This window comes from Amblyomma mixtum, chromosome 4 (genome assembly GCF_055824585.1).
Source record: "Amblyomma mixtum isolate Tamu chromosome 4, ASM5582458v1, whole genome shotgun sequence".
NCBI lineage: Eukaryota > Metazoa > Arthropoda > Arachnida > Ixodida > Ixodidae > Amblyomma > Amblyomma mixtum.
The window spans coordinates 97238909-97310997 of NC_143015.1; positions in this window are offsets into that span (position 1 = coordinate 97238909).

Consider the following 72089-nt stretch of genomic DNA (forward strand, 5'->3'; position numbering starts at 1 on the left):
ATGATGCGGCCTTTTCCAAGACGAGGTAGAGGACCACATCTGAAGTTTCACTGCACTTAAAATGAAAAGAGCTATATCACTGGCATGATCAAGCAGTGAAGTGTGCATCTGTTATAATCTGAATTTTCAATATTTTTTCCCTCTCCAAATGTTGCATGCCTAGTTTCATCAATGTTTGTCATATTTTACCATTTCAAGAAAGCTGTAACACAGGCCATATAAAGCATGCTAAGAGTATTGTACTGCATGCCACAAAATTGTCAGCCCAGCCTTTGCAGCGTCACCTTTTCATCTAACTAGGACGTTTGTGGTTCATTCCTGTGAACCGGTAACCTTGCTGTTAACAAGTGTATCGAAATCACATTACAGAAATGCCGCTCTAGGTGTGCATTGGCAGGGGTACCAGAAAAAACAATACAAATGCAGTACCTTTTCTACACTTGGCAGCAGCATGAGCCTAAGTATTCTTCATGCTTGAAACTTTTCAGCTTCACTGAAGGCTCCAAGGTCATGCTTTCCAAGCAAATAAGTAGAATGTTTGGTCTCACAGTGCATTGCTTGCGACAGAGAAGTGCATGCAAATGTTCTCTATACTTCATCACTCATGTTCTTGTCTTCAGCCCTGCATGAAACTGCGGTTCAGTCCAACTACGAGCGCCGAATTTTCAATTATCGGCTGAGCCGGGCACGCCGCCTTATCGAAAATGCGTTTGGCATCCTGGCACAGAGGTGGAGGATTCTGCGGCGACCCTTCAAGGAAAAACAGTTAACATCAATAAATATGTTGGTGCATGCGTAGTTCTGCACAACTATCTCCTTAAAGAGTCCGCAGAATCCTCCTCAATGTACTGCCCCTTCAGGCTCTGCCGACACTGAAGATTGGGAGGGCCGCCTCTCTCCTGGAAGCTGGAGGGATGACGACTCCAGCTCGGCCTTGAGGGCTCAAAGGCTAAAAGGCTGCAACGCTACACGGTATGAAGTTTGTTATACAGCTACTTGTTGCAAGCATTGCACTACATGTGCCACCAAAACAGGAGCATACATTAGGTGTCCGGCATTGTCAATCATACTTGTCCAACTTACTAAACCTCATGTAATTTGTTTTCATTTCTTATATACACAAAATCTCAAAAGGAAAAAGTAACGCGATAAACTTGAGGGTTCTGTAGAACCCAGTTTCAGAAGTCCTCGTTTATAATTGTACACATCAGAGGCTCGGAGCATTTTGGCACTGTGTGACATGCAGCACTGGAGTTGGCTTATCAAGGTAATGAAATATAACTTGAGTGCAATTTCTTCCCAGGCATGCCAAGCAAGTGCGTGAAAAGCTGACGCACCACTTCGTCACGGCAGGTGCAGTACCTTGGCAACATGGAATGGTGACCGGAAATCATGAGTAACCAGAGGTGGGTTGAACAATGGTGAATTTTATTGTGTACAATAAGTGCTTGCAAGATGATGTTTTGCTTGATAAAAATATGTACTCTCTGTAGCAAAAGTTTATAGCCCTCCATGCCTTTGCTTCTAAGGGTATAGCGGACTGTAAACTTTAGCAACAGATCGTACGTTTACATGAAGAGGGAAAATATGAGCTTCTTTCATAAGAACAATGCATGAAGTGAGATCATTCATAAATTAAGTGCAAGTAACATTAGCAATGAGTGGTTGAAGATGAAGATTGCACAAGTGTTTGTAAATAAAAAGCCATTGGCAATTTTTATCGGTTGCATATTTTAAAAATATCACATAATCACATTGATCACAAAAAAATAATCAGGAACATAAATACTAGCCACATCGATATCAACTTGTACTTTTAAGGGCAGTCACGTCGCCGCTGTGGCTCAGTGGTTATGGTGCCAGACTGTTGACACAAAAGATGCAGGTTCAATCCCTGCCTCCACTGTGACGTCCCTTATAGAGTTGCTTTGGGACGTCAAGCCCCAGAAACCTCGACTGTGATATTACAAATCTACAGCCAACCTTACACAAAGTGTGGCTGGGTGAGGGCTTATCGGTTTAAACTTCCTAAAGCGACTCGGGCTATGAGGGACTGGGATCAAAAAATATCACAGTTCAGTCATGTCACGTAAAACAGGGCTAAAAATGGGAACTTTTGCGGTTCAATACAACAAAATCTGGATTAGCATATGTTAAATTGAGTATTATAAATTACATTGTAGCGCTTAAAAAAGTAACCTAAAAAATGACTGAGTCGCAATTGCACATTCATTTGTATAAAACATTTGCAGTTAATGAAAAGTAAAAGCACATCAACACTACAGCGTGTTCCGCAATTAAACGTGAGCCACAGAATGCACCTCACAGCTAAACCAGGGAATTGTTCGAGCTCAATTATTGCAAATACATGGCATTTGGTCGACAGAATCGTTTTTCACCACATTTGTTTGGGGTACTTGCTTGAATCAAGAAGAAAAAGTCGGATATTCTCATTGTCTGCGGCGACGACGAAATGAAATGGGCCAGTTTCTCTGCGATTGTATTGGCGGCGTCGTCTCGTTGTCGGCCGTGGAGATTCGGCAAAGGAGGTGGGGCAGAGTTTTGTGGGAGGTTTCGAAGGTTCTCTACCCCAAGAAACTTCAATCTTGGTGCAGTTTTGTCCAAACTAAGCCTTTTGTGGTCATTGAAAAAGTAGTTGCTGAAAAGTCTTCAAACCTCCCACTAAAGAACCCCCTCCTTTGCCTAATTGCCATGGTTGACCAACGAGATGGCACCACCAGTGCAATCACCGAGAGAGCGACCCATTTTGTTTCGTCGTTGCTGCAAACTATGGGAATATCCGACTTCTTCTTATTGATTCAGGCAAGTACCGCAAAGAAATGTAGTAGAAGGCAATTCTGCCGACCAAATCCCATTTGTGCGCGAAATTTGAGCTCAACCAATTCACTGGTTTAGCTGTGAGCAGCGTTCTACAGCGCGCCTTTAATTTCGGAACAGTCTGTATTATGCAATTATTAAATCCTACTCTGCACCTGCAGGCTATACGTCATGACTTCAATATTCTGCATCAGGTCTTCAGCCAGGTGTCGTGACAGGAGTCTCAGGCGGGCACCCAGCAGCATACAAAAAAGCCCGATGTGATCTCTTTGCTGTTGCCGCTGTTCCCTAATCTGAGCCAAATGGCTCACACAAGCCCTCATGACATTGTCATCGCCAGCATTCCTGCAGACCAAGCAATTTAGCGTAGTGCAAATTGGTTAGTCAGTTCACCAAACGTCATGGAAGGAAATCGTGGGCAAAAGAGATTGGACAAGGGAGTGCAACAGACAAACCACAGTCTCACAGTTAACCTTACTGCAAATGCCTTCAACTTTGGGAACACAAACATGTACACTCTCAGTAATGAACAGATTGCAAAACTCAACCAGAATTTTCTGTTGTTTTTTTTCTGCGACGTGCGTGGCCTATAATGCAACACAAAGTTTTCTTCATTAGACGAAAGAACTTGTCTTGGTACGCCTGTTTAACAAAGTAATTGTTCTGCCAGAAACTCTGCCCACGTACCGTTTTGCAGGTGGCAGCTCAGCAGCATCCTGCTCATGCACGTCAGGACTGCATCTGCAAGACGAGTATTATTAGGACACTTTTCTCCAGGTTTCTCCTTCGGCATCGCTGCCAGTGGCCTGAGGCAGTAGCTCCACATGCCCCTCCTGCGTTGCGTGCGTGGGGCTGCAATGCCAGAGATCAAGAATAAATATGCAGTAGCATGATAACAGATTGTGCAAAGGCACCATGAATACATTCTTTGTTTTTGCTGATGACAACAGTTTAAACAAGACCCCTTTAAAAAAAGACTGCTTTCAAAACTCTGCTCCTGCTGAACTTTTGGGCCTAAGTTGGCCAGCTGCTCAATCGTCAGTTCATTTATCATGTTAATTTCCATGTTGCCTTGGCAGGCCCATACCATGCAGTATAGGTTGTACCTAAAAAGCCTTCTTTTTGTCACTAACCTTTCACCACCGTCATCAGCAGCGCGGACAAAGCTGAAAAGAAATTAGCGTACATATTTTACACCGCAATAAACAGAATGAACTTTTTGAATAACCAAGCGCACGCAGTTGCTTGTGAAATTTGTTTGCGCACAATTATTTGTTTTTTTAGTGTTCTATTTGTTTCTCACCTTGTATTATCTTCCTCTGTACTGCATAGGACTGTGGAAAAACATTATGTAGTTCAACTTCTTCTGATCCACTCTCATGAAAGCAAATACAGCTGCTTGATTACACGCAGAGATAAGAGTACTACTGGTCACTGCACTGAGGCACAGATAAGAGGGTGACTTGACAATGTAAACATGTGACTTGGACATTGACTGCCTTAGCAAAAGAAATCCTAGCGTTCAGCTTAATGTTGCTAGCAGTGTATATATGTAACAAGAATACTGCTAGAGGCACTAAGCATATAGTTTGATAACACTAAACTAGTCTTTCTGCTTAGACTACGCCAGCAATCACTTTCATGCTATGAGGTGCCTGCGTTTGTTCAATTGAGTGCACTATGCGATGCCCGTGTTGTTCAACTACCATATTTTTGGACTTGTAAGTCACATTATGCTTGCTCTGCCTCTGTTCTCCTTTTCACATGTATTTCTACATCAGGTGTTGCAAAAGTTCTCATTATACCAGCAAATTAAACTCACAGTGCAGGCTGCGGTGAAGCCTCCATCAGCTGCATCATCGATTCAAAATGCGGCCACTTGACTGTAGGGATATCGGCCGCCCCAGCTCCACTCTTCTGTTTTTCTTTTATTTCCTGGCGTTTCCTCATGTATATATCCTTCAAATTTTAAATTTTTTTCTCTGCCTGGGTGCCTGGAAGATAAAAACGTTCTCATGAATATATATGGAAAATAAAATAACACATCATTCAATAAAGGCTGTGCATTCAGCTTGTTTTGTCTGACTGTGCCTGAAAGGTCAAAGTGTTGCTTCTTTGAAGTAATCACTGCTGTGGCTTATCTCTAGAACTTTGTGCTGCATGGAGATGCTGATGCACGTGCATGTTCAGCATATGCAGATTTTGTGCTGGCGTCGAATTACCGCAGATGGGTGAGCATGGAAGTGCGTAGCACTAATAACTTGCACCTGAGCAAGCGTTTCACAAGGCGCGGGGAGAGAAAAAAATTGGCTGTGGCTTAGCTTCGTTAAGCCTGGTAATTGCGGAGCAATACGTGGTTCTGCTGTCGTTCTTCTTCTCTCTCCGTAGCTCGCTGATGCTTTCTCTTTGCAGCTTGCCGAAGCGTATAGGCTGGAGGCGGCATCTCATGGGCTTGACGAGAAGAGCGCAGTCAGGCCGTGGCTATGCGCCGCGCAAGGCGACGGTGTGAGATGGGGCCCCGTTTTTACACAGATGGTATGACGTCACATAGCACGCAGCGCCCCTGGTGATGGGAGCGGGAGTCAGGCCGTGGCTATGCGCCGCGCAAGGCGACGACGTGAGATGGGGCCCCGTTTTTACACAGATGGTATGACGTCACGCAGCGAGGTGACGCGAAAGGTCAAGCGTGGCTATGCGGCCGCGGCACGGCACGGGCTAAGGTAGTAGCGAAAGTAGTATTGCTTCGCAATAAAAGATAAGAGGCCGAGCGTACACTGTCCTCGCAGTAGCGAATGCACGTGTGTCTCGCGAGCGTGAAAACACACGTCTCGGCCCTAGTCTTCTCCGATTTCGAGCGAAACGGGGACGAACGCCAAGCGACAGAAGGAAAAATGAAGTTCGGAATATGTTTTCATCGTGTGTAAACATGAGCACGCGCTCTTGTGAGGAAAAACATGCTGGCCTCGTAATGCATGCTACAACAATGCGAACTCAGCACATATAAAAAAAAACGCGGGATAATTACGGGTTAAGCCGAATAGTTTTCCAATTTCTTCCCATGTGCAGTCCTTCTGCGTTCTGTTTTTAAATTCGGAATGGTGTTTGTCGTAAAAAAACTTGTATTCGCGCACAGCGTTGATGAGCAGCTCTGCGGAGTACTCCATCTTTTGTGTGACGCCGATTTTGATCTTGCCGCCAGGAATGACCAATCGGATGTAGCTGAGGCTTTCGTCAACTTCCGAAGCGCCGCTGATTGGTTCAGCGGTTTGCGACTCGCAGTTACATCGCAGTCGCGAGGCTGAAAAATCGAGCAGCGAGCGACTGGCCCGGTAGTGGTTTATTTAAAAAAAATAAAATAAAATAAAAAGTGAAGCAAAAGAGTGTTGCCGGCCGCGGCAATTGCTATCTAATATCTTAAGCACCCGAGCTGCAGCTGGCGGATACGAAAGGGAAAGTGAGAGGATAGTGAGGAGAAGTATAGAGGGGAGCGACAGCAAGAAAGGACAGGGGAGAGCTTTGTACTCTATTTACAAAATACAAAAGTAATCAAGTTCGCGCCGCTCGCGCGCTAATGTCCAAGCATTGTCCGAAAATAAGTCCGCGCGAGCGGCCACTGCGCACAATCACTTACACAAGAAGTGAACTGTATGTACATAGCGCGACTCTCGCATTTCGACCAGGGCGACCGTTTGTGCTCAGTGCAGCGGCACTGCGTATGTGCTTGTATGATCAGACCTCTGAGTTCTGCCGTTTTGTTTTGTATTTTTGTTGCCATCGAAAAAAAATAACCTTCTCTTTCCACGCTGTTCGACCAAATCAGTCGCGCGACCTCTCCGACTCGCAAGTGTGAACGGGCCATTCGCCAACCGCCATCTCGAAACCTGGTGGCAACTGCTCCTAAGGGTTATTGCCCCCTCTCCATCCCCGGGAAAGAATACCCTAAAGAGTCAATCTCCTCCCCCTACTAGCACCTTTTGTGGGTAGAGCAGGAAGTGAAAACGCAGTCCAGGAACGAGGGTTTTTGTTCGAGAATATCTTCCTGTAAGCCAGAATTCCTGCAATTTTTGCAATTTTTCAAGTTGTCATGTATGAAAGCAAAGAGAGCAAGTTGAGAGAAAAACTGACTCCAACCAATATTTTAATTTTGCCCAACGTTTCGGGACCAGCTCGGTCCCTTTTTCAGGGGTGACTAAAGTGTGCCAGCAGCAGCGGGGTGTTGCCTTCGCTCTCCCTTTGTTAGCACCTGGCGGAGTCCACTAACGTACGCAGAGGGGAGCGTTCCTGGAGTTCTATTCATCGCCGCATTTGTGAGCCGGATGTGCCATGACTCCACATGTCGCCTCTTGAACAGGTTTGGCTCCACGGTCAAGACGCTCACCTACTCGAAGGCTATTGGGTGGTCGGCGCGCTCGCAGTGTTCGGCGAGGGTGTTGGCTTCCGAATTCATTTGCCGGACGTCATTCTTGTGTTGCCTTATTCTTTCGGGGAGGTTTTTTGTTTCGCCGACGTATGAAGCCGGGCACTTGGAGCACGGGATTTTGTAAATGACACTCGGTTGTTTTTCTCTGGGGTCGCGGTCTTTCAGTCGTGGTAAGAAGCGGCCTATTGTCGAAACAGGTTTGTGAACCACGTAGATTCCATATTTTCCCAGAATGTGTGCAAGTGCCTCGCTTCTGGGAAAATATGGAATCTACGTTCCACACAAACGTGTTTCGACAATAAGCCGCTCCTGACCCCGACCGAACGACCACGGCCCCAGAAAAAAACAACCGGGTGTCATTTACTAAATCCCATGCTCCAAGTGCCCGGCTTCATCCAAGTGCCCGGCAGTCCTTGACTGGTGTTGGTGTGTTTTAGTGCACGCATCTGCGCGGCCCGTGGCGCGGGCGTCTACAGCAAGGAGGTTTCGGCGCGCAGGTCTACAATGGTTCACGCATGCGCGCGCGGCGGGGCCATATATCACCGCACGCTATCACGTGGCGAGATCAAGGGCGGACCGATTCTCCCTCCACTTTTTATGACTTATCAACTTATTACTGATCCTGCCCGCCGCTCTGCCACAACGGCAAATATTCTTGATCTCGTCCTAACAAATAACCCTGAGGTTTGTTCCGATATCTCGCATTTACAAGGCCTATCCGATCATGACATCATCACAGGGTACATCACTCGTCCATTCGGTAGAAAGAAAACATCCACTAAGAGAATTCATTGCTACAACCGCGCTAATTCCGATGGGATTAACTCTGCACTGCAATCATTTTCGGAGGTCTTCCAAGCTCACTCTTCATCTCGCTCAGTCGAAACAAATTGGAAATCACTTAAAGACACATGGACTAATCTTGTTGAAAAGTTTGTGCCAGTCATCACCATCGGATATCATAAAAATGCACCATGGTTCACAAATCGCCTTCGTCGTCTTAATAATAAGAAAAAACGCTTGCACCGCCAAGCAGTCAAAACAGGTCTTCCATCATCATGGACAAAGTACAGGCATTGCGATCACGAATATCAGTCACTGCTTAAAACAACTCGTCATCATTTCTTCAGTCACGACCTGTCCACCATGTTAACCAATAACTCTCACAGATTCTGGCGCGTGATCAATCCGAGTTCCCGCCCCGAAATCGTACTAACTAATCCTGGCGGTGATCCAGTAACTGAAATTGAGTGTGCACGGCTTCTTAAGGACGCATTCGTCTCAGTGTTCACCCATGAAGACACCAGTTCCTCGCCCATGTTACAGCCATCTTCCGTCACTTCCATGCCAGAAATTATCATTAGTGAATCAGGCGTTCTTGCCCTTTTGAATAACCTCAAAGTTACTACTAGCTCTGATCACCTTGGATTTAATAACAAAATACTAAAGAATGCCTCTTTAAACCACTATCAAGTATTGACATCACTTTTTTCACAATCATTATCAACTGGTACAAATCCTGACGACTTGCGTACAGCGAAAGTAATACCCGTTTTCAAATCCGGAGACCGCACCATTCCACTTAACTATCGCCCTATCTCATTAACCAGCAACATCTGCAAACTCCTGGAACACAGAATTCATACTCAAGTAATTAATTATCTAGAGGAGCATGATATCATTTTCAAATACCAGCGCGGTTTTCGCCGGGGTTATTCATGTGACACACAACTCGCTGGATTTACTAACGACATATTTTCCGCTGTAGACGCTGGCTTACAGGTTGACGCAGTATTTTTAGACTATTCTAAAGCTTTTGATCGCGTTCCCCATCACAGGCTCCTAACCAAATTGACAAACTTAAATCTCCATCCCAACGTTATTACATGGATAAAACAATTCCTCGATAACAGAAAACAATTCACCTCTGTCAACGGCTTTAACTCGTCTTCTGTCCCCGTAACATCTGGAGTCCCCCAGGGAAGTGTACTTGGCCCCCTGCTTTCTTTTTTAATTTTTATTAACGATCTACCCAAGTGTGTATCGTTTCAATTTAGGTTATTCGCGTATGATTGTGTAATATATCGTAATATTACTAATGAAACCGACCGCCATTCACTTCAAACTGATCTTGACGCAGTAACGGCTTCGTGTTCCTCCTGGCTAATGTCTCTAAATGCATCTAAAACAAAGTTAATGTCGTTTACTAACCGTTCCACTTGAATTGCTACAGCCTACTTCTTCAATAATGATAGACTTGAACTTACAACAACTTACAAGTACCTAGGAGTTCACTTTCAATCTGACCTAACTTGGCATTACCATATTAACACAATCTTATCATCAGCAAATCGCGCACTCGGCCTTCTTAGGCGTAATCTCAAACACGCGCCTTCACACTTAAAAAAACTTGCTTACATCTCGCTAATCCGCCCGAAAGTTGAGTATGCTTCTGCCATATGGGACTGTCAACAAGCTTACATCATAAACAGCCTTGAATCACTGCAAAACCGTGCTGTTCGCTTCATCTTTTCAGATTATTCACGCTTCACCAGTGTCACAGCATTAACACAACGTGCCGAGTTTGAACCGCTATCATGTCGACGCCATTTCGCTCGCCTAACCTTCCTTCACAAACTGTATCACCATCCCACCCTCCACGACGACTTCTTTTTGCCACACCCTGCAGTCCTTCCTCGCCGCGACCACAATAACAAAATAAAACGCATCACACGCCCTTCATTGCTCTACGCGAAATCATTCATTCCTCGCACTATAATAGATTGGAATAACATCACACATAGCTACTGAGGTTAACCTACAATCGTTTCAGCATTCGTTAAAGCAAAGCAAGGACTAACAGATTTGGTATTTTTGTTGCATTATGTGCATTTACTGAGCATTTTATTCTGCGTTGTTTGTTGTGTTATGTGTGTACATTACTACTTTTAATTCAATATTATGTGTATTTTGTTTCAAATGCCTGTGCCATATTTTTATGCTTGTATCCCCCCCCCCCCCCCTATGTAATACCCTTAGGGGTATTGTAAATAAATAAATAAATAGACTAGACTTCGAGGCTATCGCCGGACGCTGGCCGGACACTCCCTTTTTTTTCTCTCTCCATCGTCCATGTGCAGCTCTCCCCCTCAACTCGGGTCCTTTCTTCTTTTCAAATTCTCCGACTTCGTGGCCTGCCGGAAACGGTCGCTGAGTCGTCGTCGTCAGCGCGTCATCTCTAACCATTCCCGGGTGTAGTTCCTCGAACCGTCTCCAAACCCGCTTTTGGAACACAAAGGGAACGTGTCAGTGAAGTTGCAGGACGGTCGGTGACTCCCTCACCGCACCACACTCCCTCACCGCCTGTCCGACCGGCAGATGTCACAAGTGGGCCCGAAGCCTCAGAGTCCGTTTGACGGGCTCAAAGGTGCAGTGGGAAAAGGGATCGCCGTCTGCAAGCATGGACGATAGGCGTGAGTCGCGGGATCACAACGAGTTTTCGCGGCGCCTGAAATCCCTGAGACCGGTGCAATGCGAGCCAACGTTAAATTCCGACGACAGGAAAAAGCTAAGCCAGAGGGAAGAGGATCTCCTCTACTGGGTACGCTTCGAAAACTGTTTGGTGGCCCTGACAACGGTTGAACTGCAGCGTCAGCTCTTCCTCGCAGCCATCAATGCAGGAACATCGCATCGTGCCGTCATCCTTGGGGAGCGTATATTCGAGGACGACGATTTTCTCACCTCGCTGAAGGCTTTGCTGCCAGTCGGCCTCCACCTGATGCGCTCTGTGTCGACCTCCAGAGACAGCTTAGACGACGTGTACGTAATGGAGCCTGAACTCTTCCTGACTTGCGTGGATGACGGTATCCCGTGGACAAGAGACATTCCCCTCGTAATTCTCCGGGACTTCCGTTACTATCTGGACCCGAGTCATCCATATCGCAAGATCATTGCCTCGTTTCAAGAGCGAAACGCGTACTCTACAACAAGGCTTCTAGCGGTTGTGGAGAACCTGGATGCCTGCGGCATCGACGCCCTTGAAGCGGCACTCAAAAGACTGCGGATGCCGTTCAACCTGATATGCTACCTCGGAACGCCTGCCCGACCTTACGCAAAGGATGTCACCATCGAGGTCCGCCTCGTTCCTCTGCGTCACCACTCTCTGGACACAGGCAAGCTTCCCTGGCTCAGCGAACGCAAAATCAAGGCAGTCGAATCAACGCTACGAGAGTGGGGCATCGTGGCCGCGCGCCGCCATGCGCAGAAGATAGTCGCCGGCAGGCCGCCAGCAGAACTGCGAGATTTCTTATCGTCGTTCAAAAGGCTGCTCATTGAGGCCAAGGCTAAAGCTGTGCTGGAATGTGTGCAAGGCCGCTCAGTCGCCTTGGTGTCGACAGTAGCTTCTCAGAGAGCGTTGAACGATGAGATCTGCGCTCAGCAGTCTGTGCCGCTCATTGCCGATCCCAGAAAGGCTGCTATCGACTCGCCTGCCATCCTTGTGGCCACCATGGCGGACGTGCCCACTCTGGTACGTTACTCCTGGGACGCAGTGCTGCTTTGCGACATGCCTGCCGGTGTTGATTGCGATGAACTGTTCAAGAAAGCACATCGTAGGATTGCCGTTGCTACCGGAGCCGAGTGGATGAGTTGCAAGGAAGCTCTGAAGCTTTACGATGACCTCGAGGTGGTTCTTGAGCGTGTGAATGGCTATGACTGAAATAAACCTTTTCTTTTTCTTTCTCCGTTTTCTTTCTCTCCATGTTATTTGACACGTTCGATTATATATTATGTACATTATTTGGCTTGGCTTAGTGTCCAAATCTTTAACGGACATAAGCTGCTGCAGTTTTGTGGCATTTGTGATGTACAAAGGGGAGAACCGTTATAGAGGTTGACTGTATTAGCCCTTATTAATGTATTATAGAGTGGAAATTTAGTGCACATTTGTAAAGCCGGCGCTGAAGGAATCTCGGCCGTGTGCGCCATCGACGGTTACATATGACGCTGCCGACGGAGAGCGCGCGATCTCGAGTGAGGGACGCCGTATTGCAGGGCTGCGGATAATTTCGGCCACCCGGGGTTCTTTAACGTGCACTGACATTGCGCAGCACGCGGGCACTTCGCCTCCATCGAAATGCGACCACCGTGCCCGGATCGAACCCGCGTCCGAGCGCCATAATGGCCGTATCCTGAGAGCCACCACGGAGGCCATGGAGACGGGGGTGGAAAGAAGAGACTCGAGTTTTCCGGAAGCTAGTCTCCACGCCTGACCAAAGGCAACGCGTAACACAGAAAGTGGCTGCCCGTCGGACTGGTTTTGGTTGAGATATGCTTCCGGTCCTTCCTTGACCAGCGCTGCGTGAACGTTTTTTTTTGTTGCTGCGCCTGCCTGCAGAGGATTACAAACGAACCATGGCCAAACCCGGCTGCTTGTCCCCGTCGTGCGTGGGGGGAGGTGTTGGCTGGGGCGGTTCGGCATGGTTCTTTCCCTGCCTGCCCCTTGCGCGTTTTTTCACAACCACACAGGGTTGCTGAACTGCGGCTTGCTAGCTGGCCTAATGCACGTGACACAAACTCACGAACGAAGCAGCATATTCCCCTCGAAAGCGGCCCTCCAGCCAAGCGCGTCGTCCGAACAGCTTTCCGCGGCTATGCAGCCAAGGATAAGCTGCAGAGGGAAGAAGTCCGAGAACACGCGTCCCGTTGCGCTGCAGTTTGGGGAGAGCGCGTGGCGCCACCTGGTTAACAGAGGGGACGAAAGGTGGATGCAACTCTCGTTCAGTTTGCAGACAGCGATAGTCAGCGCTAGTGATAGCATGAAAAGACAGGTGGAGCTTTGTACATTATTTACAAAATGCCGTTGTGAATTCATTTAATCAGTACTTTCTGGAAATAGCTAAAATAAAAGTCCTCTAACTTTGGTATATACTCGGCAAGAAATGCTTCGTCCTTTTAATTGTTAGAGTTATGCTTCTCTGAGGACAATACACAGCAAGTAAAGCAGTGTCAATTCTCAGGACATAGAGCATTATCAGTATCTGCGTGTAGTAAGAATGGGTTTCACGCAACTGTAAGTGCCTATTCACATAATGGATGTCACATAGCTGATTTCTTTGTCTGGGTCAATCAGAAACTTGTTCCTTAGACTGTAATGGCACTAAATTTTAATAAGTTGAAATGTGCCGCCCGATGTCACACTGCCGTCGAGACTGTAAGACAGCCATGGTTGCTCAGAATCGATGATCAGCGCAACCTGAAAGTAATAGAAACTAGATGTAGCATGTCGTCATTAGGTTTTTACTGAAGTTATTTAGTGAATTGTCGTCGCACGTGCCTGCTCCAACTCCTGTCTAGCTATTTTTTCCGTCTTCTTTCCTGCATCGTCATGTGGAAGTTAGAATAGAACTGCAGCGCATCTTGCAAAGACTCTACTACTGCAAATGTTATGAACCACTTGGGGAAATTTGGAAGCCACTTTGTTTGCAAGGTTTGTTTTCCCGTGAAAGCGCTCCTTCCCGGATGACGCTCTCGCAGTCTTGGCGGAAACGAAAAGCGGCACGCGTCTCTTTACGGCGGATTCACATTTGCGAGTCGCTCTTCAAGGCTGAAGCCTGGCTAGATACCAGTCATGCTGGAAAAGCAAGGCGCTGGACTATCCCCTTCACCCTCTATTTTACTGATAAACGGATGGTAGTCAACCCATGTACCCTTTGGACACCCCTCCTTGAGTCATCTTGCAGTCTACTGGAAACATTCCTGAGTTAACAAAGAAGGTGGAACTTGCCTTTTTTCGTTTCTTCGAATAATACGAGAGTGTCTGCAGGGAATGCGAACTTTTGGTTGGGAAAAAAAGACTTGTAAAGAAACTGACAGGGATTACAACGAGTGATCAGTTTAAACCGCTGTACAGCACATTTTCAGTGGCCAAATACATTAAGCAGGCCACGAAGCTTACCGTAAGAAGTTGCAGCACTACAGAGCATCCTTGGTGACGTAAGGACATGGCTAAATACTGGAAGTCGGCAGTTTTTGTTTTTATGCGGTGTGCTGTAGAACTGCTCAAGCCCACTTTTCGTTCTTGGTGCCACTTTCATCAACAATTCATAACTTCTGCAGAGGAACATAATGAAAGCAATCCAAACAAAAAGAAAACGGTGAACTGCTGCCAGGCCTTTTGTAATGAGGGCAATTTCAATTATCCCATAAATATCTTTCTGGACGACCTTTTATTAGAAGAACATCTCTCTTTTGTCCAATGTATGCTCCATTTCCCGCCTTCTCATTTTCAGCTGGGAAAAGTCTGTAATTTCGAACATTGCACAAATCCGCATAAAAGCAGGTCTTCCGCCGAGGTGCCATTCTCGCAGCGATACCACTGCGCGTCTGCTATGCGGACGGGTTGACGAAACACACTGGGTACAGTGTTGCCACGACACATAAAAAAATAGTAGTCGATTTTTTCGCGAAAAATCAGCTGAAATCAGTGGATTTTTAAATTAAATTTTTGTACTCAGTTTATGAGCACAAAAAAAAAAAGCTGGTTACATGAAAGAGACATATACGTCCCGTGGGGCACCCATTGTTTTCTGTGTAGGAAGGAGGAAACAATTGACCATGTTTTTGTCGACTGTAATAATGCAATCTTCTTTTGGGACGGGTTGCAGCGAACCATAAAGAAATATTTGCCGCTCACTCCGCACGGCATTAGGTTTCTGCCTGTCGAAGACGATGGAGCTCCATATGACACCATTTTTCTGCTTGGCTTGCATGCAGTGTGGCGTAGTGCCATGGCATATCGCCATTCCGATCCTGGAGCCAGATCTGAGTATCAATATTTTGTTGAGAGTGTCCTGAAAATTTACGATGTTTTAAAAGACCGAGGTTTTGACGAAGAAATTGTATCCCTTTTCCAGAATCTATCCCAAATGAAGAAGTTGGAATGGTCGCTGGAAGCGAGGAGTGCTGTAGCCATGTAAATAGTCACATATGTTGTAATGCACTGTATTCCCACGCCTTTGAAGGCAATAAAGAAAAAAAAGTACCGGTTAGCTCAATTGGTAGAGCGACTGCTCCGGTGAGGCGGTGGTCCCGGGTTCGAACCCTGGACCAGGACGAATTTTTCTTTAACTGCGAAGTTTCTGAGAAATCTGTACAGCTTTCCTTTGTAGCCATATGGCTGGGCTTGGGTGGACGTCAATGAGTAATTACTCCCTTATTAGTTATTATAAAGCACTACGATCTATTTACAACGGATATGGAAGACAGGTTTACATCACGATGGAGTGCGTTATATCGTTGATAGCGCAGCATGTTTGAACGTGCGTAGAAGTCATAAAAACGTATAATGGCGCGTTTTAGAAATTTAATATATATTTGAAACTATTTTTTAACATGACCGACATAATTATTTGATTCTCGTAGAAAGAAGACTGGTAAGTAGTGACAATCTTGCGCGGTCTAGTTGGCATGCTTTGAACATCGTACTTTAAGTGTGCTAAAAGCCACATGCTTTTCATTGCATCATGCATGTGTCATGAAGCAGTACATGATCGCGAAGCCTGTTTGGAAACAAGCAACCGCAGGCGGGCTACTAACAGAGGCACGTAGCGAGACTGACAGGAGATTAGGCAATGAAATGTGTTTTCTTTATTGATGCATGAGATATGTAAGCAAATTGGTGTAAATATCGAATTGCTCTGTTAATTTCAGTAATACGTTTGATTTGCAGCTATACCTGGTGCAGTTTTCGGGAAATTATATTTAACACCCTCGTCAAATAACCCCGGGTCTTGAATAATTGTGTATAAAGTGCGGAATTTTTTTATGCCAGCATGTACCCAAAGCCCTATTCTCTATGACAGCGGCATTACTTTTTTTTTAGATTCTCAGTACTTATACATGCGTAGCCACATGAAAACTTTTCTTATAAAAATAACTAACATCCTGCTGCTCCTGTAGAAAAAAATAGAGAGATTTCTTGCACTCCACAACGTCCCAGGAATTGTTCGCGACAAATAGAATCATTCTATTTCCATCCGTTACAAATTTACGAAGGGGTGAGTGATGCCAATCGCAGAAAATGTGGTAGATAACAAAACAAACCTTTCAGTGTATTCCCTCGTTTATGGCCTCTTCGCTTTCGCTTTGGTCAAAGAAATGCGGCACTGAAATCAATTAGCGAAACCTCTGATCCCTCTTCTTCATAGTGACACTACCATTGTGGTGCTCCGTCGTTGGAAACCCGCAGAATTCGCGACATGCCAGGACAATCAGAAAAAACCGTAATTTTATGAATTTCTACTGAATATTTTGCTATACTTTACCTCACCAAACATAAGACCCAAGGCTAGGAAAGAATATAATTTCAGGAATCCAAACTTCTCACCAAATCGACCCAGTTTAAGAAGGGGAAAGTCGGCCGGGCTGGTGCCTGATCCCACGGCTAAAAACAGCGGTTACGCGAGACAGATGAGATCGGGGACACGATCGCCGCTGTCCCCGCTTTTCTCACTGCGCGACACGTGTGTCACCAGACGGTGAGCACACGTCGGTTCTGCCGAAAAAACGCCAGTGCTTCCCTCACTACCGTCCCGAGGTAAAATCATTCTGTCTAGTGCAGTGGCAAAATCTTATTCTTTTATTCAATACCTACGGTAGAAACCAACGGCAGAAACGCTATCTAACCATAATACAATACACTGTGACCAAAAATGCGGTACATGGCCAACGCGAGCCTGTGTACTTCCAGGAATACTAAGTTGAAAGCGTCAACCATTGCTATGATTCTCAGAAACTCAAAACGCGCCTACAAGCCTTGAAAACCGGCGCTGCACCACCCCAACTCGACGCCACTCCCTGGCCTCTTGCCTACCGCGAGCCCGCTAGCACCTGCAGCGCCACCTCGCTTGTTTGCAAACATGGAGGAGGTCTTACCACCACCCCCCCCCCCCCCTCCAGTTGGATAACAAAGCAGACTCCGCTCAAATTGGGGGGTGACTGGACCCCTCTGTCGCGTGCAATGGGCGAAGGGTCACTGTCCCGCCACACTTGGCGCGGCACGTGTAAACAGTAGCGCATCGGCTCCGCAAGACACGCTAGGAAATGCGATGTGCTACTGTCGCACTCATATAAACGCGGCTTGTGATCTACCCGAAAACACTTCTCTAGTGCGCGTTTGACACTGGCAAGCACATGATTGTGAAGACCAAGACCGACAAGTGAGGAAAGAGTGTTGCTGGTGGTGGCGGGGGGGGGGGGGGGGGGGGCGCTGCATCCTCGTCCCGTGGCCAGAAACGTGGGACAATTCGAGCTTCCCACCTCGCGCTCTTTCCTGTTGTGTTCAGAGCAGGGGTGCGTGAACGCGAGGAGCAAGACGAGGCAGGCACTGGTGAAGGGAAGGCACCATTGTCCCCTTTCGCCAACAGTCAATTCCCGGAAAGGAAGACACCAATGAGTCAATCTACTCCTCGCACTAGCACCTTTTGTGGGTAGATCAGGAAGTGAAAACGCACTCTGTGGACGAGGGTTTTTGTTCTATCCTTGGATTACTTCTCTTCTGGATTTCTTAGACAACCGATCAGCTCGCCTCCCTCCTCGAGCGCTCCGTCGTCAAGCTCATCGCTTTGTCGTGCGTGACCAGCTGCTGTACCGTCGGAAATACCTCCCCGATGGTCGCAAATGGCTGCTCGTGATCCCCAGGCATCTCCGCTCCGCCATTTCTGCCAGTTATCACGACGACCCGCAATGTGCTCATGCCGGTCTGCTGAAAACTTTTACCCGCCTGCGCCTTCGGTATCACTGGCGAATTCGCGACGTGCCAGGACAATCAGAAAAAACCGTAATTTTGTGAATTTCTACTGAATATTTTGCTATATTTTTCCTCGCCGAACAGAAGACCCAAGGCTAGGAAAGAATACAATTTCAGGAAACCAAACTTCTCACCGAATCGACCCTGTTTAAGAAGGGGAGAAGTCGGCCTGGCTGCTGCCTGATCTGGAGGCTAAAACAGCAATTTACAGGAAGATATTTACCTTCCTGTAAGCCAGAATTCCTGCAATTTTTCAAGTTGTCATATATGAAAGCAAAGAGAGCAAGCATAACAAAACAGAAAAAGCTGCATCAACAGTTAGCCAAACGTAGCGCACTTCTTGAAACGCGTTTCTTTCACCTCCTAGGTTTTCAGGGAGCGTATGCCCGAAATAGCCATAACGCGCCAAACCGTCTAAAAACCAGCCAAGAAAATTTCTGAGTAGCCCAATTTCTCTGCAGATAGCTCCCAATCTGCCAAACACTACGAGTTTTTTGCCCAGAAGTTTATAGACATATAAAAAAACGTTGCTCTGACCCATGTTCTTTGTCATAGGGGGGGAAAAAAAACCAGGAGGGAGCACGACGCCAAACTTGCAGCCTTCGTAAACGGAGTGCTCGTGAAGCCGCTCCCTCCCCCGTTTTTGTCTCTCCCAGTCACTCCTTAATTGGTGTAGGTGTGTTATTGTGCACGCATCTGCGCGGCCCGTGGCGCGGGCGTCTGCAGCAAGGAGGTTTTGGTGCGCTGGTCTCCACAGGTCCGCGCGGCAGGGCTAGCTACCACCGCACGCTATCACGTGGTGTGATCAAGAGGGTACTGATTCTCTCTCCACTTCCTATGACTAGGCTTCGCGGCTATTGCGGGACGCTGGCCCGGCGCTCCTTTTTTTTTTATCTCTCTCTCTCTCTTTCGTCCTTGTGCAGCTGTCCTCTTCAACTCGGGTTCTTTCTTCTTTTCAAATTCTTCGACTTCTTGGCCTCCCGGAAACGGATGCCTGAGTCATCGTTGTCAGCGCGTCAGCTCTAACCATTCCCGCGGGTGTAGTTCCTCGAACCATCCCCAAACCCACTTTTGGAACACAAAGGGAATGTGTCAGTGTAGTTGCAGGCAGGACGGTGACTCCCTCACCGCACGCAACGCAAGCCTGTCCGACCGGCAGCTGTCACAAGTGGGCCCGAAGCCTCAGAGTGCGTTCGACGGGCTCAAAGGTGCAGTGGGAAAAGGGATCGCCGTCTGCAAGCATGGACGAGAGGCGTCAGTCGTGGGATCACAGCGAGTTTTCGCGGCGCCTGAAATCCCTGAGACCCGTGCCATGCGAGCCAATGTTTTATTCCGACGACAGGAAAAAGCTAAGCCAGAGGGAAGAGGATCTCCTCTACTGGGTACGCTTCGAAAACTGCTTGGTGGCCCTGACAACGGTTGAACTGCAGCGTCAGCTCTTCCTCGCAGCCATCGATGCAGCAACATCGCAGCGTGCCGTCATCCTTGGGGAGCGTATATTCGAGGACGACGATTTTCTCGCCTCGCTGAAGGCTTCGCTGCCAGTCGGCCTCCACCTCATGCGCTCTGTGTCGACCTCCAGAGGCAGCTTAAACGGCGTGTACGTAATGGAGCCTAAACTCTTCGTGACTTGCCTGCATGACGGTATCCCGTGGACAAGAGACTTTCCCCTCGTAATTCTCCGGGACTTCCGTTACTATCTGGACCCGAGTCATCCATATCGCAATATCATTGCCTCGTTTCAAGAGCGAAACGCGTACTCTACAACAAGGCTTCTAGCGGTTGTGGAGAACCTGGATTCCTGCGGCATCGACGCCCTTGAAGCGGCACTCAAAAGACTGCGGACGCCGTTCAACCTGATATGCTACCTCGGAACGCCTGCCCGACCTTACGCAAAGAATGTCGTTATCCAGGTGCGCCTCGTTCCTCTGCGTCACCACTCTCTGGACAAAGGCAAGCTTCCCTGGCTCAGCGAACGCAAAATCAAGGCAGTCGAATCAACGCTACGAGAGTGTGGCATCGTGACCGCGCGCCGCCATGCGCAGAATATAGTCGCTGGCAGGCCGCCGGCAGAACTGCGAGATTTCTTATCGCAGTTCAAAAGGCTGCTCATTGAGGCCAAGGCTAAAGCTGTGCTGGAATGTGTGCAAGGCCTCTCAGTCGCCTTGGTGTCGACTGTAGCTTCTCAGATAGCGTTGAAAGATGAGATCCGCGCTCAGCAGTCTGTGCCGCTCATTGCCGATCCCAGAAAGGCTGCTATCGACTCGGCTGCGATCCTTGTGGCCACCATGGCGGACGTGCCCACTCTGGTACGTTACTCCTGGGACGCAGTGCTGCTTTGCGACATGCCTGCCGGTGTTGATTGCGATGAACTGTTCAAGAAAGCGCATCGCAGGATTGCCGTTGCTACCGCAGCCGAGTGGATGAGTTGGAAGGAAGCTCTGAAGCTTTACGATGACCTCGAGGAGGTTCTTGAGCGTGTGAATGGCTATGGCTGAAATAAACCTTTTCTTTTTCTTTCTCCGTTTTCTTTCTCTGCATGTTATTTGACACGTTCGATTATATATTATGTACATTGTTTGGCTTGGCTTAGTATCCAAATCTTTAACGGGCATAAGCTGCTGCAGTTTTGTGGCATTTGTGATGTACAAAGGGGGGAACCGTTATAGAGGTTGACTGTATTAGCCCTTATTAATGTATTATAGAGTCGAAATTTTGATCGTACTTTAGAGATGTCGGCGAATCGTCCGGTACTTACGTGTATCACAAAATTCAGTGCACATTTGGAAAGCCGGCGCGGAAGGAATCTCGGCCGTGTGCGCCATCGACGGTTAAATATGACGCTGCCGACGGAGAGCGCGAGACCTCGAGTGAAGGACGCCGTATTGGAGGGCTCCGAATAATTTGGGCCAGCGGAGCTGCTGCTGCTCGCACTTCTGGCACTCTCTCTTTCATTTTGGGCACGCGCCGTCCTGCTCGTGGGCGCAAAAAAGAGGTGTTGCCGATCGCTGTAAGTCATGGCCGGAATTCCGCGACGTTCTAAGAGTGCAGAAACTTGTTGTGTCGGCGGCTGTCACAATAGTTTTCTGAACATCAACGGCCAAGAACTGCCCATGGAATTCTACAGATTTCCTGGACATGTATGTCCTACATTCTTGGGGAAAAAAAATTTAATATAGCAAAATTGTAACGTACAGTAATGGAAATATTGAAGGTAATGGTACCATAATCTTAAAAAATTTTTATCACGCGTATCGAGCAGTTGACGAAAGGAAAAAAGGTTAGTACTGAAAAAAAAACAATGCAAGCCTATCGATGGGAGATTGCTATTGTGAAATCTTCCAGTATATGAAAAAAAATGCGTTCATACACTCTTTCCCATTCAAGATTGTTTTTGACCGGAATTGTTGGGTATGAAAGGGATGAGAACGAGAAACGGCAGGCCTCGATAACTGCTGTGGGCAGGGTGAAGTACGATTTTCTCTGTTGCTAAACGCGTTTGGTATGTTGCACGCGTAATATTATTTCTGAGCAGTTTTTGCTGTCATTCACTAAGCATGCAGCGTTTAGTAAAGCTCCAGCAAACGATACTAGTTTTTTTTTTTTTGCCAGTAAAGCCCTGCGCCAGTCAGATAAAGCAAAACTGTATCGAACCGCTCACGCCCAATACCCACCACCCTGTAAAGGCCTCAAGAAGACGAATGAACGTTGGCTTGTACGCTTCTACACCAACTCGGTACTGTGCCCGGCAGTGATTAAAGGGGCCCTGCAACATAATCTAAGTCCATTGTTTTGTTTCCTTGTTGTAATTGTTGAGTTATGGCGACGCTATTACCACCGGTCATAACACGCATATTTCTGTATTTATTATTTTAATTTGCTCTATAACCAAAATCATGGCACCGACGGTGTCGGCACACAGCGGTGGTCTTTTGCAGCGGATATGACTTCAGCTGGCGGGCGATTATGATTGGATCAACAACAAATAACAAGCTAATTGTGTCCGTTAGCAAAAATATGTTGTGTTGTGTCCTTTTATATTAAATTGAAAAAAGCTAGCATCTTTTCTTACGCAAAAGCATTTCAAAGCTTGTTAGAAAAAAAAAAGCCGCAGCAGAGGCGCTGGCTATTACTCTGCGTCAAAGAACTTCGCGACCTCCTGAGTGTATTGTTACCCTCTACACATATGTTGAGCTTCCGATGCATTTGCGCTCGTTTTCTTTTCCGCCTTCTTACCCGACACACTTCAGGAAGCTTAAGTTTAAAGACAGTACTTTACACTGCATTAAGATGGGATAGTTTGTTCGGCAGCTTCATGAAATACACTGTGAGATACAAAACACAGCATTCAAAACAAAGAAAGAAAAGAAAAAAAGGAAGTGCTTTCAAGCAATCGGTATGTGAAATCTCTTAATTTTAGAACGTTTTCCAAAGCTCGTATAAAATTTGATAAAATATTTTTGGAGAAATGACTGAAAAAACCTAAGCTACCGGTGACTGTTGCATGCAATACTCAGTAAAGAATGCAGGGGCTCGTTCTGTCAAATGAGAAATTTACCGTTGATTTTGTATGCGACTATTGCTGCGTATACCTTTATGCACTCGCTGTAGTTTCTACCGGCATCTTGGTTATACCTGCGATTAATTCGATCCCGACTTAACGTATTCTTTGACCACACGCGCTCTTTTCTTATTCTATACTCAAGGTAGACACGTGCGCCAAAACAGATAACGCGCGCTCAATCTGCGCGGCGGTGAAACGTCAGCATGACGTCATCCCGGACAAGATGGCGCCGAGCTTGTTTCCGGCTTCACAAAATGTCACGTGACGGCCTCTCCTCTAAAGTTTCCTACCTCCAATTTTTAAGGTGTGCATGCGCAGTAATTTTTTTTTTTAGACGAATCAGCGCGTAGATGACGGATTGTGACCGTAAGGGCGAAAAGGGTGAACAAACACACACGCATCTCGACCGTGGCGCGTTATTCAAAAATACTTTTCTGAACTATGGAAGCCCATTTAATGGCTCAAACAGCGCGATTAGCCAATTCCAGAACTGGCAGGAGTATTCTTACCAGGCTCGGAATTAACTTTCAACCTACGAATAACGATGCTAAAGTAGACTTACCCCGCGACTATAGGACGGCCCTACTAATCAAACCACTCCCCAAAAACATGCACCCCTTACACCATGAGGGTAGAAGACAAGCACGAGCCAAAGCCTTACATAAGAAATACAGAGAGTGCGCTGCAACACTTTATGTAGATGCGGCAGAATACAAAAATACCAATGCCTTTGCAATTGTGGTTGTGAACGAGAATGGTGACCACATCGTCTCGGCGACAATCAAAACGAAATCCTCTGAAACGGCAGAAGAGGCGGCTATAGCCCTCGCCCTAGCACATACCCAAGGGAGCATCATCCTCAGCGATTCCAAAATGGGTATCAATAATTTCGCTAAAGGGCGAATTACAAACACCTCCCTTAGAATCCTTAACGCAACCAAATTCTCACCAAATTATTCCGAATTGATATGGGTCCCAGCCCATTCGGGGAATCCGGGGAACGAGGCAGCCCACAAAAAGCCCGAGGTTTCGTCGACCGGGCAGTCTGGCTCCCTGAATTTCACGAAGGACTCAATGATCACATATCATGATCTCACCAATCATTTTAAATTAGAGAGGAGAATTTTCCCCCCTCCAGACAAAAGACTTACTAAAGAACAAGAGGTTACGTGGCGTCGTCTACAGACGAGATCGATACGCACCCCATCACTCCTCGCGCACATTTATCCAGATCTTTACAACCCAAACTGCAAACACTGTGGCCAACGTGCTACCTACGATCACATCCTGTGGGACTGCAAAATAGAGCCACCTCCGGGTGATCTAGTTACAGCTCCTTCTCTCGAGCGGTGGGAGACCGTGCTGGCTAGCTCTGACCCCAGAACGCAAGTTTTGGCGGTGGAGTGGGCTGACAAAGTCGTCGAGGGCTATGTACTCTCGACCACTTAACGCGACCTCTTGCCAAGCTCTTCCCGGCGAATAAAATGTTTTACAATAAAAAAAATCAAAAATATTTTTCTCTCCACCCGCGGGAATAAATGTGCAGGCATGTCTGGTGTTGCGTTGAATAGCCACCTTGAGGTTAGGTGCCTGTGCCAATTTATTACCACGAGCGGCGAAAATGAAACGATCTTAATAGACAACATAAAAAACGCAGGACCTGTCTGACATCTGAGTGAGCACCGCACCGCGCCGTGAGGAAAGGGAGGAAGGAGGGAGTGAAAGAACAAAGAGGGGCTGTAGTAGACGTATCCATCCAAAAGCGGCCGCCGCGGTCGGGTTCGAAACTGAGTGCTCCGGCTCACTAGCCGATCGCCTTAACCACTGAGTCACCACGGCAGCTCATGTTCGTTGGCTGCGGATTTTAAATTTTGGCTATTTATTTTTATATTTGCAACTGGTGCACCGTGTATTGAAGTTGTACTACTTTATTTTCCGCCTCTTAGAGAAAGAACGCAACGGCGATTGCCCCTCAGCTCCAGCTAATGGCTTCGACCGACTGTCATGACGTCAAGGTTAATCCCATTTAAGAGGCACCTGCCATTCAGTTGCAGCGTCACGCTAGGCGATTAGCCCGCGATGTTGTGAGAACTGGGGGACGTCATTGGCTGTAGGGCCTTCTTTAAAGGGCACTCGCCAATGCATAATTTCGGTTCGCTGTGTACAATATAACATGTTTGGTTTATGTGGTTTAATGTCCCAAAGCGACTAAGGCTATGAGGGACGCCGTAGTGAAGGGCTCCGGAAATTTCGACCAACGTGCACTGACAACGCACAGTACACGGGCCTCTAGAATTTCGCCTCCATCGAAATTCGACAGCCGCGGCTGGCACTCAACCTGCGTTTTTGGGGGTCAGCAGCCGAGCACCATAACCACTGAACCAACACGGCGGCTTGTAAGGTATTCTCATGCATGAAACGTAGAAGGCTCAGGCTCTTATTGTTGGTCAGACACCTGGAGAAATCCTCCTCCCTCGTCGCCGTTAATTCCACTACCTGTCAAATCCTTGTCCTTGAAGCGCTTGTCTCTGCACAAGTCCCTAGCAGATGCTGTTGAAAATGCTCATTGACCAAACTAAGTACGAACCCTCTAGTTGGAGTTCTTCATCATCATCATCAGCCTGACTACACCCACTGCAGGGCAAATGCCTCTCCCATGTCTCTCCAGTTAACCCCGTCCTTTGTCAGTTGCCGCCACTGTATCCCCGGAGGCAGACAGTGCACACCCCGGCCACCGATGAACTCTTCAGGAGGGAGGGACAAATCAGCCGTGTCCATCCCCGCTTTGTCGGACTGCTCAGGGGCAAGCGGGCGATGAGTTGGCGCCGCCGCCGCTCGCTGTCTCCTCCGATCCACGGGAGAGCGCAGTTCGGTACAAGCGCCGCTTTCAGAATTTTCGGCAAAGGGGATTAGCTGCTTTTGTTCACGGCGACGCAGTCTCCAGTGGCGCCCCCACACCAGCGTTCCTTGCGTCTTCTCCGGAAACCAGCGCCTTTGGTCAAGGCAGCCCGATGGCGCCTGCCTGGCTCGCCTGTCACCTCTGGCTGGGCCTCAAATCCCAACAGCGCCCATGTACTGTGCGATGTCAGTGCATGGTAAAGAGACCGTCCGTCCCTCATAGCCTGAGTCGTTTTGGGGCTCTGAACCACATAAAAACACACAAAACAAATTTTCCGACCGGAGTGGCGAGTGTCCCTTCCCCTCGGAAGTCGCGCGGCGTTCCTTGCGTGTGCGCGCCTCTTTGTTTGTGCTTCGGTGTTTTTAGTGGCCGGTTGTCAACGAAGCTGAGAACAACCAAGACAGCGGACGAGAAAACGACGAGCGGCGAGTAGTGTGTGTGCAAATACTCGACTGTGCGGTTGCGCGAGCAAGATGGAGCGAGGTGTATGAAGCTGCGAGCGTGCATTTATCTTGTAAATAAGTTTTCGCTGCATACATAGTCATTTTTTGTTTTCAACGTACGCATTCAACCGTTTTTCCAATCAATGTGTATATATTTTTAACACTACCAACCCCGAGGAACTCCATAGCCAGCTTTGTCTCGCGCGGTCCCGAATGGTGGATATTCGACGCTTCTTCAAGCGTCAGCGGTTGTCTGACGAAGCATTATCCAAATGCGCCCCTGCAGATTCTGGTGTGACATGTGACAACGGTGTAGCATTTGAACAGAGTGATGCAAGCTTTTATCACCGGACAGTAGCTGATGTCGTCGACTCCATGGAAGGGACTCTGTCAACAGTGAGTTCAGGTGATGCAGCAGGCCGAGATGATTCCATTTCTCCTTTCTTGGGATTCAAGTCCGGATTTGACCAGAGCGATGCAACCTTTCATCACCGGACAGTAGCCGGCGTCGTCGTCTCCATGGAAGGAACTCCACCAGCGAGCTCCGGTCACGCAGTAAGCCGAAACGATTCCCTTTCTCCTTGCTTGGGATCGAAGTCCGGAGACAACATCAAGAAAACAAATAACTTGCCTCAAGAATATGACTTAGGAGAGTTTCTAGGCAAAGCTAAACTCACTGGCATACCGGACTTTTTGAAGTTACGTCTTCTTACTAAGCCATGGTCGCCAAATGTCACATATGATTTTAAGAAGGATGTAACACCTGGAAAGAGGCCTTTTCGACATCAGTGGCTGGGAGATTACGCCCCCTGGCTTGCGTACTCAGCGACAGCGAAAGGCGCCTTTTGTCGTTTTTGCGTCATTTTTCCTCCGCGTGTTCACCGGGGTACTCAAGGTAGTTTTATCGTGCGCGCTTTCAGTAACTACAGAAAAATGCACGAGGCGTGCAGGGATCACGTAAAATCCCAATGGCACCAGGAGGCAATGACGGCCTCACAGAACTTTATGGATGTGATGAAAGGCAAGCAGCTACCCGTTGTACAGCAGCTGAACAGAGCACTGCACGCGCAAATTGAAAGGAACCGTGAGAAACTATTTCCAATAGTTTCCACCATTGTCTTTTGCGCGACGCATGACTTGCCGATTCGCGGCAAGCAGTCCGATAGTGGAGTCTTCAATGATCTGCTTGACTTTCGTGTAGAAGCTGGAGATACTCTACTTCAGGAGCACTTCGCTTCTTCTGCTGGCAATGCCAAGTACACTTCTGTCCACGTCCAGAACGAGATCATCACAATCTGTGGCGACATCCTGAGAGAGCAGATAGTTACCGAAACTAACAAAGCGTTTGCTTTTTCCGTTCTTGCTGACGAAACTGCAGATATTTCAGGAAAAGAGCAGATGTCTATAGGCGTTCGCTTTATTGACAAGGCGGAAGTCGAAGTGTGCGTTCGAGAGCAGTTTTTGGGATTTGTAGAGCTGGAGCAATTAAACTCCGCTTGCATCGCCGCGGCAATCTTGAAGCTTTTGACGAATGTCGGACTGATTCTTTCGAACCTCGTTGGACAGGGGTACGATGGATGCTCTACAATGGCTGGAAAAGAAGCTGGAGTGAACAAAATTATACAAAAACAGTTCCCGAAGGCACTATTTTTCCACTGTGCAAGTCACAAACTAAATCTCGTCATCAACGATTTGAACGACGTCTCTGAAATTCGAAACACAATTGGGATAATCAAACAAACCATAAACTTCTTCCGCGAGAGCGTGCTCCGGAGAAAATTGGTGCCCAACATTCCGATGCTGTGTGAGACAAGATGGTCTGCAAAGTACAAGTCTATTAGGATCTTCTCTCAGCATTACGTGGCCATAGTCGAAGCACTCGAGCAGCTCGCGTCCACGGAATCATGCTCGAACGCTGCAACTAGACAACGAGCTCACATCTTCTACTGCGCAACAACAAGCTCATCTTTCATCGTCTGCTTGCATATTGTAGCGAAGTACAGCGCTCGGCTCGAACCAGCTACGAACATTCTGCAAGGTGTATCCATGGACTTCCATTCTGTGCATGGCCACATCACTGAGCTACAACGTATTTTTCGCGGCCACCGGACAAACGCTGTAGAGGAGTTCTCTAACATCATGAATGCAGCAAGGGAGGCAGCCAATCACTTAAATGTGGTGATATCTGTACCAAGACAAGTCTCTCGTCAGGCCCACCGAGACAACTACGGGATTCAGTCGCCAGAGGAATACTACCGTGTGGCAATATATGTGCCGTACTTGGACTCCCTCACTGCTTCTTTAGCTCGGCGCTTTTCTGAAAGCAATGAGAGGAGCTTCAAACTTCTCCAGCTGCATCCATCAAAAATGAAGCACTTGAGCCGTGTTGAGTTCGCTGTTCTCGCCGAAGAACTCCAGTGCTTTTACGGCATCGACAACTTCAAGGAAGAGGCCATCTCTTGGTACGAGATGTGGTGCAACAAAACTGGGGACCCATCAGAAATAACTTACTGCGAGCTTCTACATCAGGCCAAGACATTCTTCCCTGGTGTTGCAAAAGCCATTGAGGTGGCTCTGGCTTTGCCAGTTACTACCTGTACGGTCGAACGCTCCTTCAGTACAATGAGGAGAGTGAAAACGTGGCTACGCTCAACGATGACAAACGACAGACTGGACGGCCTTTGTATGATGAGTGTGCACCGAGAGCGTGTAATGAAGCACAGAAATGAATTTATCACCAGTGTCATCACGCAATTCGCCCAGAAAAATCCGAGGCGTCTACAGTTTCTGTTCAAGGAAGACTGACTGAGTGACTGTCGTTGCGTGTTTGTGAACATATTGTGCTGTGTGCTGGTCATCAATCCGGGTGTGTCGAGAACCCGTATGCAGCAAGACTGAGCACTCTTCTCCACGAAGTGATAGTATCTTTTTGCATTTTTATTAATTTTAATTGTTTCTTCGTTGATAAACTCCAATGTATCTCTCCTAGCCTCGCTTTAATTTGGTGTTTGTAATTTTTCTTTCATGTGTGTATTTTACTTATTTATTTTATTTGTATATAAATAAATAAATTTACTCCGCAAATACCGCCTTTTTGCTACGAACATACCCCCCCCCCCCCTCCGGCGCCAACAACCAATGGGGCCCCCCCCTGCAAAAAATTCTGCGGACGCCCTTGTCCGCCGATCAGAGGGAAAGGATGTGGAGGGAAGAGGCGAAGGGTTCTGGGCATAGAGCTCATGCCGGAGTGGGGAAGGATGGTTGATTGTGGGCTAGGGCAAGGGGTGAGGGAAGAGAGTGTGTCTGTAGTCTGGGCCAGAGCGTTGCTTATTTGTTATCTAGGGAGGGGTGCAGCGGGGGGGTAGTGCTGGCGTGAGGCTCTGTAGGCCTGCGTCAGCTCGCTGAAAGAGTGCATGCGCTCCTTCGTGAATCCCCGATCCGAGGCCATCTGAGCCCGGTTTAAAGAACCTCGGGCTAAAAGGTTTGCGGCCTCGTTTCCGGGATTCCCGGAGTGCGCGGGCACCCATATCAGCTCCACTTGGCGGGGTTGGGGTGCATCGGGCGAGTCCAGTATGCCAAAAGCAGGGACATGGAGTCGGCCTCGCGCAAAATTTAGGATCGCAGTTTTAGAGTCACTTAAAATGTACCGGGCTTCCGTGCGGGTGAGAGCAAGTGCAATGGCGGCGTCCTCAGCAGCCTCTTGGGAGGTGTCTGGAGAGAGAGGTAGTGTGAGAAGGGCGGATAAAGAGGAGTCCACCACAGCTGCTGTCGCTTCATCACCCGTGCAGGCAGCAAAGAGAGAAAGAGAGAGAAAGGAATTTTAATGAGGGAAAAGTGGAGAGGTCGGGGCAGCAAAGAATGCACTAAAGAGTCAATCTCCTCCTCGTACAAGCACCTTTTGTGGGTAGAGCAGGAAGTGAAAACGCATTCTATGAGCGAGGGTTTTTGTTGGAGAATATCTTCCTATAAGCCAGAATTCCTGCCATTTTTCAAGTTGTCATGTATGAAAGCAAAGAGAGCAAGTTGAGAGAAAAAAACTGACGCCAACCAATATTTAATATTGACTAAAGTGTGCCAGCGAAGCGGGGTGTTGCCTTCGGTCTCCCATTGTTAGCACGTGGCGGAGTCCACGAACGTACGCAGAGGGGAGCGTTCCTGGAGTTCTATTCATCGCCGCCTTTGTGAGCCGGATGTGTCATGACTCCACATGTCGCCTCTTGAACAGGTTTGGCTCCACGGTCAAGACGCTCACCTCCTCGAAGGGTATTGGGTGGTCGGCGCGCTCGCAATGTTCGGCGAGGGGGTTGGCTTCCGAATTCATTTGCCGGACGTCATTCTTGTGTTGCCTTATTCTTTGGGGGAGGTTTTTTGTTTCGCCGACGTATGAAGCCGGGCTCTTGAAGCACGGGTTTTTGTAAATGACACCCGCTTGTTTTTCTCTGGGGACGCGGACTTTCGGTCGTGGTAAGAAGCGGCTTATTGTCGAAACAGGTGTGTGAGCAACGTAGATTACATATTTTTCCAGAATGCGTGCAAGTGCCTCGCTTCTGGGAAAATATGGAATCTACGTTGCACACAAACGTGTTTCGACAATAAGCCGCTTCTTACCACGACCGAACGACTGCGCCCCCAGAAAAAAACAACCGGGTGTCATTTACAAAATCCCATGCTCCAAGAGCCCGGCTTCATCCAAGTGCCCGGCAGTCCTTGACTGGTGTTGGTGTGTTTTAGTGCACGCATCTGCGCGGCCCGTGGCGCGGGCATCTACAACAAGGAGGTTTCGGCGCGCTGGTCTAGAATGGTTCACGCATGCGCGCGCGGCGGGGCCAGATATCACCGAACGCTATCACGTGGCGTGATCAAGGGGGGACCGATTCTCCCTCCACTTTTTATGACTTATCAACTTATCACTGATCCTGCGCGCCGCTCCGCCACAACGGCAAATATTCTTGATCTCGTCCTAACAAATAACCCTGAGGTTTGTTCCGATATCTCGCATTTACAAGGCCTATCCGATCATGACATCACCGGGTGCATCACTCGTCCATTCGGTAGAAAGAAAACATCCACTAAGAGAATTCATTGCTACAACCGCGCTAATTTCGATGGGATTAACTCTGCACTGCAATCATTTTCGGAGGACTTCCTAGTTCACTCTTCATCTTGCTCAGTCGAAACAAATTGGAAATCACTTAAAGACACATTGACTAATCTTGTTGACAAGTTTGTGCCAGTCATCACCATCAGATATCATAAAAATGCACCATGGTTCACAAATCGCCATCGTCGTCTTAATAATAAGAAAAAACGCTTGTACCGCCAAGCAGTCAAAACAGGTCTTCCATCATCATGGACAAAGTACTGGCATTACGATCACGAATATCAGTCACTGCTTAAAACAACTCGTCATCATTTCTTCAGTCACGACCTGTCCACCATGTTAACCAATAACTCTCATAGATTCTGGCGCGTTATCAATCCGAGTTCCCGCCCCGAAATCGTCCTAACTAATCCTGACGGTGATCCAGTAACTGAAACTGAGTGTGCACAGCTTCTTAAGGACGCATTCTTCTCAGTGTTCACCCATGAAGACAACACTTCCTCGCCCATGTTACAGCCATCTTCCGTCACTTCCATGCCAGAAATTATCATTAGTGAATCAGGCGTTCTTGCCCTTTTGAATAACCTCAAAGTTACTACAAGCTCTGATCACCTTGGATTTAATAACAAAATACTAAAGAATGCCTCTTTAAACCACTATCAAGTATTGACATCACTTTTTTCACAATCATTATCAACTGGTACAAATCCTGACGACTTGCGTACAGCGAAAGTAATACCCGTTTTCAAATCCGGAGACCGCACCATTCCACTTAACTATCGCCCTATCTCATTGACCAGCAACATCTGCAAACTCCTGGAACACATAATTCATACTCAAGTAATTAATTATCTAGAGGAGCACGATATCATTTTCAAATACCAGCACGGTTTTCGCAGGGGTTATTCATGGGACACACAACTCGCTGGATTTACTAACGACATATTTTCCGCAGTAGACGCGGGCTTACAGGTTGACGCAGTATTTTTGGACTATTCTAAAGCTTTTGATCGCGTTCCCCATCACAGGCTCCTAACCAAATTGACAAACTTAAATCTCCATCCCAACGTTATTTCATGGATAAAACAATTCCTCGATAACAGAAAACAATTCACCTCTGTCGACGGCTTTAACTCGTCTTCTGTCCCCGTAACATCTGAAGTCCCCCAGGGAAGTGTACTTGGCGCTCTGCTTTATTTTAATTTTTATTAACGATCTACCCAAGTGTGTATCGTTTGAAATTAGGTTATTCGCGGATGATCGTGTAATATGTCGTAATATTACTAATGAAACCGACAGCCATTCACTTCAAACTGATTTTGACGCTGTAACGGCTTGGTGTTCTTCCTGGCTAATGTCTCTAAGTGCATCTAAAACAAAGTTAATGTCGTTTACTAACCATTCCACTCGAATTGCTACAGCCTACTTCCTCAATAATGATAGAGTTGAACTTACAACAACTTACAAGTACCTAGGAGTTCACTTTCAATCTGACCTAACTTGGCATTACCATATTAGCACAATCTTATCATCAGCAAATCGCGCACTCGGCCTTCTTAGGCGTAATCTCAAACACGCGCCTTCACACTTAAAAAAAACTTGCTTACATCTCGCTAATCCGCCCGAAAGTTGAGTATGCTTCGACATATGGGACTCTCAACAAGCTTACATCATAAACAACCTTGAATCCCTGCAAAACCGTGCTGTTCGCTTCATCTTTTCAGATTATTCCCGCTTCACCAGTGTCACAGCATTAACACAACGTGCCGAGTTTGAACCGCTATCATGTCGACGCCATTTCGCTCGCCTAACCTTATTTCACAAACTGTATCACCATCCCACCCTCCACGACGACTTTTTTGCCACACCCTGCAGTCCTTCCTCGCCGCGACCACGATAACAAAATAAAACGCATCACACGCCCTTCATTGCTCTACGCGAAATCATTCATTCCTCGCACTATAATAGGTTGGAATAACATCACACATAGCTACTGAGGTTAACCTACAATCGTTTCAGCATTCGTTAAAGCAAAGCAAGGACTAACAGGTTTGGTATTTTTGTTGTATTATGTGCATTTACTGAGCATTTTATTCTGCGTTGTTTGTTGTGTTATTTGTGTACATTACTACTTTTAATTCAATATTACGTGTATTTTGTTTCAAATGCCTGTGCCATATTTTTATGCTTGTATCCCCCCCCCCCCCCCTATGTAATACACTTAGGGGTATTGTAAATAAATAAATAAATAGACTAGACTTCGAGGCTATCGCAGGACGCTGGCAGGACACTCCTTTTTTTTTCTCTCTCCATCGTCCATGTGCAGCTCTCCCCCTCAACTCGGGTCCTTTCTTCTTTTCAAATTCTCTGACTTCGTGGCCTGCCGGAAACGGTCGCCTGAGTCGTCGTCGTCAGCGCGTCATCTCTAACCATTCCGGGTGTAGTTCCTCGAACCGTCTCCAAACCCGCTTTTGGAACACAAAGGGAACGTGTCAGTGAAGTTGCAGGACGGTCGGTGACTCCCTCACCGCACTGCACTCCCTAACCGCCTGTCCGACCGGCAGCTGTCACAAGTCGGCCCGAAGCCTCAGAGTGCGTTTGACGGGCTCAAAGGTGCAGTGGGAAAAGGAATCGCCGTATGCAAGCATGGACGAGAGGCGTGAGTCGCGGGATCACAACGAGTTTTCGCGGCGCCTGAAATCCCTGAGACCGGTGCAATGCGAGCCAACGTTAAATTCCGACGACAGGAAAAAGCTAAGCCAGAGGGAAGAGGATCTCCTCTACTGGGTACGCTTCGAAAACTGCTTGGTGGCCCTGACAACGGTTGAACTGCAGCGTCAGCTCTTCCTCGCAGCCATCAATGCAGGAACATCGCATCGTGCCGTCATCCTTGGGGAGCGTATATTCGAGGACGACGATTTTCTCGCCTCGCTGAAGGCTTTGCTGCCAGTCGGCCTCCACCTCATGCGCTCTGTGTCGACCTCCAGAGACAGCTTAGACGGCGTGTACGTAATGGAGCCTAAACTCTTCCTGACTTGCCTGGATGACGGTATCCCGTGGACAAGAGACATTCCCCTCGTAATTCTCCGGGACTTCCGTTACTATCTGGACCCGAGTCATCCATATCGCAAGATCATTGCCTCGTTTCAAAAGAGGTGGGAGCGAAACGCGTACTCTACAACAAGGCTTCTAGCGGTTGTGGAGAACCTGGATGCCTGCGGCATCGACGCCCTTGAAGCGGCACTCAAAAGACTGCGGACGCCGTTCAACCTGATATGCTACCTCGGAACGCCTGCCCGACCTTACGCAAAGGATGTCACCATCGAGGTCCGCCTCGTTCCTCTGCGTCACCACTCTCTGGACACAGGCAAGCTTCCCTGGCTCAGCGAACGCAAAATCAAGGCAGTCGAATCAACGCTACGAGAGTGGGGCATCGTGGCCGCGCGCCGCCATGCGCAGAAGATAGTCGCCGGCAGGCCGCCGGCAGAACTGCGAGATTTCTTATCGCAGTTCAAAAGGCTGCTCATTGAGGCCAAGGCTAAAGCTGTGCTGGAATGTGTGCAAGGCCGCTCAGTCGCCTTGGTGTCGACAGTAGCTTCTCAGAGAGCGTTGAACGATGAGATCTGCGCTCAGCGGTCTGTGCCGCTCATTGCCGATCCCAGAAAGGCTGCTATCGACTCGCCTGCCATCCTTGTGGCCACCATGGCGGACGTGCCCACTCTGGTACGTTACTCCTGGGACGCAGTGCTGCTTTGCGACATGCCTGCCGGTGTTGATTGCGATGAACTGTTCAAGAAAGCGCATCGTAGGATTGCCGTTGCTACCGGAGCCGAGTGGATGAGTTGGAAGGAAGCTCTGAAGCTTTACGATGACCTCGAGGTGGTTCTTGAGCGTGTGAATGGCTATGACTGAAATAAACCTTTTCTTTTTCTTTCTCCGTTTTCTTTCTCTGCATGTTATTTGACACGTTCGATTATATATAATGTACATTATTTGGCTTGGCTTAGTGTCCAAATCTTTAACGGGCATAAGCTGCTGCAGTTTTGTGGCATTTGTGATGTACAAAGGGGAGAACCGTTATAGAGGTTGACTGTATTAGCCCTTATTAATGTATTATAGAGTCGAAATTTAGTGCACATTTGTAAAGCCGGCGGTGAAGGAATCTCGGCCGTGTGCGCCATCGACGGTTAAATATGACGCTGTCGACGGAGAGCGCGCGACCTCGAGTGAGGGACGGCGTATTGGAGGGCTCCGGATAATTTCGGCCACCTGGGGTTCTTCACCGTGCACTGACATTGCGCAGCACGCGGGAACTTCGCCTCCATCGAAATGCGACCACCGTGCCCCGGATCGAACCCGCGTCCGAGCGCCATAATGGCCGTATCCAGAGAGCCACCACGGCGGCCATGGAGACGGGGGTGGAATGACGAGACTCGAGTTTTCCGGAAGCTAGTCTCCACGCCTGACCAAAGGCAACGCGTAACACAGAAAGTGGCTGCCCGTCGGACTGGTTTTGGTTGAGATATGCGTCCGGTCCTTTCTTGACCAGCGCTGCGTGAACGCTTTTCTTTTGTTGCTGCGCCTGCCTGCAGAGGATTACAAACGAACCATGGCCAAACCCGGCTGCTTGTCCCCGTCGTGCGTGGGGGGAGGTGTTGGCTGGGGCGGTTCGGCATGGTTCTTTCCCTGCCTGCCCCTTGCGCGTTTTTTCACAGCCACACAGGGTTGCTGAACTGCGGCTTGCTAGCTTGCCTAATGCACGTGACACAAACTCAAGAACGAAGCAGCATATTTCCCCCGAAAGCGGCCCTCCAGCCAAGCGCGTCGTCCGAACAGCTTTCTGCGGCTATGCAGCCAAGGATAAGCTGCAGAGGGAAGATGTCCGAGAACACGCGTCCCGTTGCGCTGCAGTTTGGGGAGAGCGCGTGGCGCCACCTGGTTAAGAGAGGGGACGAAAGGTGGATGCAACTCTCGTTCAGTTTGCAGACAGCGATAGTCAGCGCTAGTGATAGCATGAAAAGACAGGTGGAGCTTTGTACATTATTTGCAAAATGCCGTTGTGAATTCATTTAATCAGTACTTTCAGGAAATAGCTAAAATAAAAGTCCTCTAACTTTGGTATATACTCGGCAAGAAATGCTTCGTCCTTTTAATTGTTAGAGTTATGCTTCTCTGAGGACAATACACATCAAGTAAAGCAGTGTCAATTCTCAGGACATACAGCATTATCAGTATCTGCGTGTAGTAAGAATGGGTTTCACGCAACTGTAAGTGCCCATTCACATAATGGATGTCACATAGCTGATTTCTTTGTCTGGGTCAATCAAAAACTTGTTCCTTAGACTGTAATGGCACTAAATTTTAATAAGTTGAAATGTGCCGCCTGATGTCACACTGCCGTCGAGACTGTAAGACAGCCATGGTTGCTCAGAATCGATGAACAGCGCAACCTGAAAGCAATAGAAACTAGATGTAGCATGTCATCATTAGGTTTTTACTGAAGTTATTTAGTGAATTGTCGTCGCACGTGCCAGCTCCAACTCCTGTCTAGCTATTTTTTCCGTCTTCTTTCCTGCATCGTCATGTGGAAGTTAGAATAGAACTGCACCGCATCTTGCAAAGACTCTACTACTGCAAATGTTATGAACCACTTGGGGAAATTTGTAAGCCACTTTGTTTCCAAGGTTTGTTTTCCCGTGAAAGCGCTCCTTCTCGGATGACACTCTCGCAGTCTTGGCGGAAACGAAAAGCGGCACGCGTCTCTTTACGGCGGATTCACATTTGCGAGTCGCTCTTCAAGGCTAAAGGCTGGCTAGATACCAGTCATGCTGGAAAAGCAAGGCGCTGGACTCTCCCCTTCACCCTCTATTTTACTGATAAACGGATGGTAGTCAACCCATGTACCCTTTGGACACCCCTCCTTGAGTCATCTTGCAGTCTACTGGAAACATTCCTGAGTTTAAAAAGAAGGAGGAACTTGCCTTTTTTCGTTTCTTCGAATAACACGAGAGTGTCTTCGGGGAATGCGAACTTTTGGTTGGGAAAAAAAGACTTGTAAAGAAACTGACAGGGATTACAACGAGTGATCAGTTTAAACCGCTGTACAGCACATTTTCAGTGGCCAAATACATTAAGCAGGCCACGAAGCTTACCGTAAGAAGTTGCAGCACTACAGAGCATCCTTGGTGACGTAAGGACATGGCTAAATACTGGAAGTCGGCAGTTCTTGTTTTTATGCGGTGTGCTGTAGAACTGCTCAAGCCCACTTTTCGTTCTTGGTGCCACTTTCATCAACAATTCATAACTTCTGCAGAGGAACATAATAAAAGCAATCCAAACAAAAAGAAAACGGTGAACTGCTGCCAGGCCTTTTGTAATGAGGGCAATTTCAATTATCCCATGAATATCTTTCTGGACGACCTTTTTGTAGAAGAACATCTCTCTTTTGTCCAATGTATGCTCCATTTCCCGCCTTCTCATTTTCAGCTGGGAAAAGTCTGTAATTTCGAACATTGCACAAATCCGCATAAAAGCAGGTCTTCCGCCGAGGTGCCATTCTCGCAGCGATACCACTGCGCGTCTGCTATGCGGACGGGTTGACGAAACACACTGGGCACAGTGTTGCCACGACACGTAAAAAAATAGTAGTAGATTTTTTCGCGAAAAATCAGTTGAAATCAGTGGATTTTTAAATTCAATTTTTGTACTCAGTTTATGAGCACAAAAAAAAAAAGCTGGTTACATGAAAGAGACATATACGTCCCGTGGGGCACCCATTGCCTTCTGTGTAGGAAGGAGGAAACAATTGACCATGTTTTTGTCGACTGTAATAATGCAATCTTCTTTTGGGACGGGTTGCAGCGAACCATAAAGAAATATTTGCCGCTCACTCCGCACGGCATTAGGTTTCTGCCTGTCGAAGACGATGGAGCTCCATATGACACCATTTTTCTGCTTGGCTTGCATGCAGTGTGGCGTAGTGCCATGACATATCGCCATTCCGATCCTGGAGCCAGATCTGTGTATCAATATTTTGTTGAGAGTGTCCTGAAAATTTACGATGTTTTAAAAGACCGAGGTTTTGACGAAGAAATTGTATCCCTTTTCCAGAATCTATCCCAAATGAAGAAGTTGGAATGGTCGCTGGAAGCGAGGAGTGCTGTAGCCATGTAAATAGTCACATATGTTGTAATGCACTGTATTCCCACGCCTTTGAAGGCAATAAAGAAAAAGAAAAGTACCGGTTAGCTGAATTGGTAGAGCGACTGCTCCGGTGAGGCGGTGGTCCCGGGTTCGAACCCCGGACCAGGACGAATTTTTCTTTAACTGCGAAGTTTCTGAGAAAGCTGTACAGCTTTCCTTTGTAGCCATATGGCTGCGCTTGGGTGGACGTCAGTGAGTAATTACTCCCTTATTAGTTATTATAAAGCACTACGATCTATTTACAACGGATATGGAAAACAGGTTTACATGACGATGGAGTGCGTTATATCGTTGATAGCGCAGCATGTTTGAACGTGCGTAGAAGTCATAAAAACGTATAATGGCGCGTTTTAGAAATTTAATATATACTTGAAACTATTTTTTAACATGACCGACATAATTATTTGATTCTCGTAGAAAGAAGACTGGTAAGTAGTGACAATCTTGCGCGGTCAAGTTGGCATGCTTCGAACATCGTACTTTAAGTGTGCTAAAAGCCACATGCTTTTCATTGCATCATGCATGTGTCATAGGCTGCTTCATGAAGCAGTACATGATCGCGAAGCCTGTTTGGAAACAAGCAACGGCAGGCGGGCTACTAACAGAGGCACGTAGCGAGACTGACAGGAGATTAGGCAATGAAATGTGTTTTCTTTATTGATGCATGAGATATGTAACCAAATTGGTGTAAATATGAAATTGCTCTGTTAATTTCAGTAATACGTTTTATTTGCAGCTATACCTGGTGCAGTTTTCGGGAAATTATATTTAACCCCCTCGTCAAGTAACCCCGGGTCTTGAATAATTATGTATAAAGTGCGGAATTTTTTTATGCCAGCATGTTCCCAAAGCCCTATTCTCTATGACAGCGGCATTACTTTTTTTTTTAGATTCTCAGTATTTATGCATGCGTAGCCATATGAAAACTTTTCTTATAAAAATAACTAACATACTGCTGCTCCTGTAGAAAAAAATAGAGAGATTTCTTGCACTCCACAACGTCCCTGCAATTGTTCCCGACAAATAGAATCATTCTATTTCCATCCGTTACAAATTTACGAAGGGGTGAGTGATGCCAATCGCAGAAAATGTGGTAGATAACAAAACAAACCTTTCAGTTTATTCCCTCGTTTATGGCCTCTTCGCTTTCGCTTTGGTCAAAGAAATGCGGCACTGAAATCAATTAGCGAAACCTCTGATCCCTCTTCTTCATAGTGACACTACCATTGTGGTGCTCCGTCGTTGGAAACCCGCAGAATTCGCGACATGCCGTGACAATCAGAAAAAACCGTAATTTTATGAATTTCTACTGAATATTTTGCTATACTTTACCTCACCAAACATAAGACCCAAGGCTAGGAAAGAATATAATTTCAGGAATCTAAACTTCTCACCAAATCGACCCAGTTTAAGAAGGGGAAAGTCGGCCGGGCTGGTGCCTGATCCGACGGCTAAAAACAGCGGTTACGCGAGACAGATGAGATCGGGGACACGATCGCCGCTGTCCCCACTTTTCTCACTGCGCGACACGTGTGTCACCAGACGGTGAGCACACGTCGGTTCTGCCGAAAAAACGCCAGTGCTTCCCTCACTACTGTCCCGAGGTAAAATAATTCTGTCTAGTGCAGTGGCAAAATCTTATTCTTTTATTCAATACCTACGGTAGAAACCAACGGCAGAAACGCTATCTAACCATAATACAATACACTGTGGCCAAAAATGCGGTACATGGCCAACGCGAGCCTGTGTACTTCCAGGAATACTAAGTTGAAAGCGTCAACCATTGCTATGATTCTCAGAAACTCAAAACGCGCCTACAAGCCTTGAAAACCGGCGCTGCACCACCCCAACTCGACGCCACTCCCTGGCCTCTTGCCTACCGCGAGCCCGCTAGCACCTGCAGCGCCACCTCGCTTGTTTGCAAACATGGAGGAGGTCTTACCCCCCCCCCCCCCCCCCCCCTCCAGTCGGATAACAAAGCAGACTCCGCTCAAATTGGGGGGTGACTGGACCCCTCTGTCGCGTGCAATGGGCGAAGGGTCACTGTCCCGCCACACTTGGCGCGGCACGTGTAAACAGTAGCGCATCGGCTCCGCAAGACACGCTAGGAAATGCGATGTGCTACTGTCGCACTCATATAAACGCGGCTTGTGATCTACCCGAAAACACTTCTCTAGTGCGCGTTTGACACTGGCAAGCACATGATTGTGAAGACCAAGACCGACAAGTGAGGAAAGAGTGTTGCTGGTGGTGGCGGGGGGGGGGGGGGGGGGCCCTGCATCCTCGTCCCGTGGCCAGAAACGTGGGACAATTCGAGCTTCCCACCTCGCGCTCTTTCCTGTTGTGTTCAGAGCAGGGGTGCGTGAACGCGAGGAGCAAGACGAGGCAGGCACTGGTGAAGGGAAGGCACCATTGTCCCCTTTCGCCAACAGTCAATTCCCGGAAAGGAATACACCAATGAGTCAATCTACTCCTCGCACTAGCACCTTTTGTGGGTAGATCAGGAAGTGAAAACGCACTCTGTGGACGAGGGTTTTTGTTCTATCCTCTGATTACTTCTCTTCTGGATTTCTTAGACAACCGATCAGCTCGCCTCCCTCCTCGAGCGCTCCGTCGTCAAGCTCATCGCTTTGTCGTGCGTGACCAGCTGCTGTACCGTCGGAAATACCTCCCCGATGGTCGCAAATGGCTGCTCGTGATCCCCAGGCATCTCCGCTCCGCCATTTCTGCCAGTTATCACGACGACCCGCAATGTGCTCATGCCGGTCTGCTGAAAACTTTTACCCGCCTGCGCCTTCGGTATCATTGGCGAATTCGCGACGTGCCAGGACAATCAGAAAAAACCGTAATTTTGTGAATTTCTACTGAATATTTTGCTATATTTTTCCTCGCCGAACAGAAGACCCAAGGCTAGGAAAGAATACAATTTCAGGAAACCAAACTTCTCACCGAATCGACCCTGTTTAAGAAGGGGAGAAGTCGGCCTGGCTGCTGCCTGATCTGGAGGCTAAAACAGCAATTTACAGGAAGATATTTATCTTCCTGTAAGCCAGAATTCCTGCAATTTTTCAAGTTGTCATATATGAAAGCAAAGAGAGCAAGCATAACAAAACAGAAAAAGCTGCATCAACAGTTAGCCAAACGTAGCGCACTTCTTGAAACGCGTTTCTTTCACCTCCTAGGTTTTCAGGGAGCGTATGCCCGAAATAGCCATAACGCGCCAAACCGTCTAAAAACCAGCCAAGAAAATTTCTGAGTAGCCCAATTTCTCTGCAGATAGCTCCCAATCTGCCAAACACTACGAGTTTTTTGCCCAGAAGTTTATAGACATATAAAAAAACGTTGCTCTGACCCATGTTCTTTGTCATAGGGGGGGAAAAAAAACCAGGAGGGAGCACGACGCCAAACTTGCAGCCTTCGTAAACGGAGTGCTCGTGAAGCCGCTCCCTCCCCCGTTTTTGTCTCTCCCAGTCACTCCTTAATTGGTGTAGGTGTGTTATTGTGCACGCATCTGCGCGGCCCGTGGCGCGGGCGTCTGCAGCAAGGAGGTTTTGGTGCGCTGGTCTCCACAGGTCCGCGCGGCAGGGCTAGCTACCACCGCACGCTATCACGTGGTGTGATCAAGAGGGTACTGATTCTCTCTCCACTTCCTATGACTAGGCTTCGCGGCTATTGCGGGACGCTGGCCCGGCGCTCCTTTTTTTTTTTATCTCTCTCTCTCTCTTTCGTCCTTGTGCAGCTGTCCTCTTCAACTCGGGTTCTTTCTTCTTTTCAAATTCTTCGACTTCTTGGCCTCCCGGAAACGGATGCCTGAGTCATCGTTGTCAGCGCGTCAGCTCTAACCATTCCCGCGGGTGTAGTTCCTCGAACCATCCCCAAACCCACTTTTGGAACACAAAGGGAATGTGTCAGTGTAGTTGCAGGCAGGACGGTGACTCCCTCACCGCACGCAACGCAAGCCTGTCCGACCGGCAGCTGTCACAAGTGGGCCCGAAGCCTCAGAGTGCGTTCGACGGGCTCAAAGGTGCAGTGGGAAAAGGGATCGCCGTCAGCAAGCATGGACGAGAGGCGTCAGTCGTGGGATCACAGCGAGTTTTCGCGGCGCCTGAAATCCCTGAGACCCGTGCCATGCGAGCCAATGTTTTATTCCGACGACAGGAAAAAGCTAAGCCAGAGGGAAGAGGATCTCCTCTACTGGGTACGCTTCGAAAACTGCTTGGTGGCCCTGACAACGGTTGAACTGCAGCGTCAGCTCTTCCTCGCAGCCATCGATGCAGCAACATCGCAGCGTGCCGTCATCCTTGGGGAGCGTATATTCGAGGACGACGATTTTCTCGCCTCGCTGAAGGCTTCGCTGCCAGTCGGCCTCCACCTCATGCGCTCTGTGTCGACCTCCAGAGGCAGCTTAAACGGCGTGTACGTAATGGAGCCTAAACTCTTCGTGACTTGCCTGCATGACGGTATCCCGTGGACAAGAGACATTCCCCTCGTAATTCTCCGGGACTTCCGTTACTATCTGGACCCGAGTCATCCATATCGCAATATCATTGCCTCGTTTCAAGAGCGAAACGCGTACTCTACAACAAGGCTTCTAGCGGTTGTGGAGAACCTGGATTCCTGCGGCATCGACGCCCTTGAAGCGGCACTCAAAAGACTGCGGACGCCGTTCAACCTGATATGCTACCTCGGAACGCCTGCCCGACCTTACGCAAAGAATGTCGTTATCCAGGTGCGCCTCGTTCCTCTGCGTCACCACTCTCTGGACAAAGGCAAGCTTCCCTGGCTCAGCGAACGCAAAATCAAGGCAGTCGAATCAACGCTACGAGAGTGTGGCATCGTGACCGCGCGCCGCCATGCGCAGAATATAGTCGCTGGCAGGCCGCCGGCAGAACTGCGAGATTTCTTATCGCAGTTCAAAAGGCTGCTCATTGAGGCCAAGGCTAAAGCTGTGCTGGAATGTGTGCAAGGCCTCTCAGTCGCCTTGGTGTCGACTGTAGCTTCTCAGATAGCGTTGAAAGATGAGATCCGCGCTCAGCAGTCTGTGCCGCTCATTGCCGATCCCAGAAAGGCTGCTATCGACTCGGCTGCGATCCTTGTGGCCACCATGGCGGACGTGCCCACTCTGGTACGTTACTCCTGGGACGCAGTGCTGCTTTGCGACATGCCTGCCGGTGTTGATTGCGATGAACTGTTCAAGAAAGCGCATCGCAGGATTGCCGTTGCTACCGCAGCCGAGTGGATGAGTTGGAAGGAAGCTCTGAAGCTTTACGATGACCTCGAGGAGGTTCTTGAGCGTGTGAATGGCTATGGCTGAAATAAACCTTTTCTTTTTCTTTCTCCGTTTTCTTTCTCTGCATGTTATTTGACACGTTCGATTATATATTATGTACATTGTTTGGCTTGGCTTAGTATCCAAATCTTTAACGGGCATAAGCTGCTGCAGTTTTGTGGCATTTGTGATGTACAAAGGGGGGAACCGTTATAGAGGTTGACTGTATTAGCCCTTATTAATGTATTATAGAGTCGAAATTTTGATCGTACTTTAGAGATGTCGGCGAATCGTCCGGTACTTACGTGTATCACAAAATTCAGTGCACATTTGGAAAGCCGGCGCGGAAGGAATCTCGGCCGTGTGCGCCATCGACGGTTAAATATGACGCTGCCGACGGAGAGGGCGAGACCTCGAGTGAGGGACGCCGTATTGGAGGGCTCCGAATAATTTGGGCCAGCGGAGCTGCTGCTGCTCGCACTTCTGGCACTCTCTCTTTCATTTTGGGCACGCGCCGTCCTGCTCGTGGGCGCAAAAAAGAGGTGTTGCCGATCGCTGTAAGTCATGGCCGGAATTCCGCGACGTTCTAAGAGTGGAGAAACTTGTTGTGTCGGCGGCTGTCACAATAGTTTTCTGAACATCAACGGCCAAGAACTGCCCATGGAATTCTACAGATTTCCTGGACATGTATGTCCTACATTCTTGGGGAAAAAAAATTTAATATAGCAAAATTGTAACGTACAGTAATGGAAATATTGAAGGTAATGGTACCATAATCTTAAAAAATTTTTATCACGCGTATCGAGCAGTTGACGAAAGGAAAAAAGGTTAGTACTGAAAAAAAAAACAATGCAAGCCTATCGATGGGAGATTGCTATTGTGAAATCTTCCAGTATATGAAAAAAAATGCGTTCATACACTCTTTCCCATTCAAGATTGTTTTTGACCGGAATTGTTGGGTATGAAAGGGATGAGAACGAGAAACGGCAGGCCTCGATAAGTGCTGTGGGCAGGGTGAAGTACGATTTTCTCTGTTGCTAAACGCGTTTGGTATGTTGCACGCGTAATATTATTTCTGAGCAGTTTTTGCTGTCATTCACTAAGCATGCAGCGTTTAGTAAAGCTCCAGCAAACGATACTAGTTTTTTTTTTTTTTGCCAGTAATGCCCTGCGCCAGTCAGATAAAGCAAAACTGTATCGAACCGCTCACGCCCAATACCCACCACCCTGTAAAGGCCTCAAGAAGACGAATGAACGTTGGCTTGTACGCTTCTACACCAACTCGGTACTGTGCCCGGCAGTGATTAAAGGGGCCCTGCAACATAATCTAAGTCCATTGTTTTGTTTCCTTGTTGTAATTGTTGAGTTATGGCGACGCTATTACCACCGGTCATAACACGCATATTTCTGTATTTATTATTTTAATTTGCTCTATAACCAAAATCATGGCACCGACGGTGTCGGCACACAGCGGTGGTCTTTTGCAGCGGATATGACTTCAGCTGGCGGGCGATTATGATTGGATCAACAACTAATAACAAGCTAATTGTGTCCGTTAGCAAAAATATGTTGTGTTGTGTCCTTTTATATTAAATTGAAAAAAGCTAGCATCTTTTCTTACGCAAAAGCATTTCAAAGCTTGTTAGAAAAAAAAAGCCGCAGCAGAGGCGCTGGCTATTACTCTGCGTCAAAGAACTTCGCGACCTCCTGAGTGTATTGTTACCCTCTACACATATGTTGAGCTTCCGATGCATTTGCGCTCGTTTTCTTTTCCGCCTTCTTACCCGACACACTTCAGGAAGCTTAAGTTTAAAGACAGTACTTTACACTGCATTAAGATGGGATAGTTTGTTCGGCAGCTTCATGAAATACACTGTGAGATACAAAACACAGCATTCAAAACAAAGAAAGAAAAGAAAAAAAGGAAGTGCTTTCAAGCAATCGGTATGTGAAATCTCTTAATTTTAGAACGTTTTCCAAAGCTCGTATAAAATTTGATAAAATATTTTTGGAGAAATGACTGAAAAAACCTAAGCTACCGGTGACTGTTGCATGCAATACTCAGTAAAGAATGCAGGGGCTCGTTCTGTCAAATGAGAAATTTACCGTTGATTTTGTATGCGACTATTGCTGCGTATACCTTTATGCACTCGCTGTAGTTTCTACCGGCATCTTGGTTATACCTGCGATTAATTCGATCCCGACTTAACGTATTCTTTGACCACACGCGCTCTTTTCTTATTCTATACTCAAGGTAGACACGTGCGCCAAAACAGATAACGCGCGCTCAATCTGCGCGGCGGTGAAACGTCAGCATGACGTCATCCCGGACAAGATGGCGCCGAGCTTGTTTCCGGCTTCACAAAATGTCACGTGACGGCCTCTCCTCTAAAGTTTCCTACCTCCAATTTTTAAGGTGTGCATGCGCAGTAATTTTTTTTTTTAGACGAATCAGCGCGTAGATGACGGATTGTGACCGTAAGGGCGAAAAGGGTGAACAAACACACACGCATCTCGACCGTGGCGCGTTATTCAAAAATACTTTTCTGAACTATGGAAGCCCATTTAATGGCTCAAACAGCGCGATTAGCCAATTCCAGAACTGGCAGGAGTATTCTTACCAGGCTCGGAATTAACTTTCAACCTACGAATAACGATGCTAAAGTAGACTTACCCCGCGACTATAGGACGGCCCTACTAATCAAACCACTCCCCAAAAACATGCACCCCTTACACCATGAGGGTAGAAGACAAGCACGAGCCAAAGCCTTACATAAGAAATACAGAGAGTGCGCTGCAACACTTTATGTAGATGCGGCAGAATACAAAAATACCAATGCCTTTGCAATTGTGGTTGTGAACGAGAATGGTGACCACATCGTCTCGGCGACAATCAAAACGAAATCCTCTGAAACGGCAGAAGAGGCGGCTATAGCCCTCGCCCTAGCACATACCCAAGGGAGCATCATCCTCAGCGATTCCAAAATGGGTATCAATAATTTCGCTAAAGGGCGAATTACAAACACCTCCCTTAGAATCCTTAACGCAACCAAATTCTCACCAAATTATTCCGAATTGATATGGGTCCCAGCCCATTCGGGGAATCCGGGGAACGAGGCAGCCCACAAAAAGCCCGAGGTTTCGTCGACCGGGCAGTCTGGCTCCCTGAATTTCACGAAGGACTCAATGATCACATATCATGATCTCACCAATCATTTTAAATTAGAGAGGAGAATTTTCCCCCCTCCAGACAAAAGACTTACTAAAGAACAAGAGGTTACGTGGCGTCGTCTACAGACGAGATCGATACGCACCCCATCACTCCTCGCGCACATTTATCCAGATCTTTACAACCCAAACTGCAAACACTGTGGCCAACGTGCTACCTAAGATCACATCCTGTGGGACTGCAAAATAGAGCCACCTCCGGGTGATCTAGTTACAGCTCCTTCTCTCGAGCGGTGGGAGACCGTGCTGGCTAGCTCTGACCCCAGAACGCAAGTTTTGGCGGTGGAGTGGGCTGACAAAGTCGTCGAGGGCTATGTACTCTCGACCACTTAACGCGACCTCTTGCCAAGCTCTTCCCGGCGAATAAAATGTTTTACAATAAAAAAAATCAAAAATATTTTTCTCTCCACCCGCGGGAATAAATGTGCAGGCATGTCTGGTGTTGCGTTGAATAGCCACCTTGAGGTTAGGTGCCTGTGCCAATTTATTACCACGAGCGGCGAAAATGAAACGATCTTAATAGACAACATAAAAAACGCAGGACCTGTCTGACATCTGAGTGAGCACCGCACCGCGCCGTGAGGAAAGGGAGGAAGGAGGGAGTGAAAGAACAAAGAGGGGCTGTAGTAGACGTATCCATCCAAAAGCGGCCGCCGCGGTCGGGTTCGAAACTGAGTGCTCCGGCTCACTAGCCGATCGCCTTAACCACTGAGTCACCACGGCAGCTCATGTTCGTTGGCTGCGGATTTTAAATTTTGGCTATTTATTTTTATATTTGCAACTGGTGCACCGTGTATTGAAGTTGTACTACTTTATTTTCCGCCTCTTAGAGAAAGAACGCAACGGCGATTGCCCCTCAGCTCCAGCTAATGGCTTCGACCGACTGTCATGACGTCAAGGTTAATCCCATTTAAGAGGCACCTGCCATTCAGTTGCAGCGTCACGCTAGGCGATTAGCCCGCGATGTTGTGAGAACTGGGGGACGTCATTGGCTGTAGGGCCTTCTTTAAAGGGCACTCGCCAATGCATAATTTCGGTTCGCTGTGTACAATATAACATGTTTGGTTTATGTGGTTTAATGTCCCAAAGCGACTAAGGCTATGAGGGACGCCGTAGTGAAGGGCTCCGGAAATTTCGACCAACGTGCACTGACAACGCACAGTACACGGGCCTCTAGAATTTCGCCTCCATCGAAATTCGACAGCCGCGGCTGGCACTCAACCTGCGTTTTTGGGGGTCAGCAGCCGAGCACCATAACCACTGAACCAACACGGCGGCTTGTAAGGTATTCTCATGCATGAAACGTAGAAGGCTCAGGCTCTTATTGTTGGTCAGACACCTGGAGAAATCCTCCTCCCTCGTCGCCGTTAATTCCACTACCTGTCAAATCCTTGTCCTTGAAGCGCTTGTCTCTGCACAAGTCCCTAGCAGATGCTGTTGAAAATGCTCATTGACCAAACTAAGTACGAACCCTCTAGTTGGAGTTCTTCATCATCATCATCAGCCTGACTACACCCACTGCAGGGCAAATGCCTCTCCCATGTCTCTCCAGTTAACCCCGTCCTTTGTCAGTTGCCGCCACTGTATCCCCGGAGGCAGACAGTGCACACCCCGGCCACCGATGAATTCTTCAGGAGGGAGGGACAAATCAGCCGTGTCCATCCCCGCTTTGTCGGACTGCTCAGGGGCAAGCGGGCGATGAGTTGGCGCCGCCGCCGCTCGCTGTCTCCTCCGATCCACGGGAGAGCGCAGTTCGGTACAAGCGCCGCTTTCAGAATTTTCGGCAAAGGGGATTAGCTGCTTTTGTTCACGGCGACGCAGTCTCCAGAGGCGCCCCCACACCAGCGTTCCTTGCGTCTTCTCCGGAAACCAGCGCCTTTGGTCAAGGCAGCCCGATGGCGCCTGCCTGGCTCGCCTGTCACCTCTGGCTGGGCCTCAAATCCCAACAGCGCCCATGTACTGTGCGATGTCAGTGCATGGTAAAGAGACCGTCCGTCCCTCATAGCCTGAGTCGTTTTGGGGCTCTGAACCACATAAAAACACACAAAACAAATTTTCCGACCGGAGTGGCGAGTGTCCCTTCCCCTCGGAAGTCGCGCGGCGTTCCTTGCGTGTGCGCGCCTCTTTGTTTGTGCTTCGGTGTTTTTAGTGGCCGGTTGTCAACGAAGCTGAGAACAACCAAGACAGCGGACGAGAAAACGACGAGCGGCGAGTAGTGTGTGTGCAAATACTCGACTGTGCGGTTGCGCGAGCAAGATGGAGCGAGGTGTATGAAGCTGCGAGCGTGCATTTATCTTGTAAATAAGTTTTCGCTGCATACATAGTCATTTTTTGTTTTCAACGTACGCATTCAACCGTTTTTCCAATCAATGTGTATATATTTTTAACACTACCAACCCCGAGGAACTCCATAGCCAGCTTTGTCTCGCGCGGTCCCGAATGGTGGATATTCGACGCTTCTTCAAGCGTCAGCGGTTGTCTGACGAAGCATTATCCAAATGCGCCCCTGCAGATTCTGGTGTGACATGTGACAACGGTGTAGCATTTGAACAGAGTGATGCAAGCTTTTATCACCGGACAGTAGCTGATGTCGTCGACTCCATGGAAGGGACTCTGTCAACAGTGAGTTCAGGTGATGCAGCAGGCCGAGATGATTCCATTTCTCCTTTCTTGGGATTCAAGTCCGGATTTGACCAGAGCGATGCAACCTTTCATCACCGGACAGTAGCCGGCGTCGTCGTCTCCATGGAAGGAAGTCCACCAGCGAGCTCCGGTCACGCAGTAAGCCGAAACGATTCCCTTTCTCCTTGCTTGGGATCGAAGTCCGGAGACAACATCAAGAAAACAAATAACTTGCCTCAAGAATATGACTTAGGAGAGTTTCTAGGCAAAGCTAAACTCACTGGCATACCGGACTTTTTGAAGTTACGTCTTCTTACTAAGCCATGGTCGCCAAATGTCACATATGATTTTAAGAAGGATGTAACACCTGGAAAGAGGCCTTTTCGACATCAGTGGCTGGGAGATTACGCCCCCTGGCTTGCGTACTCAGCGACAGCGAAAGGCGCCTTTTGTCGTTTTTGCGTCATTTTTCCTCCGCGTGTTCACCGGGGTACTCAAGGTAGTTTTATCGTGCGCGCTTTCAGTAACTACAGAAAAATGCACGAGGCGTGCAGGGATCACGTAAAATCCCAATGGCACCAGGAGGCAATGACGGCCTCACAGAACTTTATGGATGTGATGAAAGGCAAGCAGCTACCCGTTGTACAGCAGCTGAACAGAGCACTGCACGCGCAAATTGAAAGGAACCGTGAGAAACTATTTCCAATAGTTTCCACCATTGTCTTTTGCGCGACGCATGACTTGCCGATTCGCGGCAAGCAGTCCGATAGTGGAGTCTTCAATGATCTGCTTGACTTTCGTGTAGAAGCTGGAGATACTCTACTTCAGGAGCACTTCGCTTCTTCTGCTGGCAATGCCAAGTACACTTCTGTCCACGTCCAGAACGAGATCATCACAATCTGTGGCGACATCCTGAGAGAGCAGATAGTTACCGAAACTAACAAAGCGTTTGCTTTTTCCGTTCTTGCTGACGAAACTGCAGATATTTCAGGAAAAGAGCAGATGTCTATAGGCGTTCGCTTTATTGACAAGGCGGAAGTCGAAGTGTGCGTTCGAGAGCAGTTTTTGGGATTTGTAGAGCTGGAGCAATTAAACTCCGCTTGCATCGCCGCGGCAATCTTGAAGCTTTTGACGAATGTCGGACTGATTCTTTCGAACCTCGTTGGACAGGGGTACGATGGATGCTCTACAATGGCTGGAAAAGAAGCTGGAGTGAACAAAATTATACAAAAACAGTTCCCGAAGGCACTATTTTTCCACTGTGCAAGTCACAAACTAAATCTCGTCATCAACGATTTGAACGACGTCTCTGAAATTCGAAACACAATTGGGATAATCAAACAAACCATAAACTTCTTCCGCGAGAGCGTGCTCCGGAGAAAATTGGTGCCCAACATTCCGATGCTGTGTGAGACAAGATGGTCTGCAAAGTACAAGTCTATTAGGATCTTCTCTCAGCATTACGTGGCCATAGTCGAAGCACTCGAGCAGCTCGCGTCCACGGAATCATGCTCGAACGCTGCAACTAGACAACGAGCTCACATCCTCTACTGCGCAACAACAAGCTCATCTTTCATCGTCTGCTTGCATATTGTAGCGAAGTACAGCGCTCGGCTCGAACCAGCTACGAACATTCTGCAAGGTGTATCCATGGACTTCCATTCTGTGCATGGCCACATCACTGAGCTACAACGTATTTTTCGCGGCCACCGGACAAACGCTGTAGAGGAGTTCTCTAACATCATGAATGCAGCAAGGGAGGCAGCCAATCACTTAAATGTGGTGATATCTGTACCAAGACAAGTCTCTCGTCAGGCCCACCGAGACAACTACGGGATTCAGTCGCCAGATGAATACTACCGTGTGGCAATATATGTGCCGTACTTGGACTCCCTCACTGCTTCTTTAGCTCGGCGCTTTTCTGAAAGCAATGAGAGGAGCTTCAAACTTCTCCAGCTGCATCCATCAAAAATGAAGCACTTGAGCCGTGTTGAGTTCGCTGTTCTCGCCGAAGAACTCCAGTGCTTTTACGGCATCGACAACTTCAAGGAAGAGGCCATCTCTTGGTACGAGATGTGGTGCAACAAAACTGGGGACCCATCAGAAATAACTTACTGCGAGCTTCTACATCAGGCCAAGACATTCTTCCCTGGTGTTGCAAAAGCCATTGAGGTGGCTCTGGCTTTGCCAGTTACTACCTGTACGGTCGAACGCTCCTTCAGTACAATGAGGAGAGTGAAAACGTGGCTACGCTCAACGATGACAAACGACAGACTGGACGGCCTTTGTATGATGAGTGTGCACCGAGAGCGTGTAATGAAGCACAGAAATGAATTTATCACCAGTGTCATCACGCAATTCGCCCAGAAAAATCCGAGGCGTCTACAGTTTCTGTTCAAGGAAGACTGACTGAGTGACTGTCGTTGCGTGTTTGTGAACATATTGTGCTGTGTGCTGGTCATCAATCCGGGTGTGTCGAGAACCCGTATGCAGCAAGACTGAGCACTCTTCTCCACGAAGTGATAGTATCTTTTTGCATTTTTATTAATTTTAATTGTTTCTTCGTTGATAAACTCCAATGTATCTCTCCTAGCCTCGCTTTAATTTGGTGTTTGTAATTTTTCTTTCATGTGTGTATTTTACTTATTTATTTTATTTGTATATAAATAAATAAATTTACTCCGCAAATAGCGCCTTTTTGCTACGAACATACCCCCCCCCCCCCCCTCCGGCGCCAACAACCAATGGGGCCCCCCCCTGCAAAAAATTCTGCGGACGCCCTTGTCCGCCGATCAGAGGGAAAGGATGTGGAGGGAAGAGGCGAAGGGTTCTGGGCATAGAGCTCATGCCGGAGTGGGGAAGGATGGTTGATTGTGGGCTAGGGCAAGGGGTGAGGGAAGAGAGTGTGTCTGTAGTCTGGGCCAGAGCGTTGCTTATTTGTTATCTAGGGAGGGGTGCAGCGGGGGGGTAGTGCTGGCGTGAGGCTCTGTAGGCCTGCGTCAGCTCGCTGAAAGAGTGCATGCGCTCCTTCGTGAATCCCCGATCCGAGGCCATCTGAGCCCGGTTTAAAGAACCTCGGGCTAAAAGGTTTGCGGCCTCGTTTCCGGGATTCCCGGAGTGCGCGGGCACCCATATCAGCTCCACTTGGCGGGGTTGGGGTGCATCGGGCGAGTCCAGTATGCCAAAAGCAGGGACATGGAGTCGGCCTCGCGCAAAATTTAGGATCGCAGTTTTAGAGTCACTTAAAATGTACCGGGCTTCCGTGCGGGTGAGAGCAAGTGCAATGGCGGCGTCCTCAGCAGCCTCTTGGGAGGTGTCTGGAGAGAGAGGTAGTGTGAGAAGGGCGGATAAAGAGGAGTCCACCACAGCTGCTGTCGCTTCATCACCCGTGCAGGCAGCAAAGAGAGAAAGAGAGAGAAAGGAATTTTAATGAGGGAAAAGTGGAGAGGTCGGGGCAGCAAAGAATGCACTAAAGAGTCAATCTCCTCCTCGTACAAGCACCTTTTGTGGGTAGAGCAGGAAGTGAAAACGCATTCTATGAGCGAGGGTTTTTGTTGGAGAATATCTTCCTATAAGCCAGAATTCCTGCCATTTTTCAAGTTGTCATGTATGAAAGCAAAGAGAGCAAGTTGAGAGAAAAAAACTGACGCCAACCAATATTTAATATTGACTAAAGTGTGCCAGCGAAGCGGGGTGTTGCCTTCGGTCTCCCATTGTTAGCACGTGGCGGAGTCCACGAACGTACGCAGAGGGGAGCGTTCCTGGAGTTCTATTCATCGCCGCCTTTGTGAGCCGGATGTGTCATGACTCCACATGTCGCCTCTTGAACAGGTTTGGCTCCACGGTCAAGACGCTCACCTCCTCGAAGGGTATTGGGTGGTCGGCGCGCTCGCAATGTTCGGCGAGGGGGTTGGCTTCCGAATTCATTTGCCGGACGTCATTCTTGTGTTGCCTTATTCTTTGGGGGAGGTTTTTTGTTTCGCCGACGTATGAAGCCGGGCTCTTGAAGCACGGGTTTTTGTAAATGACACCCGCTTGTTTTTCTCTGGGGACGCGGACTTTCGGTCGTGGTAAGAAGCGGCTTATTGTCGAAACAGGTGTGTGAGCAACGTAGATTACATATTTTTCCAGAATGCGTGCAAGTGCCTCGCTTCTGGGAAAATATGGAATCTACGTTGCACACAAACGTGTTTCGACAATAAGCCGCTTCTTACCACGACCGAACGACTGCGCCCCCAGAAAAAAACAACCGGGTGTCATTTACAAAATACCATGCTCCAAGAGCCCGGCTTCATCCAAGTGCCCGGCAGTCCTTGACTGGTGTTGGTGTGTTTTAGTGCACGCATCTGCGCGGCCCGTGGCGCGGGCATCTACAACAAGGAGGTTTCGGCGCGCTGGTCTAGAATGGTTCACGCATGCGCGCGCGGCGGGGCCAGATATCACCGAACGCTATCACGTGGCGTGATCAAGGGGGGACCGATTCTCCCTCCACTTTTTATGACTTATCAACTTATCACTGATCCTGCCCGCCGCTCCGCCACAACGGCAAATATTCTTGATCTCGTCCTAACAAATAACCCTGAGGTTTGTTCCGATATCTCGCATTTACAAGGCCTATCCGATCATGACATCACCGGGTGCATCACTCGTCCATTCGGTAGAAAGAAAACATCCACTAAGAGAATTCATTGCTACAACCGCGCTAATTTCGATGGGATTAACTCTGCACTGCAATCATTTTCGGAGGACTTCCTAGTTCACTCTTCATCTCGCTCAGTCGAAACAAATTGGAAATCACTTAAAGACACATTGACTAATCTTGTTGACAAGTTTGTGCCAGTCATCACCATCAGATATCATAAAAATGCACCATGGTTCACAAATCGCCATCGTCGTCTTAATAATAAGAAAAAACGCTTGTACCGCCAAGCAGTCAAAACAGGTCTTCCATCATCATGGACAAAGTACTGGCATTACGATCACGAATATCAGTCACTGCTTAAAACAACTCGTCATCATTTCTTCAGTCACGACCTGTCCACCATGTTAACCAATAACTCTCATAGATTCTGGCGCGTTATCAATCCGAGTTCCCGCCCCGAAATCGTCCTAACTAATCCTGACGGTGATCCAGTAACTGAAACTGAGTGTGCACAGCTTCTTAAGGACGCATTCTTCTCAGTGTTCACCCATGAAGACAACACTTCCTCGCCCATGTTACAGCCATCTTCCGTCACTTCCATGCCAGAAATTATCATTAGTGAATCAGGCGTTCTTGCCCTTTTGAATAACCTCAAAGTTACTACAAGCTCTGATCACCTTGGATTTAATAACAAAATACTAAAGAATGCCTCTTTAAACCACTATCAAGTATTGACATCACTTTTTTCACAATCATTATCAACTGGTACAAATCCTGACGACTTGCGTACAGCGAAAGTAATACCCGTTTTCAAATCCGGAGACCGCACCATTCCACTTAACTATCGCCCTATCTCATTGACCAGCAACATCTGCAAACTCCTGGAACACATAATTCATTCTCAAGTAATTAATTATCTAGAGGAGCACGATATCATTTTCAAATACCAGCACGGTTTTCGCAGGGGTTATTCATGGGACACACAACTCGCTGGATTTACTAACGACATATTTTCCGCAGTAGACGCGGGCTTACAGGTTGACGCAGTATTTTTGGACTATTCTAAAGCTTTTGATCGCGTTCCCCATCACAGGCTCCTAACCAAATTGACAAACTTAAATCTCCATCCCAACGTTATTTCATGGATAAAACAATTCCTCGATAACAGAAAACAATTCACCTCTGTCGACGGCTTTAACTCGTCTTCTGTCCCCGTAACATCTGAAGTCCCCCAGGGAAGTGTACTTGGCGCTCTGCTTTATTTTAATTTTTATTAACGATCTACCCAAGTGTGTATCGTTTGAAATTAGGTTATTCGCGGATGATCGTGTAATATGTCGTAATATTACTAATGAAACCGACAGCCATTCACTTCAAACTGATTTTGACGCTGTAACGGCTTGGTGTTCTTCCTGGCTAATGTCTCTAAGTGCATCTAAAACAAAGTTAATGTCGTTTACTAACCGTTCCACTCGAATTGCTACAGCCTACTTCCTCAATAATGATAGAGTTGAACTTACAACTTACAAGTACCTAGGAGTTCACTTTCAATCTGACCTAACTTGGCATTACCATATTAGCACAATCTTATCATCAGCAAATCGCGCACTCGGCCTTCTTAGGCGTAATCTCAAACACGCGCCTTCACACTTAAAAAAAACTTGCTTACATCTCGCTAATCCGCCCGAAAGTTGAGTATGCTTCGACATATGGGACTCTCAACAAGCTTACATCATAAACAACCTTGAATCCCTGCAAAACCGTGCTGTTCGCTTCATCTTTTCAGATTATTCCCGCTTCACCAGTGTCACAGCATTAACACAACGTGCCGAGTTTGAACCGCTATCATGTCGACGCCATTTCGCTCGCCTAACCTTATTTCACAAACTGTATCACCATCCCACCCTCCACGACGACTTTTTTGCCACACCCTGCAGTCCTTCCTCGCCGCGACCACGATAACAAAATAAAACGCATCACACGCCCTTCATTGCTCTACGCGAAATCATTCATTCCTCGCACTATAATAGGTTGGAATAACATCACACATAGCTACTGAGGTTAACCTACAATCGTTTCAGCATTCGTTAAAGCAAAGCAAGGACTAACAGGTTTGGTATTTTTGTTGTATTATGTGCATTTACTGAGCATTTTATTCTGCGTTGTTTGTTGTGTTATTTGTGTACATTACTACTTTTAATTCAATATTACGTGTATTTTGTTTCAAATGCCTGTGCCATATTTTTATGCTTGTATCCCCCCCCCCCCTATGTAATACACATAGGGGTATTGTAAATAAATAAATAAATAGACTAGACTTCGAGGCTATCGCAGGACGCTGGCAGGACACTCCTTTTTTTTTCTCTCTCCATCGTCCATGTGCAGCTCTCCCCCTCAACTCGGGTCCTTTCTTCTTTTCAAATTCTCTGACTTCGTGGCCTGCCGGAAACGGTCGCCTGAGTCGTCGTCGTCAGCGCGTCATCTCTAACCATTCCGGGTGTAGTTCCTCGAACCGTCTCCAAACCCGCTTTTGGAACACAAAGGGAACGTGTCAGTGAAGTTGCAGGACGGTCGGTGACTCCCTCACCGCACTGCACTCCCTAACCGCCTGTCCGACCGGCAGCTGTCACAAGTGGGCCCGAAGCCTCAGAGTGCGTTTGACGGGCTCAAAGGTGCAGTGGGAAAAGGAATCGCCGTATGCAAGCATGGACGAGAGGCGTGAGTCGCGGGATCACAACGAGTTTTCGCGGCGCCTGAAATCCCTGAGACCGGTGCAATGCGAGCCAACGTTAAATTCCGACGACAGGAAAAAGCTAAGCCAGAGGGAAGAGGATCTCCTCTACTGGGTACGCTTCGAAAACTGCTTGGTGGCCCTGACAACGGTTGAACTGCAGCGTCAGCTCTTCCTCGCAGCCATCAATGCAGGAACATCGCATCGTGCCGTCATCCTTGGGGAGCGTATATTCGAGGACGACGATTTTCTCGCCTCGCTGAAGGCTTTGCTGCCAGTCGGCCTCCACCTCATGCGCTCTGTGTCGACCTCCAGAGACAGCTTAGACGGCGTGTACGTAATGGAGCCTAAACTCTTCCTGACTTGCCTGGATGACGGTATCCCGTGGACAAGAGACATTCCCCTCGTAATTCTCCGGGACTTCCGTTACTATCTGGACCCGAGTCATCCATATCGCAAGATCATTGCCTCGTTTCAAAAGAGGTGGGAGCGAAACGCGTACTCTACAACAAGGCTTCTAGCGGTTGTGGAGAACCTGGATGCCTGCGGCATCGACGCCCTTGAAGCGGCACTCAAAAGACTGCGGACGCCGTTCAACCTGATATGCTACCTCGGAACGCCTGCCCGACCTTACGCAAAGGATGTCACCATCGAGGTCCGCCTCGTTCCTCTGCGTCACCACTCTCTGGACACAGGCAAGCTTCCCTGGCTCAGCGAACGCAAAATCAAGGCAGTCGAATCAACGCTACGAGAGTGGGGCATCGTGGCCGCGCGCCGCCATGCGCAGAAGATAGTCGCCGGCAGGCCGCCGGCAGAACTGCGAGATTTCTTATCGCAGTTCAAAAGGCTGCTCATTGAGGCCAAGGCTAAAGCTGTGCTGGAATGTGTGCAAGGCCGCTCAGTCGCCTTGGTGTCGACAGTAGCTTCTCAGAGAGCGTTGAACGATGAGATCTGCGCTCAGCGGTCTGTGCCGCTCATTGCCGATCCCAGAAAGGCTGCTATCGACTCGCCTGCCATCCTTGTGGCCACCATGGCGGACGTGCCCACTCTGGTACGTTACTCCTGGGACGCAGTGCTGCTTTGCGACATGCCTGCCGGTGTTGATTGCGATGAACTGTTCAAGAAAGCGCATCGTAGGATTGCCGTTGCTACCGGAGCCGAGTGGATGAGTTGGAAGGAAGCTCTGAAGCTTTACGATGACCTCGAGGTGGTTCTTGAGCGTGTGAATGGCTATGACTGAAATAAACCTTTTCTTTTTCTTTCTCCGTTTTCTTTCTCTGCATGTTATTTGACACGTTCGATTATATATAATGTACATTATTTGGCTTGGCTTAGTGTCCAAATCTTTAACGGGCATAAGCTGCTGCAGTTTTGTGGCATTTGTGATGTACAAAGGGGAGAACCGTTATAGAGGTTGACTGTATTAGCCCTTATTAATGTATTATAGAGTCGAAATTTAGTGCACATTTGTAAAGCCGGCGCTGAAGGAATCTCGGCCGTGTGCGCCATCGACGGTTAAATATGACGCTGCCGACGGAGAGCGCGCGACCTCGAGTGAGGGACGGCGTATTGGAGGGCTCCGGATAATTTCGGCCACCTGGGGTTCTTCACCGTGCACTGACATTGCGCAGCACGCGGGAACTTCGCCTCCATCGAAATGCGACCACCGTGCCCCGGATCGAACCCGCGTCCGAGCGCCATAATGGCCGTATCCAGAGAGCCACCACGGCGGCCATGGAGACGGGGGTGGAATGACGAGACTCGAGTTTTCCGGAAGCTAGTCTCCACGCCTGACCAAAGGCAACGCGTAACACAGAAAGTGGCTGCCCGTCGGACTGGTTTTGGTTGAGATATGCGTCCGGTCCTTTCTTGACCAGCGCTGCGTGAACGCTTTTCTTTTGTTGCTGCGCCTGCCTGCAGAGGATTACAAACGAACCATGGCCAAACCCGGCTGCTTGTCCCCGTCGTGCGTGGGGGGAGGTGTTGGCTGGGGCGGTTCGGCATGGTTCTTTCCCTGCCTGCCCCTTGCGCGTTTTTTCACAGCCACACAGGGTTGCTGAACTGCGGCTTGCTAGCTTGCCTAATGCACGTGACACAAACTCAAGAACGAAGCAGCATATTTGCCCCGAAAGCGGCCCTCCAGCCAAGCGCGTCGTCCGAACAGCTTTCTGCGGCTATGCAGCCAAGGATAAGCTGCAGAGGGAAGAGGTCCGAGAACACGCGTCCCGTTGCGCTGCAGTTTGGGGAGAGCGCGTGGCGCCACCTGGTTAAGAGAGGGGACGAAAGGTGGATGCAACTCTCGTTCAGTTTGCAGACAGCGATAGTCAGCGCTAGTGATAGCATGAAAAGACAGGTGGAGCTTTGTACATTATTTGCAAAATGCCGTTGTGAATTCATTTAATCAGTACTTTCAGGAAATAGCTAAAATAAAAGTCCTCTAACTTTGGTATATACTCGGCAAGAAATGCTTCGTCCTTTTAATTGTTAGAGTTATGCTTCTCTGAGGACAATACACATCAAGTAAAGCAGTGTCAATTCTCAGGACATACAGCATTATCAGTATCTGCGTGTAGTAAGAATGGGTTTCACGCAACTGTAAGTGCCCATTCACATAATGGATGTCACATAGCTGATTTCTTTGTCTGGGTCAATCAAAAACTTGTTCCTTAGACTGTAATGGCACTAAATTTTAATAAGTTGAAATGTGCCGCCTGATGTCACACTGCCGTCGAGACTGTAAGACAGCCATGGTTGCTCAGAATCGATGAACAGCGCAACCTGAAAGCAATAGAAACTAGATGTAGCATGTCATCATTAGGTTTTTACTGAAGTTATTTAGTGAATTGTCGTCGCACGTGCCAGCTCCAACTCCTGTCTAGCTATTTTTTCCGTCTTCTTTCCTGCATCGTCATGTGGAAGTTAGAATAGAACTGCACCGCATCTTGCAAAGACTCTACTACTGCAAATGTTATGAACCACTTGGGGAAATTTGTAAGCCACTTTGTTTCCAAGGTTTGTTTTCCCGTGAAAGCGCTCCTTCTCGGATGACACTCTCGCAGTCTTGGCGGAAACGAAAAGAGCACGCGTCTCTTTACGGCGGATTCACATTTGCGAGTCGCTCTTCAAGGCTAAAGGCTGGCTAGATACCAGTCATGCTGGAAAAGCAAGGCGCTGGACTCTCCCCTTCACCCTCTATTTTACTGATAAACGGATGGTAGTCAACCCATGTACCCTTTGGACACCCCTCCTTGAGTCATCTTGCAGTCTACTGGAAACATTCCTGAGTTTAAAAAGAAGGAGGAACTTGCCTTTTTTCGTTTCTTCGAATAACACGAGAGTGTCTTCGGGGAATGCGAACTTTTGGTTGGGAAAAAAAGACTTGTAAAGAAACTGACAGGGATTACAACGAGTGATCAGTTTAAACCGCTGTACAGCACATTTTCAGTGGCCAAATACATTAAGCAGGCCACGAAGCTTACCGTAAGAAGTTGCAGCACTACAGAGCATCCTTGGTGACGTAAGGACATGGCTAAATACTGGAAGTCGGCAGTTCTTGTTTTTATGCGGTGTGCTGTAGAACTGCTCAAGCCCACTTTTCGTTCTTGGTGCCACTTTCATCAACAATTCATAACTTCTGCAGAGGAACATAATAAAAGCAATCCAAACAAAAAGAAAACGGTGAACTGCTGCCAGGCCTTTTGTAATGAGGGCAATTTCAATTATCCCATGAATATCTTTCTGGACGACCTTTTTGTAGAAGAACATCTCTCTTTTGTCCAATGTATGCTCCATTTCCCGCCTTCTCATTTTCAGCTGGGAAAAGTCTGTAATTTCGAACATTGCACAAATCCGCATAAAAGCAGGTCTTCCGCCGAGGTGCCATTCTCGCAGCGATACCACTGCGCGTCTGCTATGCGGACGGGTTGACGAAACACACTGGGCACAGTGTTGCCACGACACGTAAAAAAATAGTAGTAGATTTTTTCGCGAAAAATCAGTTGAAATCAGTGGATTTTTAAATTCAATTTTTGTACTCAGTTTATGAGCACAAAAAAAAAAGCTGGTTACATGAAAGAGACATATACGTCCCGTGGGGCACCCATTGCCTTCTGTGTAGGAAGGAGGAAACAATTGACCATGTTTTTGTCGACTGTAATAATGCAATCTTCTTTTGGGACGGGTTGCAGCGAACCATAAAGAAATATTTGCCGCTCACTCCGCACGGCATTAGGTTTCTGCCTGTCGAAGACGATGGAGCTCCATATGACACCATTTTTCTGCTTGGCTTGCATGCAGTGTGGCGTAGTGCCATGACATATCGCCATTCCGATCCTGGAGCCAGATCTGTGTATCAATATTTTGTTGAGAGTGTCCTGAAAATTTACGATGTTTTAAAAGACCGAGGTTTTGACGAAGAAATTGTATCCCTTTTCCAGAATCTATCCCAAATGAAGAAGTTGGAATGGTCGCTGGAAGCGAGGAGTGCTGTAGCCATGTAAATAGTCACATATGTTGTAATGCACTGTATTCCCACGCCTTTGAAGGCAATAAAGAAAAAGAAAAGTACCGGTTAGCTGAATTGGTAGAGCGACTGCTCCGGTGAGGCGGTGGTCCCGGGTTCGAACCCCGGACCAGGACGAATTTTTCTTTAACTGCGAAGTTTCTGAGAAAGCTGTACAGCTTTCCTTTGTAGCCATATGGCTGCGCTTGGGTGGACGTCAGTGAGTAATTACTCCCTTATTAGTTATTATAAAGCACTACGATCTATTTACAACGGATATGGAAAACAGGTTTACATGACGATGGAGTGCGTTATATCGTTGATAGCGCAGCATGTTTGAACGTGCGTAGAAGTCATAAAAACGTATAATGGCGCGTTTTAGAAATTTAATATATACTTGAAACTATTTTTTAACATGACCGACATAATTATTTGATTCTCGTAGAAAGAAGACTGGTAAGTAGTGACAATCTTGCGCGGTCAAGTTGGCATGCTTCGAACATCGTACTTTAAGTGTGCTAAAAGCCACATGCTTTTCATTGCATCATGCATGTGTCATAGGCTGCTTCATGAAGCAGTACATGATCGCGAAGCCTGTTTGGAAACAAGCAACGGCAGGCGGGCTACTAACAGAGGCACGTAGCGAGACTGACAGGAGATTAGGCAATGAAATGTGTTTTCTTTATTGATGCATGAGATATGTAACCAAATTGGTGTAAATATGAAATTGCTCTGTTAATTTCAGTAATACGTTTTATTTGCAGCTATACCTGGTGCAGTTTTCGGGAAATTATATTTAACCCCCTCGTCAAGTAACCCCGGGTCTTGAATAATTATGTATAAAGTGCGGAATTTTTTTATGCCAGCATGTTCCCAAAGCCCTATTCTCTATGACAGCGGCATTACTTTTTTTTTTAGATTCTCAGTATTTATGCATGCGTAGCCATATGAAAACTTTTCTTATAAAAATAACTAACATACTGCTGCTCCTGTAGAAAAAAATAGAGAGATTTCTTGCACTCCACAACGTCCCTGCAATTGTTCCCGACAAATAGAATCATTCTATTTCCATCCGTTACAAATTTACGAAGGGGTGAGTGATGCCAATCGCAGAAAATGTGGTAGATAACAAAACAAACCTTTCAGTTTATTCCCTCGTTTATGGCCTCTTCGCTTTCGCTTTGGTCAAAGAAATGCGGCACTGAAATCAATTAGCGAAACCTCTGATCCCTCTTCTTCATAGTGACACTACCATTGTGGTGCTCCGTCGTTGGAAACCCGCAGAATTCGCGACATGCCGTGACAATCAGAAAAAACCGTAATTTTATGAATTTGTACTGAATATTTTGCTATACTTTACCTCACCAAACATAAGACCCAAGGCTAGGAAAGAATATAATTTGAGGAATCTAAACTTCTCACCAAATCGACCCAGTTTAAGAAGGGGAAAGTCGGCCGGGCTGGTGCCTGATCCGACGGCTAAAAAGAGCGGTTACGCGAGACAGATGAGATCGGGGACACGATCGCCGCTGTCCCCACTTTTCTCACTGCGCGACACGTGTGTCACCAGACGGTGAGCACACGTCGGTTCTGCCGAAAAAACGCCAGTGCTTCCCTCACTACTGTCCCGAGGTAAAATAATTCTGTCTAGTGCAGTGGCAAAATCTTATTCTTTTATTCAATACCTACGGTAGAAACCAACGGCAGAAACGCTATCTAACCATAATACAATACACTGTGGCCAAAAATGCGGTACATGGCCAACGCGAGCCTGTGTACTTCCAGGAATACTAAGTTGAAAGCGTCAACCATTGCTATGATTCTCAGAAACTCAAAACGCGCCTACAAGCCTTGAAAACCGGCGCTGCACCACCCCAACTCGACGCCACTCCCTGGCCTCTTGCCTACCGCGAGCCCGCTAGCACCTGCAGCGCCACCTCGCTTGTTTGCAAACATGGAGGAGGTCTTACCCCCCCCCCCCCCCCCCCTCCAGTCGGATAACAAAGCAGACTCCGCTCAAATTGGGGGGTGACTGGACCCCTCTGTCGCGTGCAATGGGCGAAGGGTCACTGTCCCGCCACACTTGGCGCGGCACGTGTAAACAGTAGCGCATCGGCTCCGCAAGACACGCTAGGAAATGCGATGTGCTACTGTCGCACTCATATAAACGCGGCTTGTGATCTACCCGAAAACACTTTTCTAGTGCGCGTTTGACACTGGCAAGCACATGATTGTGAAGACCAAGACCGACAAGTGAGGAAAGAGTGTTGCTGGTGGTGGCGGGGGGGGGGGGGGGGGGGGCGCTGCATCCTCGTCCCGTGGCCAGAAACGTGGGACAATTCGAGCTTCCCACCTCGCGCTCTTTCCTGTTGTGTTCAGAGCAGGGGTGCGTGAACGCGAGGAGCAAGACGAGGCAGGCACTGGTGAAGGGAAGGCACCATTGTCCCCTTTCGCCAACAGTCAATTCCCGGAAAGGAATACACCAATGAGTCAATCTACTCCTCGCACTAGCACCTTTTGTGGGTAGATCAGGAAGTGAAAACGCACTCTGTGGACGAGGGTTTTTGTTCTATCCTTGGATTACTTCTCTTCTGGATTTCTTAGACAACCGATCAGCTCGCCTCCCTCCTCGAGCGCTCCGTCGTCAAGCTCATCGCTTTGTCGTGCGTGACCAGCTGCTGTACCGTCGGAAATACCTCCCCGATGGTCGCAAATGGCTGCTCGTGATCCCCAGGCATCTCCGCTCCGCCATTTCTGCCAGTTATCACGACGACCCGCAATGTGCTCATGCCGGTCTGCTGAAAACTTTTACCCGCCTGCGCCTTCGGTATCATTGGCGAATTCGCGACGTGCCAGGACAATCAGAAAAAACCGTAATTTTGTGAATTTCTACTGAATATTTTGCTATATTTTTCCTCGCCGAACAGAAGACCCAAGGCTAGGAAAGAATACAATTTCAGGAAACCAAACTTCTCACCGAATCGACCCTGTTTAAGAAGGGGAGAAGTCGGCCTGGCTGCTGCCTGATCTGGAGGCTAAAACAGCAATTTACAGGAAGATATTTATCTTCCTGTAAGCCAGAATTCCTGCAATTTTTCAAGTTGTCATATATGAAAGCAAAGAGAGCAAGCATAACAAAACAGAAAAAGCTGCATCAACAGTTAGCCAAACGTAGCGCACTTCTTGAAACGCGTTTCTTTCACCTCCTAGGTTTTCAGGGAGCGTATGCCCGAAATAGCCATAACGCGCCAAACCGTCTAAAAACCAGCCAAGAAAATTTCTGAGTAGCCCAATTTCTCTGCAGATAGCTCCCAATCTGCCAAACACTACGAGTTTTTTGCCCAGAAGTTTATAGACATATAAAAAAACGTTGCTCTGACCCATGTTCTTTGTCATAGGGGGGGAAAAAAAAACAGGAGGGAGCACGACGCCAAACTTGCAGCCTTCGTAAACGGAGTGCTCGTGAAGCCGCTCCCTCCCCCGTTTTTGTCTCTCCCAGTCACTCCTTAATTGGTGTAGGTGTGTTATTGTGCACGCATCTGCGCGGCCCGTGGCGCGGGCGTCTGCAGCAAGGAGGTTTTGGTGCGCTGGTCTCCACAGGTCCGCGCGGCAGGGCTAGCTACCACCGCACGCTATCACGTGGTGTGATCAAGAGGGTACTGATTCTCTCTCCACTTCCTATGACTAGGCTTCGCGGCTATTGCCGGACGCTGGCCCGGCGCTCCTTTTTTTTTTTATCTCTCTCTCTCTCTTTCGTCCTTGTGCAGCTGTCCTCTTCAACTCGGGTTCTTTCTTCTTTTCAAATTCTTCGACTTCTTGGCCTCCCGGAAACGGATGCCTGAGTCATCGTTGTCAGCGCGTCAGCTCTAACCATTCCCGCGGGTGTAGTTCCTCGAACCATCCCCAAACCCACTTTTGGAACACAAAGGGAATGTGTCAGTGTAGTTGCAGGCAGGACGGTGACTCCCTCACCGCACGCAACGCAAGCCTGTCCGACCGGCAGCTGTCACAAGTGGGCCCGAAGCCTCAGAGTGCGTTCGACGGGCTCAAAGGTGCAGTGGGAAAAGGGATCGCCGTCTGCAAGCATGGACGAGAGGCGTCAGTCGTGGGATCACAGCGAGTTTTCGCGGCGCCTGAAATCCCTGAGACCCGTGCCATGCGAGCCAATGTTAAATTCCGACGACAGGAAAAAGCTAAGCCAGAGGGAAGAGGATCTCCTCTACTGGGTACGCTTCGAAAACTGCTTGGTGGCCCTGACAACGGTTGAACTGCAGCGTCAGCTCTTCCTCGCAGCCATCGATGCAGCAACTTCGCAGCGTGCCGTCATCCTTGGGGAGCGTATATTCGAGGACGACGATTTTCTCGCCTCGCTGAAGGCTTCGCTGCCAGTCGGCCTCCACCTCATGCGCTCTGTGTCGACCTCCAGAGGCAGCTTAAACGGCGTGTACGTAATGGAGCCTAAACTCTTCGTGACTTGCCTGCATGACGGTATCCCGTGGACAAGAGACATTCCCCTCGTAATTATCCGGGACTTCCGTTACTATCTGGACCCGAGTCATCCATATCGCAATATCATTGCCTCGTTTCAAGAGCGAAACGCGTACTCTACAACAAGGCTTCTAGCGGTTGTGGAGAACCTGGATTCCTGCGGCATCGACGCCCTTGAAGCGGCACTCAAAAGACTGCGGACGCCGTTCAACCTGATATGCTACCTCGGAACGCCTGCCCGACCTTACGCAAAGAATGTCGTTATCCAGGTGCGCCTCGTTCCTCTGCGTCACCACTCTCTGGACAAAGGCAAGCTTCCCTGGCTCAGCGAACGCAAAATCAAGGCAGTCGAATCAACGCTACGAGAGTGTGGCATCGTGACCGCGCGCCGCCATGCGCAGAATATAGTCGCTGGCAGGCCGCCGGCAGAACTGCGAGATTTCTTATCGCAGTTCAAAAGGCTGCTCATGGAGGCCAAGGCTAAAGCTGTGCTAGAATGTGTGCAAGGCCTCTCAGTCGCCTTGGTGTCGACTGTAGCTTCTCAGATAGCGTTGAAAGATGAGATCCGCGCTCAGCAGTCTGTGCCGCTCATTGCCGATCCCAGAAAGGCTGCTATCGACTCGGCTGCGATCCTTGTGGCCACCATGGCGGACGTGCCCACTCTGGTACGTTACTCCTGGGACGCAGTGCTGCTTTGCGACATGCCTGCCGGTGTTGATTGCGATGAACTGTTCAAGAAAGCGCATCGCAGGATTGCCGTTGCTACCGCAGCCGAGTGGATGAGTTGGAAGGAAGCTCTGAAGCTTTACGATGACCTCGAGGAGGTTCTTGAGCGTGTGAATGACTATGGCTGAAATAAACCTTTTCTTTTTCTTTCTCCGTTTTCTTTCTCTGCATGTTATTTGACACGTTCGATTATATATTATGTACATTGTTTGGCTTGGCTTAGTATCCAAATCTTTAACGGGCATAAGCTGCTGCAATTTTGTGGCATTTGTGATGTACAAAGGGGGGAACCGTTATAGAGGTTGACTGTATTAGCCCTTATTAATGTATTATAGAGTCGAAATTTTGATCGTACTTTAGAGATGTCGGCGAATCGTCCGGTACTTACGTGTATCACAAAATTCAGTGCACATTTGGAAAGCCGGCGCGGAAGGAATCTCGGCCGTGTGCGCCATCGACGGTTAAATATGACGCTGCCGACGGAGAGCGCGAGACCTCGAGTGAGGGACGCCGTATTGGAGGGCTCCGAATAATTTGGGCCAGCGGAGCTGCTGCTGCTCGCACTTCTGGCACTCTCTCTTTCATTTTGGGCACGCGCCGTCCTGCTCGTGGGCGCAAAAAAGAGGTGTTGCCGATCGCTGTAAGTCATGGCCGGAATTCCGCGACGTTCTAAGAGTGGAGAAACTTGTTGTGTCGGCGGCTGTCACAATAGTTTTCTGAACATCAACGGCCAAGAACTGCCCATGGAATTCTACAGATTTCCTGGACATGTATGTCCTACATTCTTGGGGAAAAAAAATTTAATATAGCAAAATTGTAACGTACAGTAATGGAAATATTGAAGGTAATGGTACCATAATCTTAAAAAAATTTTATCACGCGTATCGAGCAGTTGACGAAAGGAAAAAAGGTTAGTACTGAAAAAAAAACAATGCAAGCCTATCGATGGGAGATTGCTATTGTGAAATCTTCCAGTATATGAAAAAAAATGCGTTCATACACTCTTTCCCATTCAAGATTGTTTTTGACCGGAATTGTTGGGTATGAAAGGGATGAGAACGAGAAACGGCAGGCCTCGATAAGTGCTGTGGGCAGGGTGAAGTACGATTTTCTCTGTTGCTAAACGCGTTTGGTATGTTGCACGCGTAATATTATTTCTGAGCAGTTTTTGCTGTCATTCACTAAGCATGCAGCGTTTAGTAAAGCTCCAGCAAACGATACTAGTTTTTTTTTTTTGCCAGTAAAGCCCTGCGCCAGTCAGATAAAGCAAAACTGTATCGAACCGCTCACGCCCAATACCCACCACCCTGTAAAGGCCTCAAGAAGACGAATGAACGTTGGCTTGTACGCTTCTACACCAACTCGGTACTGTGCCCGGCAGTGATTAAAGGGGCCCTGCAACATAATCTAAGTCCATTGTTTTGTTTCCTTGTTGTAATTGTTGAGTTATGGCGACGCTATTACCACCGGTCATAACACGCATATTTCTGTATTTATTATTTTAATTTGCTCTATAACCAAAATCATGGCACCGACGGTGTCGGCACACAGCGGTGGTCTTTTGCAGCGGATATGACTTCAGCTGGCGGGCGATTATGATTGGATCAACAACTAATAACAAGCTAATTGTGTCCGTTAGCAAAAATATGTTGTGTTGTGTCCTTTTATATTAAATTGAAAAAAGCTAGCATCTTTTCTTACGCAAAAGCATTTCAAAGCTTGTTAGAAAAAAAAAAGCCGCAGCAGAGGCGCTGGCTATTACTCTGCGTCAAAGAACTTCGCGACCTCCTGAGTGTATTGTTACCCTCTACACATATGTTGAGCTTCCGATGCATTTGCGCTCGTTTTCTTTTCCGCCTTCTTACCCGACACACTTCAGGAAGCTTAAGTTTAAAGACAGTACTTTACACTGCATTAAGATGGGATAGTTTGTTCGGCAGCTTCATGAAATACACTGTGAGATACAAAACACAGCATTCAAAACAAAGAAAGAAAAGAAAAAAAGGAAGTGCTTTCAAGCAATCGGTATGTGAAATCTCTTAATTTTAGAACGTTTTCCAAAGCTCGTATAAAATTTGATAAAATATTTTTGGAGAAATGACTGAAAAAACCTAAGCTACCGGTGACTGTTGCATGCAATACTCAGTAAAGAATGCAGGGGCTCGTTCTGTCAAATGAGAAATTTACCGTTGATTTTGTATGCGACTATTGCTGCGTATACCTTTATGCACTCGCTGTAGTTTCTACCGGCATCTTGGTTATACCTGCGATTAATTCGATCCCGACTTAACGTATTCATTGACCACACGCGCTCTTTTCTTATTCTATACTCAAGGTAGACACGTGCGCCAAAACAGATAACGCGCGCTCAATCTGCGCGGCGGTGAAACGTCAGCATGACGTCATCCCGGACAAGATGGCGCCGAGCTTGTTTCCGGCTTCACAAAATGTCACGTGACGGCCTCTCCTCTAAAGTTTCCTACCTCCAATTTTTAAGGTGTGCATGCGCAGTAATTTTTTTTTTTTAGACGAATCAGCGCGTAGATGACGGATTGTGACCGTAAGGGCGAAAAGGGTGAACAAACACACACGCATCTCGACCGTGGCGCGTTATTCAAAAATACTTTTCTGAACTATGGAAGCCCATTTAATGGCTCAAACAGCGCGATTAGCCAATTCCAGAACTGGCAGGAGTATTCTTACCAGGCTCGGAATTAACTTTCAACCTACGAATAACGATGCTAAAGTAGACTTACCCCGCGACTATAGGACGGCCCTACTAATCAAACCACTCCCCAAAAACATGCACCCCTTACACCATGAGGGTAGAAGACAAGCACGAGCCAAAGCCTTACATAAGAAATACAGAGAGTGCGCTGCAACACTTTATGTAGATGCGGCAGAATACAAAAATACCAATGCCTTTGCAATTGTGGTTGTGAACGAGAATGGTGACCACATCGTCTCGGCGACAATCAAAACGAAATCCTCTGAAACGGCAGAAGAGGCGGCTATAGCCCTCGCCCTAGCACATACCCAAGGGAGCATCATCCTCAGCGATTCCAAAATGGGTATCAATAATTTCGCTAAAGGGCGAATTACAAACACCTCCCTTAGAATCCTTAACGCAACCAAATTCTCACCAAATTATTCCGAATTGATATGGGTCCCAGCCCATTCGGGGAATCCGGGGAACGAGGCAGCCCACAAAAAGCCCGAGGTTTCGTCGACCGGGCAGTCTGGCTCCCTGAATTTCACGAAGGACTCAATGATCACATATCATGATCTCACCAATCATTTTAAATTAGAGAGGAGAATTTTCCCCCCTCCAGACAAAAGACTTACTAAAGAACAAGAGGTTACGTGGCGTCGTCTACAGACGAGATCGATACGCACCCCATCACTCCTCGCGCACATTTATCCAGATCTTTACAACCCAAGCTGCAAACACTGTGGCCAACGTGCTACCTACGATCACATCCTGTGGGACTGCAAAATAGAGCCACCTCCGGGTGATCTAGTTACAGCTCCTTCTCTCGAGCGGTGGGAGACCGTGCTGGCTAGCTCTGACCCCAGAACGCACGTTTTGGCGGTGGAGTGGGCTGACAAAGTCGTCGAGGGCTATGTACTCTCGACCACTTAACGCGACCTCTTGCCAAGCTCTTCCCGGCGAATAAAATGTTTTACAATAAAAAAAATCAAAAATATTTTTCTCTCCACCCGCGGGAATAAATGTGCAGGCATGTCTGGTGTTGCGTTGAATAGCCACCTTGAGGTTAGGTGCCTGTGCCAATTTATTACCACGAGCGGCGAAAATGAAACGATCTTAATAGACAACATAAAAAACGCAGGACCTGTCTGACATCTGAGTGAGCACCGCACCGCGCCGTGAGGAAAGGGAGGAAGGAGGGAGTGAAAGAACAAAGAGGTGCTGTAGTAGACGTATCCATCCAAAAGCGGCCGCCGCGGTCGGGTTCGAAACTGAGTGCTCCGGCTCACTAGCCGATCGCCTTAACCACTGAGTCACCACGGCAGCTCATGTTCGTTGGCTGCGGATTTTAAATTTTGGCTATTTATTTTTATATTTGCAACTGGTGCACCGTGTATTGAAGTTGTACTACTTTATTTTCCGCCTCTTAGAGAAAGAACGCAACGGCGATTGCCCCTCAGCTCCAGCTAATGGCTTCGACCGACTGTCATGACGTCAAGGTTAATCCCATTTAAGAGGCACCTGCCATTCAGTTGCAGCGTCACGCTAGGCGATTAGCCCGCGATGTTGTGAGAACTGGGGGACGTCAGTGGCTGTAGGGCCTTCTTTAAAGGGCACTCGCCAATGCATAATTTCGGTTCGCTGTGTACAATATAACATGTTTGGTTTATGTGGTTTAATGTCCCAAAGCGACTAAGGCTATGAGGGACGCCGTAGTGAAGGGCTCCGGAAATTTCGACCAACGTGCACTGACAACGCACAGTACACGGGCCTCTAGAATTTCGCCTCCATCGAAATTCGACAGCCGCGGCTGGCACTCAACCTGCGTTTTTGGGGGTCAGCAGCCGAGCACCATAACCACTGAACCAACACGGCGGCTTGTAAGGTATTCTCATGCATGAAACGTAGAAGGCTCAGGCTCTTATTGTTGGTCAGACACCTGGAGAAATCCTCCTCCCTCGTCGCCGTTAATTCCACTACCTGTCAAATCCTTGTCCTTGAAGCGCTTGTCTCTGCACAAGTCCCTAGCAGATGCTGTTGAAAATGCTCATTGACCAAACTGAGTACGAACCCTCTAGTTGGAGTTCTTCATCATCATCATCAGCCTGACTACACCCACTGCAGGGCAAATGCCTCTCCCATGTCTCTCCAGTTAACCCCGTCCTTTGTCAGTTGCCGCCACTGTATCCCCGCAAATTTCTTAAAGGGGCTGCGAAACACTCCTCGGGGGCATACCGGCTATACTTCAGGTGGATTCTTTATGTCACACAGATGCTGACTTAAAAAGAATTACAGGAATCGATCCACAGGAACGGGAGTTATTCAGTGAAGAAATTTCAAAATACAAGCAAACAAAACGCTGCCCTCAACTCGATTTTGGCGGGGCTTCCCACTCCTATTTCGCTCTCCCGATGACGTCACCTGGCGCAACCAATGAAAACAGCCAGCCAGAGCACGTCGCGGAAGTTTGCACTCCATGGTTGCAAACCATGGAGTGCACTCTGTAACTCTGTAACTCGTTCTTGCTGAGACGGGCAGCGTCGTTTCCATGCCAGAGCGCCCCTGGTGGTGTATTTTTATTTTACTTGCTTTGCAGGGCTTTTATCTAAGACAAACAAGTTGTTTTTGTTGATCTAATATAAAACGCAGACAGGTGACAAAATGTGTCTCTATTTATTCACACAATTTGCAGTATATTTACTGTTTGTCCGATCTTCAAGCTCGCGCCAGGTGATGTCATATCCGCTGCTAAAAACCCGCCACTGTGTGGCGACACCATCAAAGACATGAAGTTGTTTTTGGGAGGACATTAAAATATTAAAAAACGGAATATACGCGGCATTACCGACGCTAATAGCACCATTATAACTCACCGTATGCAATCAACAGGCAAAACA